Genomic DNA, 72,089 nt, shown 5'->3' on the forward strand with positions numbered 1-72,089 from the left:
TTGTTTTTCTGGACGCCTCCTTCAAAGAACTACCGGGGACAAAAATACAGGCCCACAAGCCGTGTATTGCGGAGTGATCATTGCGGCCTTCATCACTCATCTAATTTGCTACCTGGTTCTAGGCAACATCCTACGAGATCTTGACTGGATGTGAGAGGGGGTCGGCGCCAGTAAAACTGTTACAGGTACTCTAGGGGAAACGCTGCCTTTGGAAGTTTGATACCTAATTTCTGCCATTGCAAACACTCATGCATTCAAGACCACACGTTTGACTGTGCTTTTTAAACACGATCGTCTTTATTAGGCTACTTAAACCCAGAAATTTTGGTCTCTTTGTCTGTCTGTCTCTCTGTCTGTCTGTCCGTCTGTCTGTAACTGGATTCAGTCACCCGGCCAAAGTAGAATGCTTACTGCGCAATAGTCTTATATACTCACAGCCAAATGTAAACGTCTAAGCCCGGTTTATGTGATCATGCTTGCCAACTTTGTTGAACAAGAACAAGGCATTACGCAAACATAAGACAGGAAATTAGTATCCAAGGGATAGTTACAGTGTTCCTTTATTAAAATTCCTCGGTGCTTGGTTTTTCGATAGCAAATGATATATTACGTGTACTGCAGAAAACCGCTGCCTCCGGGGGGCATATCAAAAATCACAGGGCAACAGCAACAAAAGGTTCCACGAGCTCGGTTCCACATTCTGCTTGGAACGCACGTGGAGCATGGCCACGCGGTTCTATAAACCTTGTAGTCGGCCGCCTCCATTCAAGCGCGTCTCCGCCGTACTGCAGCGCTGGCATCCAGGAACCCCGCCTGTAGCAGTGGAACGCGGTAAATGCAAATTGCCTTGCGCAAACCTTTAGTGCGTTTACTTTGGGATGAGCGCGACGGAACAGGAATAGGATGAGAGGTGAGCGGGAAAGCGAAGGGGGGGCATTTCCTTGGAAAATGCCTTCAAAGACTATCGTCTTTTGACGACATTTGGAACGAAAGGAGCAGATACATGGCCAGTTTTTTTTTTTCAAGCATCTACCCACAGCCAGAACAGATTCACCGAAGATCGCCAGGAAACCCCACTCTTATGTATTGTTACTTGAAAGTTGTGAAGTAAGGCCTTCGGTTATTGGGAATGTGATCTTTCCGCATGAAAGGCGTTCAAGGAGATTAGGTATGTGCCAAAAACACTTAGAGATTCAACCTTTCCAGCCGCATGTGAGAAGGTCAGGCATCGACGTACGGGCACTCGCAAGACGACCAATTATGTCCTAGAGAGACTGTATTTGCAACAGTTGAAAAACACATTAAAAATGTTTGCGGTCATGCCCCAATTGTACCCGAAAACTAGCAAAGCAAATTTGAGAGGCAGATCATCTTAACTTGCGATTCATTCAGCACTCATACAAGAGGGCCCTGCGCAATTTTAACTCCCCGACAAACTCAAATAAATAAAAGGGAACCAAACTTACGACCCAAACGTTTCAACGAAGCCTTAAATTGTGAATGTGTAGCGACGCTGAACAAATTTTGGCTTCACCCGCGTTGTCTTTTCCAACTATAGCTTGCCGAGATTGTCAAACACACCCCTCACGAGAAACTCGAGACGCAGTCGTCGAAGTGTGCCGTTTCACAAGTGCAGTCTCCCATGAAGTGCATATCCCGAACAGCTCCAGCAAGTCGAATAGTTGTTCTCATGTTTGATTTGGCGACGTGAAAGCTGCCGAGCGTACTGCTTGTTCTCGGTGACAGAAAGAACGACGAAGGGATTGGAGTGGAAAAGAATTGTCACTGAAGCTTTTGCGGGGGAAATGCAGAAAATATAACCTCGGAAGCTTTAGATCGCGCTCGCAGAATATTCATTGCGGGTTCAGCCTTCGAGACGTAACGTATAAAAACTTCGCGCAAGTTGTAACCGCAAGCGTTTTTTGAGGGCGTGGTACGAGTAACAACTTTTGCAGCGTAATCTTTCAGCTGCACGGTTATAAGCAAACAGGAATTATCCTGTCAGATTCGTTAAATTTATTACCAGCATTTGTGGAAAATAATTGCTATAAAATATATATAGGATACATTTTCTGTAATTTATTCTAATCGGGAAACTGCAGAAAGTTTTGAAATATGGCGCCATGGCGTCAGTTTTTCTCAACTCTAAATTCAACTGAGAATAAGTTGGACCGACCCAGTATCTACACAAGCCAACTTCACAAAACCATAATGAAACCGCAACGAAATTTTAAATATAAACATTATTTGAACGCGTTTAAACAGCAAATATTTATTAACGCACAGTCTTTAGCCTTTTCAGAACTGAGCACAAAACGGCCATTTTCGCGTAATTTCTGGGTAATCAATTACCTTTGCTGAAGGCTCCGGTTTAAGCGTTCGTCCCATGAAGCAGAATGTATACCATCGCGTTCTTTTGAAATTGTGTCGGTTGCTTTACTGTCGTATAGACAAAAAGACATTTAATTGCGTCAGTAGCACGTTTTAGCCGGTAAAACAGTAAAGTGGTGTGGCACAAATTTGACCAAGCACACAAGCTCTGGTGTTAATTCCCGCAGGCTGGATTTTCCGTCACAAGGATGGCTCTATGGGAGGCAGTAAGGTGGCGTTCGTTTCCGTGGCGTCGAAATGAGAAATTTCTTGATGCAAAAAGGAAACTCCATATTTAAGCCTAATAAAATGTTACACCGCATTTGCGTTCCTTTTCGGGAATCCTTAGGGGAAACAGAAACTGTTCCCTCTACATCCTTTAGTCCATGTACAGGGACACAGTTTCCATAAGCGACCAGTTATTTTGGCAATAGAACCCACATTAGGTTTGTTTCTACAGCCAAACTCCCGATTCGTCGGAGAACCCTCTATAAGCGACTGTTTTTTGTACGTCACTACTGCTATAGTCATTCACTTTTAGGAACATTTGCGAACGCCCTAAGAACCATAGGATCATCGTATGTGTTTGAACCCATGCACCCCGTATTTCACAAAAACATATAATAGAAAGGATTTTTTCTATCCTGCACAAGCCAATATTACAATAAAATTAGAGAAATACTGTAGGAAAAAAATCCGGGCAATCTTCTATAATGTTCGCAAGTGGAAACAGCTATATTTTGCTTGTTACAATAAGCACAAAAATAGTTATTACTCGCATGATGGCTTTACAATTTTATGTGTAGTAGCATACTTTCGGGAATTTCGATACATGCAAGTGGCCCCAGTTGCAGATTGAAGCGCTTTTTGCATCTTACACCTTTCTTCTCGTATGACAGAACTTCCACAGGCAAAGCGTTGAAACTGTAAGCAGATGTCCAACACAACAAAATCAGATTCGAGAAAAACACAGTTAAAAATTTGCTAAAACTAACTAAACAAAACAAAATGCTAAGCCGCAAATTACAGCTAAGTAGAGTTTCGCATGCACAAGCTGCACTGCGCACCAGTTCAGACTTTTTTGAAAAAAGACAGCGTTGCGCCGCGTGGTGGCTCTACTTTGTCTGTGTCTACTCTGTTTGTCTACTTCGGCTCTACTCTAGTCTGTGATGCCTCTCTTCAAGAGTAAATTCAGACTTGTCAGAATTAACAGGTGGTATGAGGCCTTCGGGTGCTTAAAAAGGTTGGAAGCGAGTAATGCGGTGTGCTGAAGGCAGCACTTTTTGCGGGTACTTGGACGACATCTTAAAAGTAAAAGCAGCGTGGCCGACAACAATTAGGTCCTGTGTGTTCACATGTTCGTTAAAGACTTGACATGCACCTGTTAGCGTTATATGTACGCATCTGCGTGAAGAAGAACTGTTCTGACGTCTATATTTGACGCAAAAAGCTTAAAGAAATGTTTTTTTTATTTGAGAGAAAACGCACATATTGTGAACATCATTTAAGATGTCCTAACATGAAAAGGCAGCATGCATCTTCTCTATAAAAGAAGTAAAACAAAAGTATATGCACGTGGTGTTTAGATATCTACGGCCAGCAGCAAAGTTGTTTTCGTAAATAAATCAAAATCATAAGGAAAGGGTGTCAACAACTCCATTTCAAAATTTTGAACTCACCGATGGACACTTTTGGAAAAGGGAAGCATTACGAAATGCAATTCATTTCGTTTGTCAGGCTTTAGTGACACACGTGAGTAAGGCAGGAATGCTCATTTTTAATTCAGGAAGCACACGTTTTCCTATATACTTGCGAACCAAAATTATGGCTCTTTATTTGACTAAACTGGCCCTTCGCGCCACTCACAGTAAAAATATATTGCCTGACGAATGAGTAAATGTGACTAACTGGTCTTATAGAGCACACTGACTTATCACTTCACGCATTGGCTCACAATTGCGATAACACTGAAGGCGAAAGTTCAGCGTAGCGCGAACTCCCGTGCCTTCTCAGCAATGGCGCATAGCTGCTGCTTCGGCGGCTCGCACACCTGATTTCTACAGCAAGCAGAGCTGAGCATTTGCTCGACCATCCGCTTTAGTTGCATTGGCAGATATACCGGCTCTAAAAACAACATCGCCCTTTTTAGAACAAAGCCATCAAAAGGGGCACTTCGAAATATATTTGGTCTGGGTGAACTAGTAGTAAAAATCGCAAATCTTTGCTCTGTATACGAAAAAAATTAAAGCAGTTCCACTCAACGTGAAATCTGTTGGAATTGCAGAGCCGTGATTGGCCAGAGAAGCCAGCGAATCTGTGGCGCCTTTCTCCGCTCTTTGCCACCACCCCTTTGTTTAAATCAACTCGATGTTACCGCCATCACTGTGCTCTCGCGGCTTCTCCTGGGACAGCTCGCATCCTTTATTAAAGACGAAAGTCTTCTTTGGGCTACTTCAACGCAGAAATTTTGGTCTGTCTTTATGTCTGTCTCGCTGTGACTCAATTCATCGAGCCGGCCTAAGGGAAACAGAAGCCGCACAATATGTTTTTATACCCACAGCCAAATCTAAACGTTTAAGTCCGGTGGCGAGTTCCTGGTTCTCAACATTATTGAACAAGCACAATACATTACCCAAATATGAGGCAAAAGATCAATACATAAGTGGTGTTTGCAGTCTTCGTTTATAGGAAATTTATGGATGCTTGAATAAATACAGTACAAAAAACATGGAGAACACCTGGACCAGAGCTGCTTGAAAGAAACTGTACAGTCAAATGCATTTTATCGCTGGTCTTCAAGGACACCGCTTATCTTACTAGCTTTATTCCCAATTTAAAAGCGCTTTTTTGAACCCTAAAAGTGCCCCAACCACTCATATTCATCACACCGATCTAGTTCACGTCGTCCACGAACCAAGAGTTCATGCGGCGCGCCGCAGTGGCCGATTATTGGTAGTAAGGTCAGCGACTAATAAAGGCTGCTTCTGCGGCAATGTTTCGTGGAGCTTCGTAACGTTACGCCAGTATTTTTGGAGCTAGATGGCTAATCAAGTTCCATAACTTCAGCTCGCCTTCCCGTCTCATCTGTCCAGCAGCGTGCGCTAGACGTTTTACACCCGTCGCAATGACGGAGCGCAACAGCTTTCATGTTCTCCGTGGGATATGCTGTCTGCACACCGGCCAGCTTCCAGCTTACATATATGCCGTCGCTGAAGGTATAAGAAAAGTTTGAGTATCCGCAAGTGGTTCACGAATAACTCTCCTTTCCATTTTAAAATTAGCAGGAACCTTAAAACCACTTTGATGTATAGAACAGGGTTAGATTCATACATAATATTTGAAACTGTCGCCATTATCGTTGCCCACGTAAAAAATGCTATTTTAGATGACAACATTGACCTATTGAAACTCTAATTAGCATGTGAGCACTTTCTAGGGGAGGAAGAGGTCCACTTGTACAACGGAAGCCCCGGGAGGATTCGGGGAGTGGGATGGGGAGATGCGAGATAGTTGTTGGGTGGCTTGAAGCCAACAAGCTTGATATGTGTGTCGAAGGTGGTCGTCACGTGCATTCGCGTCGCGTGCGTTTTTGCCAATTTATACCTAAACCAGAGTTTGTTTGATAAGAATTTTCTAGAACGGTGCGTGCAATGTAACGTTTTCTGCTTCTCTCCTGCAGGAAACTCAAACGTTTTCCTTAAAGTTGAATTTGTGAAGTCTTGCCACCCACATTTTATTGTTTAAATGTTAAAGCTCTAGCGTATTTGAAAAATTTTAATTTTTTCTCGTCTGCCTTGTTCATGAGTGGTTCTTGTGCTATAGCCGACGTAAGGTTACGCTTTTTGTGCAATGTTAAATTTGTGGATTTACCCACTCACGGGCTATTACGTAATGTGACCTCACCCCCTGTGTGCACTATGCAATGTATGACCACTCAAAGCCACTTTACTCTATTGTGACTCTTTAGTTACGTATACGCTAACTTCCGTTGACGATATAGGGGACAGTATCCAACATGATTAAAAAGCCCTACCAGCACGGTTCATCAGTGAATAAGACGTTTTACTGCTACGCGTCAGGAGCTAGGTTCACCCTGGCAGGGGAAACGCTTTTTTTGTGGGGCGGAAAAAAACCCCGCCAAGGTGACGTGAGTGCAGCACTCTTTAAAGACCAAATGCGGTAAAAAAATTCAATTAACCGTGTTCGTACTTCTTGTTTGTACGTAACGTCGACTACTTTACAGACATATTCTCTATATACCGTCGGGAAGTTCTTCTCTTCACACTTTAGAAAGTAGGCATATTACCCTAGCAATATTTCTAACTCAAGGACCAAGTACTCGCTGATAAAAGTGCTAAAGAGGCACATAATAAATACAATATCACACTATACACCACAAATCTAGACATTGGGACTTACCACTGCAAGTGCTAACTTTGTGCATTTTTCTCACTCTGGTGTCCAGTAGAGGCCATGCTTCAGAACACTTTAAGTTCAAGTGCTCCATCCCGTAGAGTACTAAAGTTATTTCTGCTAGCTCAATCACTTTTTTATGAGCTTGATCTTGGTTAAAAGCGTAACGGTTGACTGGGAGTACGCAAGTGTCTTGGTGGAAGTTTCTATAACAATCAAGCGAATGTTATTGCCTGAAGAAAAAATACCGCCTTAAAAAGCAGAGCGCTGAAGTGAGAAAAATAATAAGAAAACCGACCAAGCTCCAACAATGCTCCATCTTCCTGCCGTCAAAATTGTCATTTTATTTTTATCTTATCACTCTTTGCGTTGAAGTTTCACTGAGCAGCACGCAATGCTTTCCCCCTTCAAGAAAGTGGCGGCTATCACCCTTGCCGGCCGCTTGAGTGACAGCTAATATGGCAGCATGGAACGTTCAACCGGGTCCACAAACGCTTCTTTATCAGCTAAGCTAGTGGTTGCTTACGCTCTTTATCCCAATTTAAGCCCGAAGTTTCGACAGCCGCACTTAAGTAGTGTACGCCACCGCGAGTGTCAAAACTCCTACGACCTTAGATTTCGCCGCTTTCTAACATCTTCCGTTGAATTGCTCACTGAGTCGTCATCAGTTTTAGTGTAACCCTTTTAGTGAGCCTCCAAATTTCGGCACCGTACGTAAGTACCGGCAAGATGCAGCTGTCATATACGTTCTTCTTCAAAGACAACGGTAGGCTGCCATTTATTATCTGAGAATGCCTGCGGATTCTCAGATAATGTCTGCCAATTCTCAATCAAGTAGTTGCCAACAAAACGGAGGTTATTTGGCTATGAAATTTGCATAGATCATAAAATAAGTATTTGGTCAGTATTGCTAGTTGTGCAACTTTTCGAGCATTTCGTACAGCTAAAGGCCAAACATTCAGAGAGGCATTCAAGATGGCTTATAGGTGGCAACCCGAAAGCGTCACGTGTACTTTCAAGTGACCTGGTACACCCCAGTCATAGAGAAAGCCCATGCTTAGTAAGTTGTACACGCATTAGAAGAGAGAAATAACTGTCCTCCGCCTTATGAATATGCTTACAGCGCGCAAGTGAGGGCGTGTAACTACGTACAGTGGGTACTTCAGCGGTTCTGGCGATATCAATTTGCATTACACACGTGATGAGTCTTGCGTGCCTCTCTGAAGTTGAATTCTATTTTGAATCAACTTGAAAAGTGGAATAACCAAACTGTTTACTAGGATGACCTCATTGCATAAAAAGTCATGAGTGAGCATGCATCAACTCTTACTTTTCTCTTTTCTGAATCCTTACTTTCCGTTCATGCAGAAGTACGTCGCATTGCAGTGTACGGAATGATCGTAGGGTCCCTTGTTAGCCCTACATCCCCCCAAATAAATGCACAAGACATTGAAAACTTAGGGTTATGTCGCTTCCGCCTTCCTTTAAGAGCAAACCTGCTCTGTACATTTTGTGGGTGATTCAATACAGAGTTACCTGATGGTTGATAACCCCTGTTTTTATTACTTGGTCATATTTATGGGGCGAGTATTGTGGCCATTTTGCCTACACTGACGTTCCCAAATTGCTGTTATTGCTTTTTAGGGGCACTACTTGAGAGCGCGCTTTCTACAAAGTTGCGGGCTTGCTCCAACCATGCAGTGGATTTTTGTCCTTTTATTGCCCTCGAAGGAGTCTCCACGTGCCTTATAGCCTAATGTAAAATATGTCGCCGTTAAACACTTAGAACACAAGTATCTATGGCCGAATAATGTAAAACGATTGCATAAAATGCACCATGAAATGTATATTAAAAACATTCCGCCGTATGTCTAGGCCATCCTTGTATTCTGACTCTGCATTTGCTACCCGGAGTGGCGGCCAAATTAACGAGAATTCGGCATGAATATCTGTAACATGGCCAGCAATATTCTCTGGAATTTCTAAACCTTAATTTTAAATATAGAGCTAGCCAACTGCTGAGTTTACAAAAATGCTGTCGGTGGTCGTGCTCTAGTTAGGTGTTTTGCATATTTGTGCATTTAATTACTTGATTTGTGCTAATGACATTTCTTTGTTTGCAGCATTTGCACCTCTTGCACAACCGACCATACAAAAAAAGCCAGACATTCTGCCTCATGCAACTTCACAATTTCAGATTAAAACAAAACTCATATGCCATGTTTTATTTATCGGTTCTTTAACTTAGAAACTAGATGGTGCAGCCAACAGCATCAAGTATTCAAGATAAAATTTGAATGTCGACGCATCCGTCCTAAAACTCGTTATCGGTGGCTTTCCCCACAATTACCTAGACGACCAACAAGTGTGACAAAACGTGCGAAATTAGCGAATGACGAGGCCCTACATGACGAGGCTGTGCACGCGATTAGTGCAAAAATAATTTGTGCTCTGTGTAAACAGCGCGAGGCGTGCATGTGCGCTGTTGTCACGGCGCCGAAACCATTTTTTGCTTTAATTGCAGGTTTGGCTTCGTCATTCGCGAAACTTATTGGTTGCTCTTAAGAGCTGTGGGGAAGCCCACCTAAGGCGATTTTAATTAAGGGTGATGGATTCATCCATTGAGCGGAAAAATTCCCGACCGGCGTTCTCTGTCTCCACCGAAGTAATGGTTCCTAAACATCCTTCTTGCTTCTAACAGATGGTGGATACCAACAGAAATTTATTATCTTGTTTTGTTCCTTGAGACCCTCACCAACGTGGGCTTGTGCCCCTGCCAGCCTCCAACCGCCTCCAACACTCAACTCAGTGGTAGAGGAATATCTAGTGAGCCTAACCTAATATCCCCTAACTCAAATAACCGAACCTAATCTATGATAGCTAACGTTAAATAAACTAACTTAACTTAAATAAACGTAACCTAAGTGAATCTAAAATAATTTAACCGAACATCACCATAGACACATCGAACAGCGGTGAAAGGAATGACCAGCGATCGTAACCTTACTTAGCTACCCGTAACCCAACCTAACCTAACATCCGGAACATCCGCTCGGTAGTTCGACATCGTTATTTCAAACTCACCATCTTATGGAGCTTCCTACGCATTCGTGAAATTTTATTTTTTCGATAAAAAGCACCTGCAGTATTAATACTCTGCTCTACCGGCTCGTGACTACGGCTTAGAAAATTCTACAGGGATTTAAATATAAATGACCGGCATCGACGTAAACGAAATGTGTGGGTACATGTACTAGGTGATTTTTTTACATGGACGTTGTTGCGGCATTTATGAGTTTCAGACAGGGGCTGTAACCGCCAATCTGTAAACGTGTGACAATTGCAAATTATTATATTGTTATCGTCCTTACTAAACACCACTCGAAGGACAATTTGCAGAAATATTGCAATGTCTCTTTTAATTTGATGGGGCCCGGGTGTCATATTCTTTCGCGAGGTCTGAACTTGCTTATAATGTACGAATAGTGATGAAAGCGGTCCAAGCAACTGAACCCTTCAAGAAAGTGATTGGCAGTTTTGTTAAGCAATGCAGAACTCGAGAAGCAGCAGAAAAAAGGTTCAAGATCAACTTACCACAATGATTTATCCTCCTCCCTCCAACAAAAACATGTTACAATGCTGGTATGCTTAAATTACGCTCCGGCTTATCCGTTTGCACTTGTGTCGCATTTGTGTCTGGTACATGTATTTTTCGCGGTGTTCCAAGAAACATTTTTTTACCGCAAGCTGCGCACCAAGCTTACCTGATATCTATGTATACTTTCAATATAGGAATAACTCAGTTTGCCTTACTTTAAAAAAAAAACGGAGAGATAAAAACAAAAAAAAACGGAAGGTATGCCGGACACTTCCCAAAATATGGTAATATGTCATTTTCGTTTGAATGTTCTACGTCTGTGTAGGCGTCCTTTTTTATGGGCGTTTTTTGGTTGTTTTTGTCAGTTTTCCTTTTTAATGCATCCGGCTTCACTTCCATTTGTGTTGGGAACCCTTCGTGAATGCTTCGCTGCAAATGTAGATTAGGGACTTGGTGACCCTCCAATTGTCTTTGACCATCAATGGAACCAAAATATTAGCAATATTTCGGGAACAAATTTGTTCAACGAATTGCGTAGAAATTTGAAGCATCTACGAAAGGAAATATGTTTGTTTTGTATAAGGAATTCACGGAGCTCGATATCACCTCTCACCGATTTAGGAAATACTGTGCTACGATTATAACATGAGTATGTATGACCACAAGGGCGCGGGTTTTATTCCAGAACACAGCGGCCGCTTTTCTGATGGAGGCGATAAGCGAGAATGCCCATGTGTTTCATATTTCGGAGCACGTTAAAGATTCCCAGGAGGTGGAAATATTGTGGAGACCTCCCGTACACTGCTCCTCTTCCCCTCATAGTCAGCGCGTAACAGCACAAAATCAATCCAAACGTTAATATATAAATGAGAAGAATCCCCAGGTATAACAAATGTGACGTGTTTTCACTCAACACGAAGGAAAAAAGGCTGATCATTGATCGCGACATACGAAAGAACACAAGGGTTTCTTTATTATTCATCCTTAAGTAAACAGCTCTGAAAATGCCGGGCGGAGGAAAAGCAGAGTGAAATATGCGCCTCTTGTCCTGGCTTTTGCGTCCTCCCAGTCTTGTCTTGCCGTACTCATTGTCCCTAAAGCTCCTCGGGCGTCCAAAAACGCCTTATGCATTTCATTGCTTCTGTTCGGCTGGAGTACTCATCAAAAGCTGGTCTTCGTTTCACGTGTCTCCTATTCACCAGATTGAAAGCCCAGTCCCAAAGAGAAAGATTTCCGAACAAGGCCCCTTTGTCCGCTAAATTGCAGCTTCCCAAGCAAGTTCCTTTTGAACAAAGTACCATGGGTGTGCTGCCTTAGAGATATAAAAGACGAGTAGGAGGACAAAACAAGGGCCTTATGCGTAAGTGAGGCTGTTCGTTATACGAGCCGAATGCTCCAAAACAAAGAGGTGGGGATTAAAACTGTCGGCCTTTTCTCACCAGTTTGTCGCCACCCGATAATCATGAAAAACGACGAAGCATGATTCACATTTCCAGACAGGAAAAATAGAGCCGCAAAAATGGCAGAAAAACGTTCATCATTGTAACACCGGTCACTGTGTTTAAAAGTCTCGCATTTCCAAAGTCAGAAAAGCGGCACTTAGCCATAATTGTACTGAGAAGAGGAAGTTCGTAAATTACTGTAGGGTACAGAAAGACACACCGAAATACACATGTGACAATTTTTGTTATTCACAAACCTGTTTTAGTATTGATGCACGTGTAAAACAATGTAGCTCCGAGTTTTCACACGACGTTCAAGTACATACATCAGCTAGCCGAAATAAGCACTCTGTCCTGCATAGCTGAGCCTAAGTTGCAGATACAAGTGTGAACTTTCACTTGCCCTAATATTTCCGTTATTTTCTGCGTGTGGCTCTTAAACCGTATTCAGAAAGCATACCTAACTTACGCCATAAGGACGCCTTTCGTAAGTGTCGGAAAAAAAAATAGAATGAGAAAAGGCCGCCGTGCGCTTCAGAAAGATTCCTTAAGACGCACTTATTAAAGGCCCCCTTTTTTTGTGCCCCGCTAGGCTCCTGCGAACGATGCTAGCGCGCGATGCGCCAATCCGCACACGGCGTGTGGGAGGGACTTCACCGTTGCGCCAATAGAAAAGCACGCTTCCGGTGCGCCAGCTTCGAAGCGCTCGGATCGGCCAGCTCCATCCGAAGCCGGTACCCGTCGGGTACCTGAGGCTTAACATCGCCGCTTGCGCTGCTACCGCGCACAACTACCTATTGCGTGAATTTTCACCAGAGTATCATCTCCTTTCTCGCATGCGTAACTTGGTTTCCCGATGGGTAGCATTCTGGCAAGCGGAAACAAACTGTAGCTGCACCTCACCACGTCGTTCTACGTGCCGTAGTGCCGGCGCTGCGCTGGTCGCGGCAGAGTGGCAGTCGTGTACGCGGATCGTTTTTGCTAGCAGAAACCGCTTTATTGTTTACACCTTTATCAATTTCTCGTGAACGACGCGCAAAATCGAACACCTCAGCAAAGCTATCGTAGCAGTCTGCAATGTTGCTCGAGAAAAGGCCCACTTAAGGTAGGTCGGGAGCTACCTTAATTAGCGCTTACTTTTCGGTCGGATAAGTTCGCGAAAAGGCGCCCTTTGAGCATAAGTATGATTTTTGAAACGCGTTAAGACACCGAAATGTGTCCGAAGGGAAACGGTCTACTTAAGTTTGATATGTGAATACGCGGGTCAGTTCACAAAGCGTTTAAGTCGAACCAAACCGCCACTGACTCGCATAAGTTTTGCGTAACTGCAGACACATCACACCGACAAAAACAGCTTTTTGAAATCCTTTCCCAAAGCGATGCTGAGCGTGTAAAAGGAAAGTAGGGCATTATGTTTTCTGGAATCATTATGAGAATGTTTTATTCTGATATATCGGAATTTTAAACTTTTGCTTTTGCTTCCGGTGGCTTGGGATAAAGTTGGATAAGCAACTGAAGGTACCTTGGTATTCCGTGCGCCATCACAGCCTTGCCGCGGCACATGCACTCCATTTAGTTTTTAAAGAATAAAAAAAAAATAAAATAAAGGCAGAAATAAAAAGAGCTTAAGCTTTTCTAGTTCTTTAAAATTCTGCTTTAATATGGTCTACCTGATAGTGTGCTTCTCTCACTGCACACACGAAAAAAGAAATAAAAAAATTACCGCTTGGTGTCAGTGGCTAAGGTGCTGTGGTGCTGAGCCCGAGGGAGTGGGTTGGAAGGAAGCCGTTATACTGATGAAGGCGAAAAGCTAAAACGCCTGGGTGGTGAAGATTTCGGCGCACGGTAAAGATACCGAAGTGGTCAAAATTATTCCGGTGATCTCCCCGACGGCGCGCCATCGCCTGTGTAACGTCAGTGCGTTAAACTTAACAATCAATCAATCAGTCGTCAGTCATTCAATCAGTCAGTCAGTAAGTCAGCCAGTCAGTCAGTTAGTCAGCCAGTCAGTCAGTCAGTCAGTCAGTCAGTCAGTCAGTCAGTCAGTCAGTCAGTCAGTCAGTCAGTCAGTCAGTCAGTCAGTCAGTCAGTCAGTCAGTCAGTCAGTCAGTCAGTCAGTCAGTCAGTCAGTCAGTCAGTCAGTCAGTCAGTCAGTCAGTCAGTCAGTCAGTCAGTCAATCAATCAAAAATAATTTAAATCAAACATTGTTAAAGCGTACTTCTGGGCTAGTTGGTACGGCATGGCTGAAGAGTAAAGCACATACAATTACACAACGGATGAAGGGAGACACCAGAGGCACTCGTTTGTCTCTGTCGTCTCCCTTCGCCTTTTGTGTAATTTTTTTCGCTTGACTGGTGAGTAGTATTTAGAGCAACGGTAGCAAAGCAATACAAGTTTTTGGAATGATCAATACCTCTGTTAGTAACTGGAAGCAAAGCACCCACTATAACGTACCTTTAACTGTTTTTAAATTGTATATATATACCACTTTAGCGATGTGTTGATAACTTTACACAGCTCGGACGGGAAGATTGGTTATGGCTTCGTAAAGCATGAACGCTTCGAGGGACAAGGAAAGAGCCTTCGTCGTAAACTAGATGCAAACATGTTGATGACTTCAATGATGATGATCACTGGGTCACGAAGACGGGGCTTTAGTCGGCTTTTACTCATCGTAAGCACGATGACCTCCGGGAAAAAAGGAAACAAATCCAGGAAAACCGAGCTAACGCAAAAGCCCAGCCAAATTGATTGTGTCTGCCATAGCTGTCATGGTTTTTTCCCGACGAGTGAAACTTCTAATGAGGGTGAACTCCAGTTTCACTTGTGCAACCCCTGGAGTCCACCAACAACCGACAGCTCAACACCTCCATTAGGATTTTCCCCGTGGGTACGTTATAATGAACGCCTCTGCACATAGCAATCCGTAAGGCAGGGGCCAGTGGCCGCGTTGGTTTTGGAACTTCCAAAAAACCGCTTTTCGTTTGGTTTTTATGGCAACCTTTATTAGGCGCACGATCCTATTCAAATGTCACACTTTCTCCTCGGGCGCCGAACATGCAGGGAATGGAGGACAAAAGGGTTAAAATAAAATAACATCTGCGGTTTTTGCGACATTAGTATAAAACCCTGTTTTCGACAGAGTTTATGATACAGGCACAAGTTTTAACGCGAATTTATTAAATGGTTTTAGTACCCTGGTGGGTTTTTTTATCTTCGCATCACAACTAAATGATTTTGCTTTTGGGGAGTCTATTGATGACTGTCTATTGATGACCGCAGAACTGATTACCAATACACTAACAACCATGCAAAATTTCTAGGTTTATCTATTTATTTTCAAAATTTTGAATAGAGAAAATTGTAGGCAGCGTGACTTTTTTTTAACTCAGCGGGGCAGGCTTCAAAGCATAAAGTGCATTTGTCGGGACGGGGACAGGCGGGGTGGGGGCAATCTCGTATGCAGCGTGAAGACTCTGTTCACTTGGAGTTTTCTGATCGGGAAAAATATTCAAAAATACGCTTTTCAGCAACAAACTAACTGTAAAAATAAATACTTGGGCCACGTAGTGAAAATACTTATCACACTCAACAAGCGTGAACAAAGGTGTCTTTCCTGTAGCCAAGTTAAAGTAATATTGTGAGGACCTAGATAGAAGGAGACGGGACCGTTGCTTTCGCAGCTCCTTTATTCCGAGGCGTCAGGTGGGGAAGAACCAAGATGGTGACTCAGCGTCGCTACTGATGATGATTAGCCGAAGAAGAGGTTGTGCCGATGATGATGAGAATGTACAGCAGATGATGCGGTACCCTCAAGCTACTGGTGAGGATGATTGTTACCGATGGGGACAAATATCTTCTCGCAGGCAGCAAAACACAAACTCAGCTCACAGTATTGCCCCCTCGTTGAAAGAAGCGGCCGCCTGGCCGTGTTTCAGAGTTCGTCGTGGCGGTTAAAGGCCTTGAGCCGGAAACGTGAACTATCTCGGTGCCACGACGGCGGCGGTCGGAACTTGGGCAAGCCGGTGTGACGCAAAAGTTTACAGGAGGGGTCGCCTCGAGAACCTTGTACGAACCAAGGAAACGGTGCAAGAACTTCTCGCAGACGCATGGAACACGAATATGCGTCCACACCAACACTTCGTCACCGGGACGGAATTGAGGAGAGCGATGCACAGTGTCGTAGCGTTGCTTTCGATCCTGTTGGTTCGCTTCAGTGCGCATGCGGGCAAGTTGGCGGCAGTGTTAAACGCGAGCAACAAATTGTTCGGGAGACGTGGCAGAAGGTGACACGGGAGCCGCGAAGAAGCAGGTATACAGAGTGTAGGAAGGGTGACGGCCGTATACAAGGTTAAGTATGGGGAGCATCCGGTTGTGGTCTGAATTGCGGTATTGTAAGCATCGGTAACAGGAGGTACGATGGCGTCCCAGTTGCCAGGATCAGGTTGAATATACATAGAGATCTTATCAGAGATAGTTCAATGGAAGTGTTCTGTGAGGGCGTTTGTTTGGGGATGATAGCTGGATGTCATCTTGCTACAGGTGTTGGAAGCTCGAAGCAAGTCGGCGAGAATTTGTCACAGAAATGTCTTGCCTCGATCGCTAAGCGAAACGCGGGGCGCTCCATGGCGTAGCAAAATGTTGTTTAAGAAGAAGTGAGCGATCTCGGTGGCGCTAGCTGAAGGAAGTGGAGCGGTTTCGGCGTAGCGAGTCAGGTGATCCACTGCAGTAACTATCCAGCGATGACCCGCCGCTGTCGGGGGCAAGGGACCGTAAAGGTCAATACCAACCGCTTCAAACGGGTTGCTGGACACGGAAGGGGCTGGAGTAGACCGGCAGGGGGTGACGTGGAGCGTTTCCGGTGCTTACAAGCAGCACAAGAGGCGACGTATTTGGCGACACTCGTAGAAAGCCCTGGCCAAAAGAAGCGCCCTCGGACACTGACGTAGGTTTTCTGGAATCCGAGGTGGCCTGCAGTCGGGTCGTCGTGCAACGCTTCCAAAATGCGTGGACGGAGGGAACGCGGCACAACCACAACCCATCTAGTTCCATCGGTGTGGTTGCTGATGCGGTACAGTGCGCCATCCAGAAGCTGGAACTGGTGCAGCTGACGACGTCGGCGCCTGTTCGGTGGCCGTGTGGAGCCTGTGAGTCGACCGATTATTGTCCAACAATAACTGTCTGCGTGGTGAAGGGCAATTAAGTTGTGGGTATCGTTGACAGGAATATCGATGGGTGCAATGGGCAAAGGAGGCACATTGGAATGTCGGGCAATGTCATCTGAAGACTACACCAGTAGACACCGGGAGAGCGCGTCCGCGTCGAGATGCTTGCGACCAGGCATATACATCACCGTGAGGTCATATTCTTTCAAGCGGAGAATGCAGCGCCCAAGTCGTCCTGACAGATTTTTCAAAGAAGGCAGCCAACACAGGGCATGGTGATCTGTAACGACTGCGAAATGTCGGCCGTAAAGGTATGGCCGGAACTTTTGTACAGACCACACAACAGGCAGACATACTTGCTCTGTGATTGGGTAATTTTTTTCTGCGGACGTCAGAGAGCAGCTTGCGAAGCAACCCCTCGTTCACGCGAGTGAGCATCGCGTTGTAGCAAGACGGCGCGATTCCATGCACGCTACCATCAGTATGAAGAACTGGCTGCGTGTTATCGAAATGGCAAAGTACAGGCCCGGATGTAAGTGTTTCCTTTAAGTATTGAAAAGCCTTCTCGCAGTCTTCACTATCGACAAAGGGGTTACCGGAATGCAGCAGCCGATTGAGGGGCTAGGCCAGGGTGGCGAAATTTTGAAGGAAACGGCGGAAATACGATGCCAAACCAAGGAAATTGTGAAGGGATTGTTGCTCTTGAGGTAGAGGGAAAGTGGCCATAGCAAAAATTTTGTCGTGGTCGGGCCCTATACCATCTGTGCTGACAATGTGACTGAGAACTTTGATGGATTTGCGGGCGAAGTAGCACTTCTTGGTGTTCAGAGTCTGGCCGGCTTTGGCCAGATTAGTCAGAATTTTGTCGAGACGCCGGAGATGTTCAGGAAACTTTGACGAGAAAATAACAATGTCATCTAGGTAACACAAGCACGTCTTCCATTTAGGGCACCAAGGACTGTGTCTATCCTGCGCTCAATCGTGGCTGGGGCATTGCATAAACAAAACGGCATTACGGTAAACTCGTATAAGCCGTCTGGAGTAGCAAACGCTGTCTTTTCTTTGTCAAGCTCGTGCATGAGTATGTGCCAATAACCAGATTGCAGGTTCGGGTTGACGACACCTTTGGGCAGAAAACGTGGAGAGGGAACTATAAGCACGTCTCTGTCACTGCTTCGGCTTGAGCAGACAGAAAACAGCGTCTCGCGGCGGGGGTTTAAAACACAATCTGCACTCGCTGTGAGGTGTAGCTGTGGTACTTCAGAAATGCCGCTGAGCTGCTCTGTATCAGTGAGTTAAATTTCAAGGTGATCACAACAAATGACGGCGGATGCGGAAGACAGAAAATCACAACCCAAACTAAGATGATGAGCCCAGGGGGACAACACCGCAGACTGAACATGATGCAGAAGAGAACCAACAACAATCCGCACTGTGCATTGTCCGGATGACTTAGTCACGCTGCTATTCTCTCCATGTAAAAAAGGTCACGTGTAGGGTGTTCGTACCTTGCGTAGACTAGCACACAATTCCGCACTTATCACTGAAACCCTCGCACCAGTGTCAATAAGGGCATCGACGCAAACACCTTCAACCAAAACGGACAGCAAGCTTGACGTACGCTCTGGAGGACTTGTAAGCGTCGCAGGAGGTGCAGTTTTCCCTCTCAAAACTGCATTAACTAGTTTTCCTGGCGGTCGTCGGTGATGTAAGACGCAGGAACAAGAGGGGAAACTGAACGGCGACCTGGTGAAGGCGAGCGGGGTCGTGGCGCACGGGAGATGCGAGGAACGTCGTCAGTCTGAGGCGGAGACGCGGAGCGGCATCGAGGCGACGGGTACGCACGCCGCCGGTAGCAACAGCAATTCAGGGGTACCTTCTCGCGCTCATAGGCAGCATAGTAACGTCGTTCATCCCGATGGCGGCGTCGACAAAAGCTGTAGATGTGACCTCGAATGCCGCAATAGTAGCACACGGGCTGGTTGGCGAAGGCATCCTGGCTTGGTGGAAAGTAGGGATTGAGCTCGGCGCGTGAGGCATGGCCGCAACATAGCCAAACAAAGGGTGAGTCGACCAGCGGCATCCGAGTAGGATGGTGTGGATGGCGCAACTGAATGGACAAGCGGCACTAGCACAGGCATAGCCGCAAGCTCCTCTTGAACCATCTCACGAAGGCCAGGAGCCGTAGCGGCTTGGCGAACACCATGCGCAAAATGCGAGCTGTTGCTGTACATTTTTCACAAACTATAGCTCGAATCATCGCTCGTAGGTCTTTGTTCCCAAGATGAGGGGTAGACACCGTGTCCCGTGAAGTTCGTCGATACGCTGAGAGGTGGATGTTACGTCTGCTATGGTGGAAAGGTTCTGCAGGACAAGTGCGTAGAAAGAGAACTCGCCGATCCCTTTGAGAATGTGACGAACACGGTCAGACTCCGCCATATCTTTGTCGAAGCGGCGACACAGCGCTAGAACATCCTCGATGTATGAGGTGTACGTCTCATTAGCTTGCTGCACGTGGACCTCCAGTTTCCTCCTCGCGTTGTGAGTCCGCGCTTTAGGGGAGCCAATAATCTTTTGCACCTCCGTGGTGAAGGCAGCCCAGTCGGTAAATTCGTGTTTGTGATTTAAATACCATGTCTTGGCAATCTGCTTCAGAGAGAAGCCAACGTTGAACAATTTGAGGCGATCATCTCACCTATTGAACTGGCTGACGCGTGTGAAGCTGTTCAGCACTCCTCCACGTCTTCGCCCCGAAGACCAGCGAACTCAGGCGGGTCCCGCTGGGGAGTGCTCACGATGCATTGCAGAGGTGCGGAGGCTGCTCCACTCGGATTTTCTTGCGACATGGGCATTGGTCTTGAGGGCAGGCGGCGACTGGAACGGAGCTCCAAAAGTGAAGAAGGTGAGGTACAGCTCGGGATCGAGTTGCAACTCCACCATTTTTGAGGCTGTAGATAGAAGGAGATGGGACCCTTGCTTTCGCAGCTCCTTTATTCCGAGGCGTCAGGTGGGGAAGAACCAAGATGGCGACTCAGCGTCCCTGCTGATGATGATTAGCCGAAGAAAAGGTTGTGTCAGTGATGATGAATATGTTGTCGCGACCACAAAGGCCGACTGCAGCCGGGAAGGGATCCAGAGCTGATAGGCCAACGTAAACGTTTACTTCATAGCGAGAGGTGAGCCGAAGCCAAAGAACAATGCCCCGACGGGCGAGGTTACAATACAGGACTCGAGCACAGCGACAACATCGATTCGCTGCTCTAACAGGAATGAGTTACAACGCTTGGGCAGCTCTATTTATACCCAAAAGGGATAACGGTCAAAACGCCAACACGCTGGAACACGCACCGAACGTCACAAACACACGCAACGCTCTTTCCTATGTTGCGATCGATGCGATCGACTCCGTTGCGATCGACGGGGCCTCTGTGTCCTTGAAGAGCGTGGAGACGAGCCACGCCGCCAGCCGCCGAAGTTTTGCCGAGAGAAAAGCGTCTGACGCGGCTTTGTCGCAACTTGCCACCGACATGATTGCGCCTGTTTTCGAAGGCGCACGAGTGGCTTCGCCGCACAGCCGAGGAGTGATGCGGGGAAGTACTGCGGCGCTGGCCGATTCGTAACAGCTTCTCCGCCTGGGGTCCGAGATCCCGATGGACAAGGGTCTACAACCGTTGTCCGGAGGGATACTGTCGAAGTGAAGTGTTCGGCAGACGCTCGACTCCAGGCCTGGGCTGTACGACACTGTGCTGGAGCTTCACCGGGCGGGTCACTGGACGAGTAGTGGCTCCCCAAGAACGTCTCTGGCTTGGTCAGGCAAGCAACAGAACAACACAGGAAGACACAACCGCATCGCCGGCAAGTGCGAAGACAAATCAACACTGAAGATCTACCGGGCTTTTAGTTGCGAAAAAGTACGCTAATAACTAACTACACTAGTTATATTTTTGCCCAGCAGTACTGTAGACAAGTGAAAAACTTGAAAGGTGACATTTCGCGTGATTGGAAATGTCCCACACAAAAAGAAACGTAATCGTAAAGGGCGAAACCTGCTCCAGGAAAAACAATGCAATGGAGAAAGTCAGGCGTCTACAGGCCACTTCTCGCGCAGAGAGCCGCGATCTGAGCTCTCGTCATTGCTCCGAGTTTTCCCCTTCTTGTATCGCACTTTAGGTGCGCCCGTTCTCTGAAAGACACTGCTGCGACAGCGTGAAAAGACACCGGTCATCTTGTTCGACAAAGGTCGAGCGCGCGGAGGAGCGAGCGATATTTTCCAGCGTTCGAACGTAAGGCGCGCACTCCTTCTAGGAGGCGGCGTTCCCTTGGCGCGATGCGACCTCACGGCTTTGCCCCTCGGCGTGCCCGCAGTGAAACACGCGCCACAAGTAGGCGCAGACGTTTTCCCTCTCGCCTTGTTGCCCGCCTTTTCGCGAACGCGTTCGGCAAGCGAACATCGGAACGCGTTCACGTTTTCTTCTCTAGGCTGGTCGGTTCCCGACTTCGGCTCAGCCACAGGCGACACCGAAATCTCAACTAGATTAGCCCATATTGGCCTATCGTCGGGAGCGTCAGCTGGGAGTGACAAGGGCACGACGTGCTCATTAGACACCTCGTAGCATCCAACGGACCCTATCTCGGCGTCCCTCGCCTTTTCCGCAACACCCTCAGTAAGCGAACACCGAAGGGGGTTGTCGTTCTGTTTTGCGGCTGTCAAGGCTACACTACAACCAGACTGCCCTGTCTCAAAAGACGGCTCAGCCGCCCCAGACACCTGAATCTCTGCGAGCTCGGCTGGCCGTGGCTCGAGGTTCTTGTTATCCAATTGGAGTCTCTCTCTTTCGAGCCTCTTTCTTTCCCTTCGGATTCGCTCGATATCGAGGGCGTACCACCGCATCTGCCTCTCGAACTCCTCACGCTGGCGCTCAGCCTCAGCCTCTGCCTTGGCGGCCTGACGTTTAGCCTCTGCTTTGGCGGCCTGACGTTTCGCGGTCTCCCTGCCATTGATCAGCTCAATGCATTCCGACAGCTCCTCATCGTCAGCCCCGACAGCGAGTATAGCATGTATCAGCTCTGGCTTTCTCAGCGCGTCCGTAACATCCAAGCGCAACTCTTTTGCAAGCTCCAACAACTGCGGTTTTTTCAACGCTTTCAAATTCATGGCCGGTCTAGAGTACTGCTTTCCCACTGCTCCAAAAATGTTTTGCGCGAATAACCCACGCGACAAAAACACACGCCCTACCAGCTATCCTCAGAAGCCTGGTAAAACTCAGTGAAGAAACGTCCCGCACTCACCCTTGACCGCCGTGAATTCTGCGAAGTCCGAAGCCGCCTTGACGTCCGTGGTGTTGCCGTGTTGGGTCTCGCACCGCTGGCTCCAGGTGTTACGAAGTTGCCATCCCACCGCTGCCAACCAGTTGTTGCGACCGGGCGGGCCGACTGCAGCCTGGAGGAGGTCCAGACGCTGATAGGCTGACGTAACTGTTTACTTCATAGCGAGAGGTGAGCCGAAGTCAAAGAACAATGCCCCGACGGGCGAGGTTACAATACAGGACTCGAGCAGAGCTACAACATCGATTCGCTGCTCTAACAGGAATGAGTTACAACGATTGGGCAGCTCTATTTATACCCAAAAGCGATAACGGTCAAAACGCCAACACGCTGGAACACGCACCGAACGTCACAAACACACGCAACGCTCTTTCCTATGTTCGTTAGTCGTCGGTAGCCTCGGGCACGTTGAGTCCGAGAGAGGGGAGAGAGGAGGAAACAACCCTCATGCACATATCACTCGACATTGCGCGACCCACAAAGATAAGACCCAGGCCCAATGCTGTCCACTTTTTGAAAACACCAGTGTGTTATGGCGACACAGGCACCAATTGACACGCGAGGTAATCGAAGCTTTTTATATAAGAAAGCACGAGGATAAGTGTATCAGCCACGCGTCGGTAGCACTTCATGAAAAAGAATTTCTGTTCTTGTCAAATGCACTAACTTAGATGTTTCGCTGGTTGGTTGTTGACTATGTGCAGTGTAATCTTGTGTGTTTTTTCGAATCGTAATCCTGTGACCTTTGTGTTTATCAAACTGCATTTTCGGGTTTGACCTGGGCACGTGTTCTTTCTTTTGGGTATATATTTGTGTTTTCGCCTAATAAAGTCAGTTGCGAGTTAGCGCCGTCGTGTGTGTCTCCTCTTCTGTGTCCCGTCTCTAGCGCTACTTACGATGAGAGAGGAGGACTCCGTTGCGATCGACGGGGCATCTGTGTCCTTGAAGAGCGTGGAGACGAGCCACGCCGCCAGCCGCCGAAGTTTTGCCGAGAGCAAAGCGTCTGACGCCTCTTTGTCGCAACTTGCCACCGACATGATTGCGCCTGTTTTCGAAGGCGCACGAGTGGCTTCGCCGCACAGCCGAGGAGTGATGCGGGGAAGTACTGCGGCGCTGGCCGATTCGTAACAATGTACAGAAGATGATGCGGTAGCCGCAAGCTACTGGTGATGATGATTGTTACCGATGGGGACAAATATCTTCTAGCAGGCAGCAAAACACAAACGAAGCTCACACTATCTTGTTATCTCGAAGCAAGAACCATAAAAACTCCTAATTGTTACGTTTTTGTGTTTGAATTGACGCCTCGCACCTGCAGCAGCATAGATATGATAATTTTTGATTCTTCGGCTTTCAGATTTGTGATTGTGCTTTGCATCGCTTGTGAATATAGCTTACACGGAAAATTTTAGCTCCATTAGGCGTCTCAATTTTTCTGAGAACAAAATAAAATAAAACACAAAACCCAGCACGTAGATAACAACCAGAGTTGAGCCCATCTGATTTAAATGGTAGTATTGAGGTTGTCAAAGACGAGTACAAGGAAACCATCATTGGCTGTTGGTTAGCTGCGATACGAAAACGTTTGTTATGAAGCACTTTGAAAACTCGTTCGGTAGTGGCCTCTGCAATCTTGGATTCGGCTTTATAGCTGCGCTGTTTGTAGATACGGTATGGACAAAAGGTCTAGGCTCGATTCCTAGCTCTTCCATACTCGTACTTTTTTTTGTTTACAATGAACAGCTTTAAAGCGATATTCAGTAGGTAATATTTCTCAGCATTACCTTTTTTAGTCGGAGGGAAGTGAGTGATCCACCACTGGCCGCTTTCTCCAGTGTTCCCCTATAGCCTGCTGTGCACTAAAAAATTCTCTCTTTAAATCACTCAATTAACTGCAAACATACTATGGCGTCCTTGTATGTGGATGTGCAAACAGCAGGGCGGCGATGCACTAATTTACTAGGCGGGGTACTTGACCGAAAACGCCAGGAAGAAAAGGTATTCGGATAACAGGTATCAGCGTAGAGGTTTGAATGACAGGCAAGCATTCAGCGGCGCACGCAGATTTGCGCCTTCGTCTTCGGACTACTTGGCTGGCCAAAACAAACAAAAAAAAACACGGCAGTACCCCTTCCTAGAATATTGTACATAGCACGGCGACTATACACACTCCGTACCGGGGAATGCATGGTGTGAGCAATAACCACGCAATAATGGGCAGTATTTTGAAACGCTGGGGCGGGTCACCTTCTAGCTCACCTTCGACGCAGTGTGCTTAAAAACACTGTTTATATTTTTCGAAATAACTAGGTTGTTCGTATAGCCCTTCAAGTAGGATTGCACGTCGCTGTGCGTTTAGCCTCAGTTATAAACTGTATCTTACTTAATTCACAGTTCCATGTCAGCTCAAGTTCACTGGTAACCTGCAATCACTGAGTGGAATTGCTAATTTTTTTCTTTAAATGTCTTCGGCTCGCACCTTAGAATTACTAGAACCGTTTCTGCTATACCAGGGTATACGGAGCACAATATGAAAATCTATTTTTTTTCATTCGCCGCTTCAATTTGCAAGGATTGCGCTATTGTTCGGCAGTTGGCGCCGTTATTCCAGTATTCCTTCTCTCTTTTATTTTCCGATTCCCTTGTCAAAAGATGTTATATTTTATCTACACGCACCAAGCATTGAGAAGGTCAACGTTTTTAGTGCGGAACGAGCGGTGTGGGCGTCTGCCCAGACAATCGAGATCCTCATCACCAATATCGTTAACAACAAAAAACAACGTAACAAAAACACTTTTCTAACATTTTTTCTGTACAAAGTTTCAGAACACGGAGTATAGCAATACAGCCATAGGCAGAATGCAGTAATGGGCAGAATGCAGTCCTGCGGAATTTGGATTTGTAAGGGAAACATCTGGTGTGAAAATTCCTCGTCACTTTCACGATCCAAGGGATGATTTTTAGATCATGCACGTGAGTTTTTTGGTTTTGTTGTCGCAATAAAAGATTTGTATATTTAAGGTATTGAGGAGTTTTAAATCACGTAAATCCCAGGTACTGCTGGATAGATAAATTTGCATTAGGTTAGGTGAGGTAACGTTACATTAGGTTAGATCGGGCTACGTTACAAAATGTAATAAAAGCCTAGAGTTTTTAGATTAACAAAAATAAAAAGGTTTACTAGTGCAAAGTAGTGCCATACTCTGCGTTACTTTGCGCAAGGCGACCGGACGTCACTTTAGTGGAGTGCGCATAATGACGTCGGAAGGCACTGCAGATGCAGCGCTTCTAATTATGAATAATTCTCTCGCGGCTCGTATATAAGATGCAGTGTTTAGCTCTGAAAATAAGTTTGTACATTCTAGCCAAAATGTGCATGTACAAGTACAGTTAGAACCGCAATTCTTATTAACATCTTGGGGATGGTTCTACGCGAAAAAAAGCAAAGCCTTATCATTTGCAAGAATGAAACACCGTTGAAGAGAGGCAAGGCACCGTCAAAAAATAACAAAAAACAGGATATTTTGTTGTTGGGATGTGGGCTACCAAAACAAAACTTTTTTTGGTGTTGGGAGTGCAGATAAGGTCAACTCCACAAGGTTAAGATCTATCCCGAAGAACAAAAATGAAAAACTTAAGATCTTCGTTATGTTCTCTGGGTGGCCTGCGCAGCTCAAAACATGCAGTCATAAAAAATGAAAAGTGAACATAACCAGGTGAATGAGAACACAAAAATAAAACAATAGGATTTGTGGAGATCGCATAACGACGCGTTTGAGGTACATTTAGTCAGATTTCCGCGCATTGTTGCTTTTATGGAGCCATGCCACAATTTGAACTGACTAGAATGAAATCATGTTATTTGAAAGTTAGTCTTTTTGCGTGACACAGTGGCTAAAGCATTCTTCTGCTGAACCCAAGGACGATGGTTGAATCGCGCCCACCGTGGCGGTTTTCTTAATGGAGATAAATTGCTCAGTGGCACGAACATTGTGATTTCGGCGAACGTTAGTAGTCTCCAGATGGTCGAAATTAATGCGGGGTACTCCACTCCAGCGTCCTTCATATACCACATGCAGCTTCGGCGGGTTCAACGCCACAATCAATCGTTCGCATTTCGTTTGCCAATCAGTGCACATACTACCAAAACACACTTAAACACGAACTTCAGAGTGCGTGGCTGATGATGATGGTGATGATGATGATGCTTAGTGGCTTCCCCTTTGTAACGTGGTGGCATTGCACAGCGGCCTTAGTCGCAACACCACTGTACAATCACCTCGCCAACAAGGGGGCACACAAACTATCCTAACCTTTTCCTACTCCGATTACAGGGCTTGTTGCCAGGAGGTGCGGCATGCCCCGAAAGCCACACGCTCTGTAGTTAGGATTTTAATGTATCTTGATAGTACGTCCCTTCTCTGCTGTCATTGCCTATCAGCCATGTTGGTGGCTGCTATCTTTGCCCCAACTAAATACCAAACATTGCTCTCGTCCTCATTGCTGAAAACACCCAACCTTGCGTACGTTTACCAGGGGTCTTGTGTCTAACGTCCACTGAATATATGGCTGAAAAATATTTTAACAGCCAGCAATAAGATCCAGCAGTGGTACAAGTGGGTGCCAAATTGCCGTCGTGTGAGTTCCCGCTCGTGCATTGTTATAAAATAATATAAATTAACTGGGGGTCTTTGAGGAAGCCAGGGCGACAATATTCAATAATTTAGGGCAAAACATATCTTTTCTCCAGAAACCATCGCACTCACTGCAACACACATTCCCGACAATTCTTCTTTCCAAACATTGGAAACAATATTTCTCGGTCTCCGACCAATGGGAACCCAGAAAACATAACTGCACGTTGTAGTGTTGCAACTAGTTCATTGAAAAGTTGCTGCCAGCTGTCTTTTGCTAATTTTTTCTATTATTCTATTATACCGCTGCATAAGCAGAAGTGTTGCGCGTAAAAGGAATCTTTGCGTGCTTTTGTTGCAAATTAAAGGCTTCTTCTTGCCTGAATTGGGTTAAGTGGATAACAAAAGCTAGGTTTTATACCAAAAACTAGGTTGGGTTTCCGCTTCAATGCAGAAATACTTGCGACAAAAGCCTTCTCAAAACTGCGTGAATTCTCAATCGACTCATCTAGTCCCACGTACAGCCACACTATGTCAATTCTTTTCATCAAACTGGCCTCACGATTACTCACGACGAGTGCTTTGAAAACCCGAGTTTGGGGGCCTTGTTCTTCGAATCTGCTGTTGAGACATTTGAAGGATTTTCTACTCGTAGTCATCACTAAACTGCTTAGTTTTATTTGCTATTCTGGGTAATTTGTTTGCACAACTTTCTCACGTCATCTGAACATATTACTTCAAGATGTATATTTTCCTTCCATGAAAATATGCAGAAGGCATGCGTTATTTAAAGCTTATAGTTTACATTGAATCCCAACGCACCACCTCGACATGACGTATTTGTGTACATTTCGAAATGATAATAACACCAATGGCCAGCACGTTTCAAAAACATTTGTAAATTTCTACAGTAAAATACATTGTACGGAGATTTGGAGAAATTATTGGACACCCACCTAGCAACCGGTTTGCGGCTCTCCCACCCCGCTAGTGACGCCCGTATGCCTTGTGATCTGCTAGATCTCGCATTTATTACAAAACTTTCCACACATAGTGAACTTGGATCTTTATTGCGTGGTTTCTTGGTTTGGTAGAATAGGGATATCTGTAGTGTTGGTCGGAAGGCTAATTAGTGTATATTGTAATATCCTTTTGATAAACAGATTAATGGTGGATGTTTCGGTGGCAGTTTACAATGGGATCCACCTTCACACACATTTGAACAACAGCCATTTTTTTCCGCTTACGTCTTCTTGAGATTATACCCGTACTTTTGTGTTCACCACCCCTTAAATATAAAAACAGCGTGCAGAATATTCACTGGAAACCGTCGTCATGCACATTATCAAAACAACGCCGTCATGACGTTCCGTAAAGTAATATTCAAATTTTATCCCAGTTGTGATGTTGTTGACGATATGTATACAAAGCAAGCCAGCTATCGACGTTTGCCCATCTACTTTCACGCATTTACCAACAAATATGTGTTCAGGCATTTTACCATCTTCACACCATCATAACCTCGTTTTTCTAACCTCTTTTCTTCCAGCATGTTACTAATATTTCCCGCATGTTTCGTCAGGCTAATTTAACTGGGTAAATATCGTGTTAGAGACACATGTAACAAAATAGCGGACACTTTCGCTTGCGAAAAGTTCCCTTGGCGGCTGTCTTTCTTCGAACGCTGCTCAACCGGGCGATCTTTGTTCTCGCAGTTTAACATTTCTTCGCGATCTTCCCCCTCTTCCCAGAGCCGGAAAACTGTTTTCCGTGCCTGTTACTCTATTCAAGTTAGTGTGTGATTTTGTTTCTTTGACTTTTTAACTGTGAAACTCAAATGGCCTTAACACCTTATAAAATTTTTCCGGTGTCCTTCCACTAGTTGTAAAAATGCTGGAGCAAAGAAAACAAACAACAACTTATTCATATATTACATTTCCGGAACTGTAATAAAGCGAACCCTACCAAACTCAATATCCATCCCAGTGGCCACGTTTCGCGCAATAACGTTAGCTTGAATACCGCAAAAGAGGCTTTTGTCTGCGGGGACCCATCTGGCATTATTAAAATTTTTGCGCATGAGCGAAGGGCCAATGCTCTCACGCTGTAACTGCATGCAATAAGTATGCACGGCTGGTGAGCCCAGAACTGTAAGAACAATACGTAGAGAATAAAATAATCGCAATGGGTTGAATGTCGCGTGGCACCATTGTAACGAAATCTCTTGCTGCAGGATACAGAAACGTAGCTCCGCTTTTTTACTTTTGCTTTGTCTGTGGCTAGGACAGGGAACAGGGGCATTACAAAGAGCTTCTACGCGAACTATGTGTGCCTTGTGCTGAGAAGTGTCGTACAATACATTCTACTTTTATTTTTTGTAGATTTTTATGCGCAAGAAGTTGCAGTAAAATATGTAAACAAAACTGCGAAAGGGTTCCTTCAGAAGCATTTTTGAAAGAAAATCTTGGATTCCGTTTTTTTTTTTTGCAAAACTTCACAGTCAGGTGCAATGGTAATAAGATGCCATGCCAATCTTACATTAAAAACTCAGAAATTTACAGGACACCGTACTGTACCAGAACGGAAAAAAACTTCATGCAAACCTAAGCAACTTGACGAGCGTTTAGGGGACCTGAATTGCGCTTCATTGAAAGCACAAGTTTCAAAGAAACAGTCTATATACTATTGCTATTCTTGTCTTTTTTTATTTGTGCAAGCAGCTTCGCTTACTTTGGGTGACAACGTAAACAGTTTTTGAAAAACTCTACGACCGTTGGTTCATTACGGACGCGTGAGACCTAATAAATGGTATATTGAAGATTTCTAGATTTATCTACACATGCGATGATAGACCTGTTCATTTCACAATTTTCGTAACTATGTGCCCTTCCCTTTAACGTAAGTGTTATAAAGTAGCGCTATGCCAAGTATATTAAAATATAGCCTTAAGAGTGCAATGTGAAAAAAAGTGGAATGAACTGGAACAAAAATCGTTTCACGCACTGGGAATTATTTGCCACATTTCTGTACTTAGTGCCTTTTTGTTCCTATATCTCTAACATAACCCGACCATCGCTGTCTGCAAAATCAAGCCTCTCCATTTGAGTGCCTGTGTATTGCAGAAGAGTCTTCACGCCTCACACACAATCATATTTTGTTCAGTTCATTTCACCCATATGAACGTGTGAGTATCTGGCTGTATATAGAACGTATATTTTAATGCACGCGTAAATGCTGCAACAATGAAGGACATTACGCCAGCTCCTTGATACAACGCTTTCAATATCTTGCCAGAATTAACGAAGAAGGAGTCAGGTAAGCCGATTGAAAATAAAACGTTATGAAGTCGCCTAGGCGATTGTTGTGGCGTACTGAATGCGTGAAATGAAAGCTTGTCCTCTGACTACCATTATCCTCTTGCGTTTGTATATTTTGCGCATCTTTTTGCTTTGCTTACCTGCATATCTTTGTCTTTCTTTTATCCACTTCAGTAACAGGCCACTTCTAACACAGTCAAGTAAATTCAAGCCAAAAGTGTTCTCCACCATTATAAGCGCTTGCATTTCATTTGTTGGAAGAAAGCGATTCTTTATTGCGCATCGTTCGTAGTTGGTACGCTGGAAACAGTTCAAGCCAACAATATTATGTTAGTTTTCTTTGTGCTCGCCTGTCTTTGACACCGTTTTTAACCAGCTTTTTTTTTAATGAAGCTGTTTGTAGCCATTGTTTCGTGCATTTTTACTCTGTGCGTGCTAAAATTGAGGTCCAACTCCTTCACTGGCCTCAACCGAGAAGGCACAAACTTTATACGTGATGAGAAGGGATGTCCCGGCGCATGTACTACCAGCACGTGGTCAACCTAAGAGTCGCATGTCCTTTCAGACAACATTGTACCTCAGGTTAACAGATATTGCTTATGCGTGTTTGATAAGCATTTGACCTGATTAGATATCAACTGGCATTATTTTCAAGGTCAGAATTATCTCGAGTGGACAAACGTTTCTCAAATATTTTCTACTTTGCGACCCATGTGGCCCTGTCTCTAATCACACCGTCCTGTTTTTGTTGGCGTTCAACTGCTTCCGTGTTTTGTTTCCTCCACCTACTTGAGGTAGCGGTACCATCTTCATGAAAGGTAGGCATACTACATTTGTAATTTCCGTTGTCTTGTATTGTCATAATGTGTGGCGCGTGCAGTCAAGACTCGAGCGTTGCTGGCCAATCAACTTCATATCCTATTTCTGATCTACCGAGTTAGATAGGGCCTTCGAATTAAAATGATCCTGCAGCTGTGAAAGCGAAGAATGGGAGGGACTAACGTGGACAAACTCTTTTTTAGAGGCGGCGTTCCGTCCAACTGGAAGGAAGAACGTTTCTTGCAGCAGTCTTTTGCAAAGGAAACTACCAAGAGCTCATCGAGGGATACTTTAAACAGTCGGTTGTTACGCAAGTGTGTCTAAGTGACAAGTTACTAGGGCTACTTTCTCATTACCCACGCAAAGATTCCATAATTTCTGAATGCCGATTTGCAGGAGCCGGCTTCTGAGCGATTACGCCATTGAGTGTTCCTTTCGAGTAGAAAATCTTCCGAGCACTTGGGAGTGCACGAATAGTTTAAACTTCCTACTATTTGTGCGAGCATGTGCAGAACTGCTGACAATAGCTGAAACTTCGACAAAACGGTGGGAACAGACATGAGGCGAGTTCTATATTTTCTCTATGTGTCTTTAGGTATCTAGAAGATTTACAATAATCGTAAAGCCTCACGTTAAAGGGTGTAACAAAGTCGGGGTACATCATCAACCAAGCACAAAAATGTAGAATGTAATTAAAATGTCAGTGTTCTCAATTAAATTTATGCAAAAATTCAGTGTGATCGTTTTTGAAGCGCTGTTTCGGAAAAAGTGTTCATTGAAGGTAGCGCGAACGACTAGTACTTCTTTGCTGAAAATCTGACGTAATATTGTTGTGCAGGTATTGTTCTTAACGGAGTTGCAAGCGTGCTTCAAAATCGATTTGCACAGGTTTACATTTGGGCAAAACGTACCGTTTGCCAACTTAAAATGTTTATTACTCTGCGATCTCGACCGACGAGAATTCCCGGTTTGTACAGGTTTGTATGTTTTAGCGTTTTCAACGATAAATATTTTATTAGAAAAAATATCTTGACGTCCGACCATCCCAACTTTGAGCGATAGAAAAAATCACTTCAATAAACTAGGGATATTCCCGTTTTGGGTCGATGAGACTTTTTTATGCACAAGTACATCAGGACGTCCTGCTTGAACTCGGCGCAATCACAATTCAAAAATCCTGAGTCGAGACAAAGGTATAATGGCGACACCACTCTGTTAAAGAAGGTGAAGGGATGTTTTGGGAGCTTACAAATTTTGAAACGTAATAAAATGCGTAATGTCATAACACTAGCAAGAGCGAGGTTAAATGAATATGTAAAAAACTCTCTGACGTTCATGTTACGGGGCATGGCGAACCGTTTAGTGACCATTTTTTCTTTTTTTCCTGTCGGGCTCTACTACTTTGCAGACCGCAGCGAGTTCAGAGACCTGACTATGCCGTATTTTCCCCCGTGGTAGAAGTTACGCCTATCAAAGGTTCAGCAGTGGTACTGTTGTGGAGTCCTATTCCGCTCATTCTCCTTGCTTTCCTTCCCTGAATGCGTGTCTTTCTGCTATCTCGATAACTGTGAAAATTTCAGGGTGACAGGGGTAGTGTGCATTTCACCTAATTTTTTTTATTTTACGATGCATTAATCACACACTAGAATACGCTTCGGACATCTTGTATGGCCGGTATGGTAGCGCACCTAATGGGGAAGATATGAGTGGGCTAAACGCCTCTATCCCGGAAACTATATTTAGGGACCTTGATCAATCTTCTTTGCGAGGCCACATTGTTTGCCCTGCCAAAGTCTCTGCACAAACAAAAGAGAGGAAGCTGCTTGTCCTACGATAAGAGGGCGAATTTGTCTTCAAATAAAATAAAATCTAAGCCTTTTCGATGGCCAAGCTTTCGCATGGTTTGGATATAAAGAAAAACAAAAGACTTAATTGTCTGGTGACGCAGGCGACATCGTTGATCTCATGCATGCTACTCAAACTTATACTGGATAATTATTGCGAGAAATTTACTTTTCGAACTTTATTTACTGTCTTTCTATTTACTATATCTATTTATCTTGTTGTCAAAATAAAGTCTGGGGAGAACGTCGCTTCACAGGCTGAACGTCATGCATGGAAATGTCACCAATCGGAACCAAAAAAAGATAGTCGCTCTAGCTTTCCCTTATCTTTACATGAGGTTCATCCTAAACAGTAAAAGCACCCGTCAGTAGCAATGTGCATCGCAGTTTTACTCCCTAAATGTAGTTTAACTTGTTGCGGATTCATCGTTAAGGGCACAGCTGGGGACGTACTGGTATTTACGACGCGTGAAACCGCAGCACACAACGATTTCTTTTTCTAAAATGCGGGATACATAACGATCTCCCGCTAAGCTTCAAGAAGACAACACATTTCGATTAAGAGTTAAACTTTTCCAACAATATTTTGAGGGTCATGCGGCTGCGTATTTTCCTTCTTTATCTGATATTCCCAACTATACATTAAATAAACTGAGTTTTCAACAGCCGGTCAAATGTAAAATACGGCATGCGACCTCTACCAGCTACAACGAAAATGACCACTAGAAGCGCCAAGCATGGAGGGACACATCCAAGCATTGCTACTGCGAGAGTTGAGCTGCTGCTATAAGTAGTTTTATTTCAATGCTTATTACCGTGTTCGCAGAGGGTGTTAAGTGAGGTGAAATTATCCAACCGCTAGACCTGCCGTTCCCGGTAATGTCTTGTTTTCATTGGTTCGTCCCCGAGAGCCACGGTGGAAACCCTTAATACCGACCTCCAATACTGCCCGACGGGCGCCGGGCTATTGCATTCTGCTTGCTTTAAAGCACACTGCCTAAATGCTATCCCCTAACTCGCAGATCCTAACCAGCTCACAAAATACAAGGAAGGAGGAAACATGCTTATCTTTTCTTCTCATACAGTGATGATAAAGAGACGTTCGCTTGAGTGGGGTGATGAAATTCAACGTTACTCCTTGTTGTGCCTAGGCCTCACAGACTTTTCTCTTGTCCTTCAACACCACTCAGGCTGGACGCAGAACCCCAAATTAAAATAGCAGAGTATGCCACGTACATTCCTCATGCACGTTCGTTGCTTTCGTTCTTCCATGAAGTTGTATTAAATTGCCAACATTGAACCCTTTGCTACTGACGGAAGGTGAGCGCAGAAAATCAGGTGGTGTACACAGCGTGGCCATAGTAAGGAAGTATACGATATTAACAAAAATTACATACTCGTTTGCTGTGGTCATTACAGGAGTACGATCCCGTGTCCTGTGTCCTGTGTGCAACACTGTGGGGATTTCAGGGAGATCATACTTTTTTCCGGCATGGAATATCGAAGTCTGTAATTTTTCATCATCCACAAATACCTTTGCCTAGAAGTTGCTGAAGCGAATCCGCAATTTGTGTAGACAGTCCTAAGAATTTCGCCAGCATGTCCACCTTGGTTTCCGAAAACGGATAACTTTGCCCACGCATCACTTCTACTCTACATCTCTTTCTTTTCCTCGCTGGCTGTTTGCTCCTAGTTAAAAACGAGGCTTATTTGGCCCGGGAAAGGGTGTCACGTATTTAATGATGTGTTTCTTTAACCTTGATTTGATAATTTGACAAGCTCTGTTGATTTTGTGTGGCCTTCTTTAAACGCATCGTTGAACTAAATTACATAGCGATCGAAAATAACTGGTTCTCACTCTTACGATTACACAATGCTTTTGCGAAACATGCCACCAAACACACAAAGGAGAGGTTTTTTTTTATGGCGTGGCTCAGTCTTTAAAAATGTCCTGCGCCAAACCGAAATTGTTCAGTCCTCGGTTGCAATGATTATTCCAGGCAAGCTGACTTCAACACTAGTTAATGCATTTCATCTCTTAAGCAGAAATATAATCGCAGATAATCGAAGTTATATACACCCCTCCAATATGGTCGCGTCCTTTTTTTCTCCCAAACAAGCGGACGCGTGCGGTAACAATGCAAATTTATTTATTTATTCAGAAAAATCTGCAGGCCAAGAATAGCACAGGCAGGAGTGGGGCTGGTACAATACAAAAAACATGACCAAAAAAGGAAACAATACAGAGGTTGCACAAACTAGCAGCCAAATATACAACATATTATGGTATGAGATTGCAAAATACACGTGAAAGGCGCTGAGAGATAGAAATATTTTCAAATAGGCAAGTTAAACAAACATTCAAGATTATTTATTCTTTGCTTGAAGCATTAAAACCTTGTTCTATAGTGAGAAGAGAATATTATAGTTATCTTGCCGTAAGAGTCAATACACAGAAAATTTTCTACCTGCCGTGTGGGGCAGAGTTTACGACACTGCTCCTCCTGGGGGTGTAATGTGTTTCCATCATTCACTGAGAAAAACCTTTAACAAATGTTTTTGGTTCGCAGATCAGTAGGAATGAATCCTCCGAGAAAACGTATGGTGGAATTTTACTGATAACGATTCACTGTATCCCTGGTTTGATGCACTGTCAAAGACGTCGCAAACGCCCACAAAGAAGCCCGACACATCTTTGCATTCCGCACATCGGATGCGCTGGTGTGCCCTCAGCAGGATGAAGTGGTTGCCGAGTGATAGCTTGTTTTTACCCAGTGGTAAAAAACGTGCATCTACTATTAATATTGTTGCGTCTTAGTACACGGAGGTGGAGACAGCAGGATGGCGATGTACCTATTTACTAGGCGTAGCGCTACACCAAAGAGTACAGACAGCACGGCGAGTCTCAGTGAAGATGGCTGAATAAGTCTGGCCAGCGAGCGGTGGACCCACACATTTACGCCGTCGTCTTCGAACACCTGTCTGGCCAAGAAGCACGGAACGTAGCACTCACTGGGGATTGAACTCTGCACGGCGATTTCACACACCATAAGCAGAGGATCGCGGCTTGACAGATATCCACGTGACAATATATTTATGTGCCGTCACATCAGTAATAGTACAGGTATATAGCGCTACCAGAGACATACCGCAGGGAACACATCTTCCGTTCGCCTGGGTGAAGAAATACAGTCAAAGGAGGGCGACTACCGCCCCGCCCCCCTCCCGGAAATGCGTTGGGCCTCAATACCCTCTCCGAAGTTTGCTAGGGGCAGCTCTCGATGTTCCCTCCACCCAAAGCTCCAAAGCTAATTTGAAGCGCGCGAAGGCACCACCATGGACGCTAACGCAATGTACTAAAGGGTCACCAGGCGACGGCGCGCGGACCGCATAAGTACCTAATATTATTTCGGCTTCTCCATTTTGTCGGCTTAATGGCTCTGTTCTTGATCAATGACAACTACTGCTCGGGCTTAATACAAAGTGTAAACTCTATTAAAAAAATATCAAAAACCGGACGCCTGTCTAAAACGTACGTGAGAGCGCATCGTCTTTAATTGAATCAAAACGGGTAGTTGGAAATTCCGTGGAGTACTCCTCCGAGGCAGTGGCTACAAGAAAAACAAGGACTTACGATATCATCAATACAGCAAAAACTAAGCGTCCCTTCACGAAGATAAATGTCCGTATAAAGTGGTACTAACGCGCTGCCGTGAGAACACTTGCTCGAATTAAGGAGCACAAAAGGGGGCAATGTGTACCATTAAACCGAATCGATTTGGCAAGGCGAGACATGTGGACGCTATGTGCTGTTCGTGCATTATTGATCAAGAGCTGCTGGCTAAGTGTGTACGGAAGGAGCTGCGAGCCGCAAGTGTGCGAGGAGCTGAATTCAGGAACCTGGAGGCGGAACTGAAGGAGAGGGAATAACGGCTCTCGTACATTGTTTAATCAGGAGTGGCTCCAGCGTACACGGGAACAAAAGGGTGCATCGGTACATATTGGCCGCATGACACATTTCTTGATGTCTGTCTTTATTTCTTACTCTGCAGTTTTTATTCTATCGAATGGCATTTCACGCCATCTGTGGCGTTGCGTGGCCAAACAAAAACCACTATTTCGCGAACAACTACCGCCTTTGTAGATGTGTTCCCGCAAAAATTGCAACGTCTACTAAAACATCCATTAAACTAACGAGTAAGCATTCTCTTAGAACAAGCCGAGAATTTATAATGCCTTAAACGTTACGTAAGCTACACGTCAAAAAATAGTATCATTAACGATTGCGAATATAAAACGAGCGTATTGCATTTGTAACCAAACTGGGTCCGAATACTGCGCCGGCCATATTACAGAAAGGACCAGAGTTGGACCGGTCACCGAATGCAAAGACGTAAGCAGCCGTGAATCATTGCACTTGCTACAAAACGACGGGAGTGGAGGTTGGGGAAGACATCAACTGGAAGAAGACATATAGGAAATATAGAGAAAATACTGTAAGTGAGGATGAATCGAGATAAGCCTTCCTTTTATAGCATAGACCTCAAAGTTTTACTTGAACGCGAAAGGTTTTAATTAAAAGAAACTTTACAACAGAATAACAACAAGTGGCCGGCGAACTGCAAGAAGTGTAGCATTGGCCCTAAGTTATCCAACTATTGCGTTGTGGTCCCATATTTGGCGTCACAATTGAAATGAGGAACTTTCCAAAGTTGTTCCTCTTTTGCTTAGCAAAGAGTGTTTCGAATCGACTAATTCGCATATTCAGAAATTATTGGTCGGGGCGTATGAAGAGGGGTGACAGCATGACGTCATGGCGGGCGTGCTTCAACTGAGCGGCGCGGAATTTTAAAACTTCTCAAGGAAATCGGACACATCAGTTCTAATATCTGCGCAACGCTCTTTGATAAATTTCTACAGCACCTTTGAACTAAATTTGAACCTCCACAAGCACTGATAGTTTTACATGTATAAAGATTTCCTTCTTCTACCCTATAGCCACACCAATTGTTAGGTGGTAAGGAAAGTGAAACAAACCCAGTTAACATTGCCCAAATTGTACTCGCTTCGCATTATTACGACCACATTCGAGTTATCACGGGGCTCTTTCCATAATATGGCACGTTAAGTGACCTCGCTAGGCGTATTTTTGCTAACGCAACAGTCAAAATCCCAAATGTAAACAAACCACAGTCCCCGTAGTTCTAATTGGCGAAGCGTCTTGTGCAAAATCGAAGAAAAAGCAATACACTAGGCGGGGTTTTCAAGCCGTTCAAATGGCTTAAAAAACCCTTCCGCTGCATCGGACAAGCACTTAGACACACGAAAAGGCCGAAAAAGAAGAGCCCTCATGGAAACGCTATGTAGAGAAACCGGTCCAGCCGGCTTTGTTCAATCTGACAAAAAAAGAGGAAATTATTCGCTAGGCAGGGGTTGGAGATGGTCAAAAAGCTAAAGAAGACCCTCTGCAGCATCGGACACTACGTTACCAAGGGTAAAACTCTAAATCGGTTGAACGCTACTAAAGAAACGCCCAGCGCAAACCCGGCTAGGAATAGGGATTCGACCCTGGGTGACACAGGTATCATCGCTAAAATGTGAATAACCCGACCACCCCGTCGTCCGCAGAACCGTACAACCACTTGCTGTGACCGCTCGAGCATGGGCTACGTAGATATGTAATCGGATTTTATGTAAAAGTATGGAAATAGAGCTTTGGCAGCCGGTTCCTGATACGGAATTTAGAGAACACCTGGTTTCCGCAATTTACAGAGCACACGGTTGCCTAACTTTTGAGGAGCCCTGCCAAAAGGTCGCCGTTACTGGAGGAGCGCACAATGAACACGTTTCTGGCTTAAAATCGTGTTTAAGGTGCGAGGAAGGACGCTAAGACGTCTTCAGCAGCCTTTTGGCCCAGCTGAGCATCAAACAAGCCATTTTTTGTCTCTATACACTTTAGCATGGCAGCGATAGCATGGCAGTGACTTCGTTTTTCAATGGTCAGACGTCAGTGGACCTCACATCAGGCAGCCAGCATCTCAGTTTATTTCTTGAGAACCGCGCCTTAAACAAGCAAAAGTGACAAACCTATGCTGAGCATCACTCACGCGAGTGCGGCAATGTCGTCCACGGAAGGATACTCTGGCTCTCTCTCTATCTCCCGCTCGCTCTCTATCGCTCTCTCTCTCCTTTTAGTCTGGGTCTCTGAAGCCAAACTTGGCATACAGGTTTATAGTCCTGCCTGCTCCGGATGTAACCATCATCCGAGACCACCCAGGAGGCTCAAGTAGACAGGCTCGAATGATACCGGCACCCTGGTGTAGTAACTGGCCGCCACCTCCCACGACTGACCAACTCACTTTTAGGCCCTCAGTTCCCAGCAGCTCTAGTGCTACTATTCACTGGGACCGTCAGAACAGTGATAAAGCAGACCGTGAATAACTATGGGTCCAGACAGGCCACCTTCAGAACTTGACGTTGGGAACGTTCAACGCAGGCACCCTGTCTAGCGACGGAAGCTTAGTTGCACTTCTATAGGAGCCCTCGGACATTACATATGATATAATTCGGTTCAGTGAAGTTAGTACAGGAGGCGCTTATTAGCGGGCATAATATGTGCTACAGTAGACCCCCAGAGAAGAAAGAAAACAAAAAAAGGGTTTTTAATCCACAGAGAAATAGCAGGTAATGTTGAGGACTTTTTCAGCATTACGGATAGAGTGTCGGCTGTTGTGATAGAGTTAGGAAGCAGTACAGGTTAAAGACAGTACAGTCCTATGCGCCAACAACCACCTGTGATAATGAAGCCGTAGGCAGCTTCTACGCGGACGTCAAATCAGCAATGAAGGTAATAACACATTTCACGATCGTCATTGGATATTTTAACGTAAATGTGGGTGAGGAGAAAATGGGAGAAAGGTCAGTGGGATGTTTTAGAATACACAATCGCAGCATACGGGGCAATAAAAAAGTGGAATTTGCAGAAATAAATAACCTGAGGCTGATGAGCACAAACTGCTACAAGTGAGAAAATACAAAAGGGATATGAAAAAGTCCTGATGGTACAACAAAAAACAAAATTGACTTCATTTAAGGGACAATCCAGGTATTGTGCAAGATGCAGAAGTGCAAAGTCAGATTTGGGGCAGCGCTCATAGGATGGGTAAATGCAATACTAGGTAAGATTAGGCAACGAGATTAAACTCGTGAAAATTAAAAAAAAATACCACATGGAGCCAGTCAGAGCCAGATCGCAGGAGTTTAAAGGAACACTTCAAAAGAACTTCGAAATTTAATTTACTTCCGAACAGAAATTTACTTCCTCGTACCTGAACACATCATGGCCAACGGAAGACATATGATAGCCGATTCGCACATTCATTACACTCATTGATCGCGCCCCGATCCTGAGGACCGTATGCGTAGTTTTTCTGTTATCCTCGGTTAATTACCAATTCCAAAGAACACTTTAAACTAATTATAAAAACCTCAAGCCATTTCCGATACCTCTCAGTGGGTACGTGTCATTACCATGGGATAACACGCGTTTTAGAGACGATTATCTTCTTGGGCTACTTAAACGGGCAAATATGGGTCTGTTTCTATGATAGTGTGCCTGCCTGCCGGTGACTTAATTTAACCACCCGGCCAAAGTGCAACAGGAAATGCTCAATATTCTTATATACCCACAGCTAAGTCTAAACGTCTAAGTCTAGTGTTAATGTTCATACTTGTCAATATTGCTGAACAAGAGCAAGACATTACTCAAATATAAGGAAGAAAATCAATGAATGAGTCATATATGCAGTGTTCTTTAATTTAAAAAATTCACGGATGCATTGTTTTGGCGAAAGGAAATAAAATGTTACATCAAGTGCAGAAAACCGTCTCCTGCTGGTGCCAGCGCTACCTATCGGCATTTAAAAAAAAATCCAACGCAACAGCTACGGAACGTTCCACTACAAAGGTACATCGTTCCGCTTGGAAAACTCGTGGAGGAGGGCAACGTTTTTCTGTAAACGTTCTAGTATGGTGCCTCGATAGCTCGCGTCGAGGCTCTCAACGCTGGCGTCGAGGCTCCCAACTTGTAGCAGTGAAACGGGGAAATTTAAATTGACTTGAGCAAACCTCTGCCTGTTATCTTGGGACGAACGAGACTGGAGAGGAACAGCATGCGAGGTGAGGGACAAAGATAAGGCAGGCGTTTACTTGCCAGGGGAGCCGGTCGACTATCGTTATTCGTTGACATTTGCAACGAAAAAAGCAGATACGCCGTCAATTTTTTCTTTATTTACTCTAGAGTGGTAGCCATTTTACCAATCAAACGACAACAACGACGGCGACGGTTTTCCGCAGAACGGGGAACTGAAGTCTTTAGCCCTAAAAAGCGGCTGATGAGCGAACGCGATTGCAGAAAATGTCGTGTGTATTTATTCTTTTTTTTTCAACTCAAAACTGTCGCTAATTGTCAAAAAGGTTTGAATCATTCCAAATTGAAAATTTACTTTGTTGTAGCCTTGCAGAAGAAATCTAATTCAACGTATCTCGTTTTGCAAACATTTTTTTCTGAAACACCCGCCATCATTTTGAACTAGCACACTGCAATTGTTCCTTGATATCCTCCGCGAGTCCAACGGGGGAAACTCCTCACTTCCTAACATGAATCCTGCAAATGAACACAGCTACATGAGCCAATCGGCGTATATATTGGGCCATGATCCACTTAGGGAAATAGTGCCGGCTTGTCTCAAACCGGAACGGAAGGAATCCCTCTGATGTTTTCCTTCCCCGTTGTCGACAATACGGATTTATTCTCGCTGAACCCCATGTCATGGCATGCCCATTCGCGTGCCCGCTGGACGAAACGGTGTAGAAGGAAAACTAAGAGCTTGATTACAGCCGAGACGGAATAGTGTGATGAATGCTCAATGGTGTTTACCCGCTACGGGACAACTTGTTGTAAAAAAGGTAACGGTATTGGTGACACCGCTGACCTCGAGGCCCCAAACATAGGCTGTTACCAACCGTGGAGACGTGTTATAAGGTAGAGCGCATGAAATCACGAACGGTGGCCGCCGGAGTCCTGGTCGAGCTCCGGCCGAGCTCCGGTCATGCTCCGTCCTGTCTGTCTAACAGGAAGGGAGCTCCGGGATCTCAATAGCCATCCATGGTAAATCTAATGAAGAAATTACCCCCGTCCAATCCTTTTCGCAATATCACATGTTTTTTTCTTTGTTTTCCCTCCCCCCTTCTATCAAGTATCGGCGCCCCAAATGAAGCCGCAACGAAATATTAGCTAAAGAAATGCAGAACATTTCCACCAATTTCTCGTCATTCATTATGTACAGAACAGCCCTCTGCGAAGTTCTTCTGGCGAAATGCATCGAGCCTTTATTCGCTTGAGACTATGATGCTAAGAAACTAGCATATGGTGATGAAATTGTTGAAATGAAAATGAAACTAAAAGTGAGAACCTACTGAAACAGACCAGGCTGGCCGACTTGTCTGCCACTGTGGCACCACACTGGACCTTCAACTCATCGCAAAATGTCATTCCGGTAAAAGAGCTAGAGACTTAGACAGAGGCGGACCTTCCCGAAGTGGTTTATGTTGCTACGATGAAGTCGTTCAAGTCGTGTTGACTGTGGCCCCAAAACCTTTTGTGCTGCGTCGACCTATTTCGCTGTGTGGTTATTTGTCCCTTTTACATTCTAATTACGAATGCTTTTTATTCTTCATCCCTAAATACCTTTTATTAGGCGTCGAGACCTTGCTTTAAACAGGAAAGGAGGTAAAGCACATCATCGTGGAATGCCCCCTCTCCTGAAATAAAACTGATGAACCCAGAAGAGCTGTTTATTCGACAGAAGTGCATATACTCTGTCTTTGGACACTTTACTTCCCTTTCAGGGAAATGTTGAAATAGAAGAATTAGAAAAATAATGCCAGCCTAACTAATCTGAATTCGCGAACGCTGATGTTAACAGGGAAGCCCCTGGCATTTCCTAATAGAGAGCTAAGCAGCATAGAACTTCTCAAAGCGAGTAGATATATTTACGTTCGCGCATATTGCGCGTCAACTCTCTCTGGCGCTCCCGACGGGCGGCTTCTTCTCCCAGCATTTTTCTCCCGGCTTCTTCTTCTCCCGGCGAATCCTTCTCCCGGCTTCTGATGATGATGATTGCTATTGGTTTCCCCTTTGTAGCGGGGCGATGACATGTCATCTTACCAAAAAGGGCTAATTTACCCATGTTTTACACTCTTGGTTTATTACTATCGCTGCTAAGGGCAGGCACAAAAAGGTGATTAGGCACAAAATACTTTTTTTTTCGTGTTACAGGTGGTAACTATCCTAGGCAATATTTTCCTCTCTGCTTTTCGCCCACCAGCATTCTCATCTTCTTTTCGTCCCCTTGACAGCCTTGAAGTTAACTTCCTCTGTGATACCCTTAAATCCTAGGGCTTCTGGAAGCCGAATATTCCCTTCATGTAGATTTGGATGGATACCCTCACATTCTAACACTATGTGCCGCATAGTTTCTGCTTCTTTTCCGGAGACCACGCATACCCCATGATTTTGTGAATACTTCCCCACAAAGCTCTTAGTTCGCAGGCAACCTGCTCTAGCCTCAAAAGGCAAAGCACTGCCCTGGAATTATCGTAGAAATTTTTCTTTCTGATGTTCAATTTCTCAGCCCTGTACATCTCTAACCACGATTTATCTTCCATTTTGTTCTTCCATTTATTCGTTTTAATCTGCCTTGCCTCTTTTTTGGTTACCTTGGCTGTTTTGGATTTTCCACTGTTCTTTCTGTATTTCATCGTTAGCCTTCTAGTCTTTCTAAACAACCGCGTGTCCACGTTTTTCAGGTATACGTACCTAAAAACCTTAGCTGCCCACCTTTGTTGATCCATTGCTCTCAACTTCATCTCAAAGCATATTTTGCTCTGTGTTTCTCTAACTTCAAAAGACGCCTAGTCCATACCTTCCTGAACTTCTTCGTTAGTTGTTCTTCCATGCGCGCCTAAGGCCAAACCTCCCACCGTTCTCTCGTTTACTTCAAGGCCTGATAGAACGTCTTATTTTAAGCAGAGTACAGCATTCTCAAACGTGAGACCCGGAACCATTACTCCTTTCCACATTCCTCTTTTCTTCTTTCCACATTCCACATTCCTCTTCATATTTGTTATACCCCCACAGAGCTCTATGCTTCATTATAGCTGCGTTTCGCTTTCCCTTAACCTTAAGTTGCTCCTCGTGAGTACTTAAGTAGTTATCCCCTTAGTTTATCCACACTCCCAAATACTTATGTTCCTTCACTCTAGATAATTCGCCTTGCTGGATAGACACCACGTCAGTGGTAGCGTCATCAAAAACCATTATTACTGATTTTTCTGCACTAAAATTTAACATGAGGTCGGTGGCTTCCTGGCCGCTAATATTTATTAGCCGCTGCATATCGGTTTGGTTATCAGCTAAAAAAACAATGTCGTCTGCATAACATTCCCAGAATTTGTTGTTGTACCACTTCGCCTTACAGTATCTGGGTTAGGCTACACCCTACTTTACTTTCTTCCGGTTTCTTTTCTTACTCTGCATTCTTCTCATCCATTTTCCCAGCATTCGAGAAAAGAACGCCAGGTGCTCTCGTCTATGTATGTGCGCTCCTCCGCACCATCTGTTGTCGCGCGCTCTGTGATTCACCAACGCCTCTCCTCCTGTCATTTGGGTGCACTCAAAGTCGCTCGACGCGTGTGCTCGAACTCTCCGCAACTCAGCCCAGTTCTGCTTGGCGCGTGCGCTCCCACACCAAACTACGCGGCACCTGAGCTGGGCGCCTGCTCTCCCCCTTGCTAGGCTATGCTGAAGATAATAAAATAAGCTACGCTGAAGAGTACAGCCACTTCGTGCACAAAAAGCGCCTGGAGGCCATTTTGTTTCTTGCTTGCAGTGTTGCCGTCAGTCCCAAAGAAACCGCCGCTGGTTGTGACGGCCAGAGTGTCATCGGCCGCAGTAGCGTCCGCGCAGCAGACAGAGAGAGAGAGAGGCGCCCAGAAACAAAATGGCTGCGCCCATATGTAGACAAATATCACGTGGTACCGACTGATCAATGAGAATCCTGGCGGCTCATAACAATCAGAGAAAAGAGTGCGGATACTCTAAAAGCCTTTACTCAGTGACGCTAGGCTATGCCCTCTCCAAATCGCGGCGCCTAGTTTACAAAGCGTCGTCCGGTGGAGTCCTCGACGAATAACAGTCTCTCCGTTAAAAAAAATAGGGGTGAAGGGTAACTATCAGAGATCTAAATATTGCCGGACTATTGTTCTTCGTGCTTCATGACATCACAGACTGAGACCCACTGAAATCGACGCTGCAAAATTAATTACGTGACACTAAACTGACAGACAGCTCTCCTGCATTACTCAGCAAGTAGTGATAATCACGCATGCGCACATAAATAAAGGCCAAGGAATCCAAGTATGTTTTTTTAAGAAGCGTACCAGTCAAACGTGCGCAGATAACTGCCATGCCAAGATCATTTTTAGGGGCGAAGCATCTTCAGGCCGAGGCTTGTCCGGCGTCCGTCGTCCGTGCTCACGGCACAACACCTTGTAAATCGAAACATCTGTGAACAAAAGGTTCACAAAAGGTTAGTAAGAGAGACAGAGAGAGAGAGCTCCCGGAGAGCCATGCTGCGCATGAGCGAGGAGCGTTGGATTGAATAGTATTGAATTGTATTGGCATGGATTGGAAATCGTTTTAGCATTAGTAAGCAGTCTCACCGGTGATTTACGGTAAGTACAATCCCCAGTAGTTCGCCCACTCATCATGATTCCCTTCGTGGAGATGCGTGAATTTTTTTATATTAGTTACGTTCACGTTGTCATGGAGCATTTTAAATTTAGTGTTAGTAAATGAGTCAGCGCAGAAACAGCGCGTAGGTAGCGCAAGTATTCTCCATTTCTGTAGCGTGCGTCGAGTGTTTTGCGGTAACTCTTTTAATGAGTGCTTGCGGACACGACAAAATATGCTACAATTGCATCCAACTGATGGATTTTCAAGCTGTTTCCTAGAAAATATTATTCCAGCAATTGTAGTATTTTTTACCATTGACAAGTAAGCAGTACCCGTGCAGTCTTATTTAGATATCGCCTTTGATTCATTTTTATCTCTTCAGTTTCAATAGTAAGAGGCATGCTCTTCTGCTACGAGGACTGGAAGGCGCTAGCAACTTCTTCATTAAAGCTTTAGAGGACGAAAGCTCGGGACGTTGTTCAATACTGGAACTGTTGCGAACGCCGAAATCGTTAAAATGTTGCTTTTTTACATCATATCTCTACGATAGAGGCGTAGCGCCAGCATCAGTAGCGTTTCTAACGTAATGTCACCAGTAAGCAACGAACTATTACACACAGTTTAGGCATCAAGACCGTAGGGTAAAATTTTTAGGCTCACCCAAATATGTAATTTTGTATTTTCTTTTTCTTTTTAAAACAAACCACGCACATCAGGCGATTTATTTTGGCGGGGGGGGGGGGGTCACGAAATAAGTATATGCGGGTTGTAAACCAATACCTCGCATGGGTTTACGTGTATTGAACAACAAAGGGTAAAGGGCGGTCGCATAGCTATCAAGACATGTGGTTTGGCTGTTCGCTCTTGCCTGCAGATAATTTCGTCTGAAAAACTGCATCGACGCAACGAGTAAGGGGAAACTGCCTATTAGGGTGCCCAAAACTCCCCCATCAGCTACTTCGTGTTTCCTTTTCGTGGGTAAGCTTTTGCCCCTGAAATGATGCTCACGAAGTAACAGGAAAACATTAAAAACACACACCTATATAGGTGATGAGAGGCTGGCTGTACGTCTACATACGTTGTTGAGCCATTTGGGGAGCTTTAGCACCATATAAAGAGCTCCTGTAGTGAATAACGGTGATGGGAACATTTCCAAAACCCAAGCATTGCAAAACTGCCTCTACTAACGGCTCTCGGGGAACGCATTTTCTCGGGTCACACCAGGGAGCAATGCCGTTCGGCGCCAAATTAGGGACGTGCCACAATTTGCAGAAGACAACGCTAACAGACAAGATGGCACGAAGATAAAATTGGAGCACATACTCGGGAGAACCTGGCAAAGCATGCATCTCAAAAAAAGTAATGCTACCGGGCGTGGGGTAATTATATGGAGATGCCGTCATTTTCTGTTTCGCTATGGAGCAGCCCCAAGGCCGCGTGTGGCAGAAGCATGATGTGGACGCCGTTATCGCGAAACGACCCCGTTTCGTTGCAGGCGATTCGTGTGTAAGCTGCATCACTGAATAGAGGCAACTGGCCCAAGCTTAGACGCATAGGGCAACTCCATAGGGCAACCGAGAATAATGTCGACAGCTGAGGGAAATGGCAATTTCACGCCTCAACAATTCAATTACAAGTGCGCAAAACCTTTCAAGCATGGTAATCCTGCTTTTATATGTAAGCCTCGTGTATTCTTCTATAGTACTTTTATCTATGCAGGGAGGTATAAGAGATACGATAATTATTATTCCAGTTAAAGCTATATCCGACCCGCCGCTGTGGCTCAGTCGCTAAGGCGTTGTGCTGCTGAGCACGAGGTCGCGGGTTCGATTCCCGGCCGTGGCGGCCGCCTTTCTGATGGAGGCGAAAAGCAAAAACGCCCGTGTGTATGAGATTTCGGCGCACGTTAAAGATCCCCAGGTGGTCCAAATTAATCCGGAGCCCTCCACTACGGCGCGCCTTATCGCCTGCGTTGCGTCGACGCGTTAAACGCTAAAAAAAAATGAAGCTATGTCCGAAGGCAGGCTCCACCTGTATGTCCTATATTTATTAAAGTATTAAAAATTCAAAAAATATTTTGTGCTTGCTGTATTTGTGGTAATAATTAAAAAAAATGCTTGTTTTGGTGCCTTCATAACACAAAAATAGTGCCAAAAAACACATCGTCCTTTATGTGAAGTCAATGAGTGGTACATTGAGCAGAAAGACGCCGTAGACCGTCGACGCCCGTTTCTCGAAACGGGTTTTTGAATCGCGTATAGCGCAAAGAGAATAAATTAAACGTACAACTTCGATTTGCAGATGAGAGAAAAAGATTCGAACCGACCGAAGTCCTCTGAAATGCGACTTGCGAGCGTGTTTTGGAGAACCATACGTTTTCATGACTCCAGCCGACAAACGGTAGACCTGGTGAGCGAGAGAGAGAACGCCCTCAATGAAAGCTGAAGAGGTCGCTTCTCGGCCTTTTGGCTAAGATCAAAGTGTGGTAGACCTGGTGTACGTAACGCGGCCTACAGATTAGAAAACGTCACCAATCCGCATCCACACCTCGAGATGTGAGTTACTTGGCATCATGCTGTTAGAATCGCCGTTCGAGTGAGCCCCCGTTGAGGCTATGCATTACCTTACACTACCTTTGTTCAATTGAACATCAGTGATGACCGCTCCCGTCAGAACCTCAGGCACGTCTCACAAATTCAAATTTGGCAGCGACTTTAGCGAACCCTCCCACAATTCTCACATACCGGCTTTGGGGGATTGGCCAAAGACCGTGACGTCCGTGCCCCACGCGTATATTTGTTTCAGAGTCCGCACAGCCAGCCGTCATCTCATCATGCGGGGAGGGTTACATCATAACAGAAATGTACCGCAAACCCACAAAATTACGTGGAATGAAATAAATGCAGCCAAAACAAACCTACAATGGATGAAACAATACAATTGTAGAAAATAATGTACGTAAATCTTCGCCACAGATAGCTTAGCCAGCCATTTAGTTACCGATATGGAAAGGCGAAACCAAGCTTAAGAGGACAACATTTCCAAAATTGAAAAAGAAAACGCTGGACAGACCCAACAGGAAACAACCACGATGTTTAAAAAATGTGAACATATATAGCCGAAACCGACCTAAATGAAGCAAATCCAAACAAAAAAAAACGCACACAAAGAGAAGCCAGAACTGACCTAAACGTAACAAAAACTACCCGATACCGAATTCATAATGCACAAAGTTTTCATAAGTAGATCGTATTTGAGATAAAAATAATAATGCTCTAGTTTACGAGCCATTGAAAAAAAGAAAAAAATGGAAAGCAACTTCGGTCGGAGGATTCGGACGTGGGTTCGGATCTTTTTATGAAGGAGCGTAAACGCTGGACTACGAGACTTGTTTTGTCTTTACTGTCTGCTTAGACGAGTGCAAACGATTCTGAGGGAATACAATGCGTCCCACAAGCAGGTGGATACAGCTTCAAAGATGCCCCTAGATGACGCCATGCGTCACTTGGCTGTGCTGAATAGGAAACACCTTAACGAGCACCGCGTGCACCGCACCTCATGGCAATTTAAACCATTTCTTTCTGTCTCCGATGTACACTTTCTCAGCAAAAATTTCCACCAAGCCAGACAGTGGGTATGTTTTGTGAGGCTCATCGCTACCCTCAGAGGTTGACGGCGATGTAGCAAGATCACTGAACGGGACAGTCTGCAGAGCTCAATAAAACATTATTTCTATGGCATTCACGATGTAACAGGTGTACTTAAATGTCCAGGGGGTTCTCTTTGCAGATAATTACGTCCACATTCAAAGGCTCTTAGGGCATTCAAGCTGGGCAACTTGTCTGGATGCTAACCGAATGCAAGCGAGCTGGCAGCGCAGTAAGCGCTAATTTGATCGTAGATTTTGTTCAAAGTGTTCTAACTTCGTGAGCACTGAGTAAGATATAGCTCATGACTACGAATTTCTCACACATCGCGCTCAAACGCTTGCTTTTTTAGTCAAATAAAAGGACCGAGTAAAGCGAGACAACACGGGGATACCCATGCCCACCGTGCCCAAATGAATATCGATTTACCCGACCACACTAGGACGTAACAAATTGTTATCCCGGGCTTGCCACTGCCGACCTATTTTTTAGAATTCTATTTTTTAGTGATTCTAGAGAGTTGTCTTAGTAAAAGCAACACGCGTGATGTTAACGAACTAAGGTCCCCATACAGTCACTGTTTACACTCTAAATAGATTGAAAATGCCATACAAGAAGGAGAAAACAATGTTTACCGGTAAGCATTGAAAGGAGTACAATCATATTACGACTTCTTGCGTAGCGCCAGAAAAATCCCCCCCCTATTGAAAGAATGATTGTGAGCTTCGCATTTTGAAAAGTAGTTCGTCTTCCCTTAGTGCAATTGCAAAGATAACGAATCTTGCATGCTAATTGGTACAATTCATGAATTTCTTAGCGTGCTATAGCTGGGAAACAATTATAATGACTTTTTGGGCACACGCGAGTTTCCAAAAAAGTTTCATTCGGGAGCGAAAAAGGTGGCTTTGGAAAAGACGTAGCCCAAAGTACAGTGGCTCTTGGTGGTGCTTCGTAACGTCTCACTGAGGGGTTCCAGGCCGGAACATCAATTATGTGCACTTCATTCCCTATAATCCTTATAGTGTCAAAATATATACAATAGAGATCTGTTCTACATGCCTCTTGGTAGAACCGCTTTTGAAAAAAAGCAAGCCTTAACTTCTGCACTGCCCTAAAAACACTTCCTAGAAACATTCTTTAATTTGGTCTGGTTTATTTATTGGCCATCATTTTGACACTACAGCTAAATTTCCCGTGCAGGGTGCGCACAGCTAACAAAGTACAAGACAAGTAATAGCAACTGGAAACTGCAATCTTAGATCTACATGTGTGCGTGGAATCGTTAGGGTTTAGCAACTGGAACGTTTAAAAAATCGGAATAGGAGTTTTACGGTTTCCAATCCGCATACAATCGTACAAAAACACAAAATTTGCAGAGAGTTATAATAATTAGGCAAATTAAATTAGGGATGCTTTGGGACGGTTGTAAACATCCCTCCCTAAAAACATTAAAATGATCCTGCAAAGGTAGGCGAACCAGCGCAAAAAAGATAGGTACAGAGAAAGATACACCACAGGGACTGCACTGAACTATCAACTGGTTTTATTTTGAAAGAGAGGCAATATATATAGCCGTCCAACCTAAGGTTTATGTGCGCAAGCGTAGAAAATTTGTTTCTTTCCTAGACAAGAAGATAGAAGGCATGCTGACGCATGCTTCACCAAGCGTAAGGACCCGTTCTGATTCGATAATTTTACGCAGGAGCCGGGATTTGCACTTTCTGATGATAGAACTGTGTTGTAATTCTGGCAAACCGTCCTTGCAAGTCGAACAATGACTGCCAGGAAGCCCTCTGCATCTTTCCCCTCCCGCGCATTCTATACATTGTGTGCGTGCTCCCTTAGTCTCTCGTTGACGCATCTCCCAGTTTGGCGAACGTACACTTTTCCGCACGTTAAGGGACTTTGATATACTATCCTTTCTGTACAATCAACAAAAGGTCGCCGATGATTTGTGCCGCAGCCGCTTTGCTGGGTTGCCTCCGGGTCAGTCATTTTGCAGAGCTCAGAGAGGTTGTGAGGGGCAGAGAAGTAAACGCCCACGTCATACGTCTGGGCCACTTTTTTCAGATTATGTGAAATCGTGTGTACGTAGAGTAGCACAGCTACCTTGTGGCTACGCTCTGAGCGGGCAATACAGGTTTGTAGGTCGGCCTGAATTTTTGCCAGGAGTCTCTCTGCGACCGACACCACGAGGTTCTGCGGGTATCCGGCACACAGGAGTCTTTAGGCTTGTTGGCTGAACGGGTCCACGAGACATTGTGGGCAAGGTTTGCCAAGAGCGTCCTTGAGGCGCATCAAGTCTCTAGCTCGTTTAACGAGCTTTGAGTGCGCCGAGTTGAAATGCAGAAGTATTTTGTTGGCTCTGGGATCACAGCTCCAACAGATACCAACATGTTTGAACCGAAACGGCATGTATAAAAATCTAATATAGCAGTTGACTGGGAGTTCGTGCGTTAGGACAAGGAGGGACATTGCATCAAGAATATTTCCAGCAAGTCCCTGCTTGCACAATCAACGGCCTTCGCGTCGCAGTTCAAAACAGCCGGAAAGTCGTCAAAATATCGGGACACCTTCAGAACATCCTTGTCAATTACTAAGGGCTGAATAAGACGGTCGAAATCAGCGAGAACTAAATCACTAAGAGCAGATGTGATGCAGAGCCCAATCCATGTGCCTTCTTTTTGCAATAATGATGCAATGTGCCTCCTTGTCCTAACGCACGGACACCCAGTCAATGGCCAAATTAGATCTTTAGACATGCGGTTTCGGTTCAAAGATGTTGGTATCTGTTGGAGCTATGATCCGAGAGCCAACAAACCACTTCTGCCTTTCAACTCGGCGGCGCACTAAAAGTTTTTTAACCGGACTATAGCCTTGATGTGCCTCAAGAATGTGCGGTAGGGGAAGTATGCGGAGGGCTCCCTGGCAAGCCATTGTTCAACTTGCAAGGACTGTGCCATAATTACAACACACTTATATCATTAGAAAGTTTAAATCACGGCTCCCACGTAAAATTATCTAATCAGAACGGATCCTTCCGCTTGATGAAGCATGCGTCAGCATGGCTTCTATCACCCTGTCACAGAAAAAATAAATTTTCCACGCATGCACAGATATACCATAGGTTGGACGACTGTATATATTCTCTCTCTTTCAAAATAAAACCAGTTGATAGTTCAACGCAGTCCCTGTCGTGTATCTTTCCTGTCCTTGTCTTTATTACGCTGATAGGCTTAGTCTGTGCCAACACGCCAAGATTTCCACGTTATCGCGCAAATGTTTTGAATTTTTTTAAGTACGTTTCGACAAATTGTTTTCCTCTTCTATAATTTCCAGAAAGTCAAAATGTGAGTACGTTTTTGTGCACTACGGGGAGTGCATTAGAATGTCTGTATGTAATGTTTTCTAAACTGTCATACCAATCCAGTTTCCGGGTGCCTTTTTTGTAAAGGTGTGTAACTTACGACTGCACTCAACTTGTTTTCATTGAAGGCAGCGCAGTTTTTGCAATCTTCAGCTTATGACGTCAGCGTTGGGATTTTATGATCGTTTTAGAAGGCAATTAGAGCAAAATATGATTTCTTTTTGTAGAAAACACAAAATATGTTTTGTACACTGCCTCCTCTGTTTTGGTTAGTAGATCAATTTTCTATCTTTCAACTTTTTCCTTTGCAATTCCAAGAAATGTTTCAGCGTAAGTATGACGAACTTCAACATTTAGAAATCTCTATTGTGTGCGGCTACGGGTAGCTTTAAATGATATTCGGCATGGATGTCTAATTTGCTTGTCCTACCACGCCGCCGGTATAGGCTCCAAAATGCAGGAAACACCTTCTCGTTAACCAAGTTGTAATCATCATTATTATTAATTTACTTACCCAGCGAAGCTCCAAACCCACTACGCGCACTCACTACGCGTACTCTAAACCCACTACTCAAAACCCACCAAACATAGGCAATTTGCCGCTTGGATGGTGGGTATTCATAAATAATACAACCAACAGTCTTTTTTGTCATCATTTTGCAGTCCCACTGCGTTGTTCCTTACATAAAACCAATGTTTCAAAAATTACAATCCGCTTTTTTTCCCTACACCTCATATTTCACTTTTTATTATATATGCGTGACGCCCTTCTTCAAATGCTACAACGTTTAAAAGAAATCATTCTGCATTTTCAAATGAGGTGAAATTAAGCACAATTTCAGAAAACGATTTGATAAAATGACCTAGGGGGAAATTCTCCCCGGCTGAAAAGTTATCCATTGTGAATGTACGACGATGAAAATGTTCATGGTTTTTTTAATTGTACTCCAATACGTGAGGCTGTGGGGAAACACAGGAGATAAGTTTTGTTTTTAAATGGAACACACCATGTGAAAATTAACCTTTTTAATTACGACGTATGAGAGCCAAGAATATGCACAGAAAAAAGCGGAGTTCGAAACAATATAATGCAATACTTTTTCCTTGCCGTCCCGAATAATTGCATTGATGTTCATTTTTGTTTTCCTAAAGTAATTGCTCAACCACCACTTAGAGGAAGACGCTTTGTAAAAAAATCAATCTGAAGGTTCTGTGTCACCGCAGGCCATAGGTATCTGAGCATGGATTTGAGAAGCCGGCATTGCGTTCTCACATTTTAATTAAACAGACAAAGCCATCTGGTCACGAAGATTTGACTTGGGTGAAAACATGCTTTCTTCCGCGTATCGAGGATACTTTTATAAGATTTGCTTTCCATTAAGTTTATAATTTGGTTCCTATCTGATGAAAGTTCTGTTTCAAGACTTTATGTAAAAATCAGGCAGTGCTGCGTGTGCGTGGCCTCCGCAGGTAAACTGAAGTTTTCCGAAAATTGTGCAGAGTTGTTATATAATTCCAAAAACAAATAGTCTTACTAGTATTGAAATAAATTATGCAATATACATCTGGAATAATAGAAAAAATCCCTGTGCGTATAAATTTGCGTACCAGCTTTGAAGGCCCATTTCATATACACGTCAATCGATGGACACAGCAGCTACGCTGTTGCGCCGTCTTTAAACAATGATTACGTATCTCTTGCCACAAGAATAAAGGCACCCTTTACCTCTGGGTACGAGATACATGGCCACCCGCCGCGGTGGCTCAGTGGCTAAGGCGTCGCGCTGCTGAGCACGAGGTCGCGGGTTCGATTCCCGGCCGCGGCGGCCGCTTTTCTGATGGAGGCGAAAAGCAAAAACGCCCGTGTGTACGAGATTTCGGCGCACGTTAAACAACCCCAGGTGGTCAAAATTACTCCGGAACCCACCACTACGGCGCGCCTCATCGCCTGCGCTGCGTCGGCGCGCTAAACTATACAATCAATCAAATCAGATACATGGCCATAAATGAACGGTGTACGCTCACTGCAACTCTCTCTGTCGTCATTTCTTTATCTCCCTAAAGGCTCCTAAAAATTGGAATCAAATTTCGCTGTCACCTAAGGCACGCAGATGTCTTTGCAGAAAACAAAAAAATAGCCGAAACTTTCTCTTAATGTTTAAAATGCGCAGTTTTCAACCCAGAGTGTCGACAGTTAGTGAATTTTCTATTTCTGGAAATGCGTGCCGTGATTGAAAAAATGGCCGCCATCCCGCCATGCGAAAGTGGATGTCCAGCGCAGCGGCTGCAAACCCTTACACATGCTGATGGAAGAGGGTATGAACAAGAGGGCGAGGCTGGGCGAGTCGGTAAGGATCCATGATTAGAAACAGCGCAAGGGACAGGACGACAAGGCTGACAAGGACGGGGGCTGACTGACGAGTAAATTTAATTGAAAGAAACAACGAAATATATACGGAAAAACCAGAGCATAAGCAAAGCAAGAAAGGCAAACAAAGGTTACAATAAGATTATTAATCAGAGGTGTCACCCTTCGCAGCCACGCCGCCCAAATAACTTATCTCTTTTGCATGCAGCCAGATTGACGGCGTGCTTACACGCGAGTCCTGCATTTTATAGATTCTAAACGCCTCCGCAACCCCACGTGTGCGCTGATCCGGCTATCTTGTCGCAATCGAGGCGTGGTCAAGCTTAGGCGAGCAGCAATGTCTTCCGTGACAAAATATTTCTCGTTGTCTCAGCGGGCTTGTCACTTGCACTCGGCTTCTCTGGCGGCGAATGCTGGGTCCTGACGAATGCGCGTGGCGTCTTGGGTGAGAACCGCTTAGTCCTGCCTAGCCTGACGCATGCACAAGCCTTCGAATGACGTAAAGCATCCTCCTCTTTCGAGAGCAGGTGTAAACCTTATCTTTTCCAGAACGCATAGGGGGGGATGGAGAGGGTCCTGATTGTTCGCGGGCGCCTTATCATCCGTCGCGCCGTTTTGATGCCTGCTTTGTGTTTTTTTCTGTACAGCCGGTAAAACGCTTGTCTATAACAGCGATTTCTACTTCAACCAGCTACATCCGAAAACTGCCGAAACATTCTCGTTCCAAACATGTCGGAGGGAAAAGCGAAGGGCTAAGACTTCAGAATTCCGCAGCAGTTTTATTCAAATCCCGCTCCGGCGGGGCAGGATAGGGCTGAGAGTACGAACGCTGTGTTATAGACAAGCCTTTTACCGGCTGTACATGAATACTGAGCTTTATGCTGCACCCCTGCCTAGTCTCACGAATGCTCTGGGTGTTTTGGGCAAGAACTGGTGGGTCCTGACCGGGGTTTTTGTTCACGACACAATTTTCCGACCAACGGGACGCTAACAGCTTCACAGTAAAACGGGGCGGGGGCGGTGTTTCTTTTGTTTTACACGCGACGTGCTTTAGCGTACAATGTTGGAAACTTGAAAAACACCCTTCAGTGAGTATAATGCTAAAAAAAAAGAATGCTTTTATTCGGATGGTAAAGAGGCTATAAATGTTGCTTTTATAAAGACATAAGTGGGGAATATGGTGAGAGAAAGACATTTGCACATCAAATACACAAACACCTGCAATACCGACACATTGAGCTCGGTAACGACCCGAAGGATCGTGCAGCAGAAGTGAAACAAGTGAAGAATAACAAGAGAAAAATCAAGGAAACCCCATCAGAAATTGAAGTGCAATAAACGAAACAAGGAATGAACAAGCTGAGGGATCGTTCTCACTCGCGGTGGAAACGTGGTCATGCGAAAAAGGAAAAAAAAAACTAAGCACCGACGAGAAAAACGGTTACCCTTACTGGAGCGGTAAAGGTATATATGGCTCTGTATTGCTCCAGCGGAAGATCTCCGGAACCAAGGTCCGTACGCACGGCCAGTCAAGCACAGTTGTGGGTTGTCGTAAGCGCAGAAATTACTGTAAGGTTGTTTACTTCACAGGAGAACGATACCAGCGGCGGGCCTATCTGGGCCACCGCAATGGTACAGAATAATTTCGCCCGATTTCTTTTTCTGTGGGGTATTATCGTTCCCAGCCGGATGATTTTGTAACCATTCGTTTGTTACGCCGAAACCAGAGGGAGGATTTTCGCGTAATAAATCATTATTGCATATTCATATTATTTATAGCCGCTAATTCTACGCATAAGCATACACCACCATTTTTTTTCGATGAAACGCTAATAATTTGGTACTGGAAAGCGCAACGGGCTATTTGAGTACTACTTCTGTCTTGTTTGATTTTTTTCGCCAATAGTATGTTTTATTCTAACGATATGACACTATTAGGTCCGGTGTATGCTTCGAATGACTTGTTCGTAAACGTAAGGATGAGCTCAACAGTTTGCTATATTGGAGCTACCGCGATTACGAACTACAATCTAATGCCAGTAGAACAACATATACATTCTTAAGCTCTCCTTCCCAAAATTAGAATATGCATTCCACGTATAAGAATCAGCCAGGATTCGATTACTGCTAGTGACAGCGCTGCATTCCTTCGCACTTATTGGATTCAAAACGCCAATTTCCGCCTACATTATAAAAGCCAAAAACGCCCGTGTGTACGAGATTTCGGCGCACGTTTGAGATCCCCAGATGGTCAAAATTAATCTGGAGCCCTCCACTACGGCGCACCTCATCGCTTGCGTTGTGTCCGCGCGTTAAACCCTACAATCAATCAATCAATCAATCCGCCTACATATTACAAATGATAAGAGTAAAAGGTTCCTAGGTATTAAAGCTCAAGACACTTTCAGGCGATTTGCTTTACTTTCAATTCACTATGCGTTCGTCCATTCTAGAGAATATCTACGGCATATCGGTATAGGGCCTCACGGACGCTTTTAAGACGGTAATAAACGAACACATGAGCATTGTAACCTTCACACAAATTCTTTGCAATTACTGAAAAGCAATATTATTCTGTAGAATTAACCCGTGGAAAGTACAGCCTTGGTGCATTCCTATGCAACCTAATTAGCAATCGCATTCTGTTTTTACGCGTCTTTCCCAACTTGTAAACAAGAACATTACCTAATTTGATCAGAAGATAATTTTCAGTTTACCCGAAGTGCGTACTCGCTAAGGAAAACAATTAGCTCAATTTTACGAAATATTCCTCCAGAACCCACTGCCACCTACATGAAAATCTATAAAGGTACATACTAATTTTTTAATGATTTAAAAGGGATCGTTTTGATAAAACTGTGTTTGTTTTATGGTTCAACTGGCCTGTACTATCATTCATACTTGTTACTCAGATTCTTATTAGTCAGCACTTTTGTGTAATTTTGTATCATTTATGCGTCAAATCACACGAGAGAACAGTATGGTTACAGATATTGGTTGCGTCTACTGTATTCTATAAAATGCTTTATCCAAAAGCCGGTGTTCTCATTGCTGGCTTGTTTAGATCAATTGAGATACTATAATGCTGTGTTCGGAAATATTAAATTTCTACCTCTATTTCGTAGTCTAAGAAGGGCTTTATTGACTGCTGCTATTTGTATTGTTTTTATTTTAAGCTTCGTGTTTTCAACTATTTTCTTTATATTTATTAGTACACCACGTCCGAACTCAGTCTAAAACTTTAAAACCTCCTTCTCTAAAAGAAATGGCTGCAACAAAACTTGTGACGTGTTGAAAACTGATTCTGTGTCTGATTCGAAATTCAGAAATAAGAACCATAAGGGAGTTTGAGACTGATAACAACGGTTTATTGTCCTTGACACTTATAAAACAGCCTTTGATATCACCAGCCAGACGACGCAGCTATCTTATCAACCTTGCGCGTATTTACAGTAATATTCATTGTGTGATGACGAAAGATGGAACGAAAAAAAAAAGCTCAGCTATCCTGTTCGTAGAAGTGCACGGTCGGCGAAACTGTGATGTGTAGAGCTCTTCTGCCATAACCCCGTTCTCCAATAAATTCCTGCCGGTATTACTACGGCGCTTCTCTGGCAGCGTGTGCATTTGATCAGAAAATGGCTCGGCACGTGTTCGTTAAGTGGGCTTCAAGCTTTTGCGTTTAGGAGGCTCTGAAGAAGATACGTCACGTTTTTTCTTTCTTGACATTTAGGGGTCATTGCCGTTCATGAAGCTCGGGAGACACTACCTAAAGATTTTAGAGAATGGCGAGAAGCGAATATTATTCTTACTTGTTGGATTTTGACGTCACACCAGGTTGAAAAGAGAGGTGTTAGCGTGCATATATCTTTGCAGCCAACGTTCGGGTATAGGAGTCCTATTGGGAACGTCCCTTGTTGGTACCACTCTACCTATTCGGGACTCAAGCAAGCAATTAAAGACCTTGTGCACTATTATATCGTACTATTTTAAAAAAGGAAAACTGACGGATTGACAGACCTCACCTTAGCGTTGTGGAGAACTTCTTTGACGCCAAATCGGGCTGCTTGGGCGAGAGTTCGTATGACGTCATGGTTCTGGAAAACGCTAAATAGCGAAACGGACGTAAAATAAAACGACGACACAAGCTCTTCGTTTGTTCATATGCCCCTTACGGTAGTTCGCGCATTCCCGCACTATTATCTTTTCACCAAAAAATAAACCGGATCTTTCGTACCCATTTCGAGTCTCTATTAAGACAGTGTTGTAAGAGCTCCGAGGAAATTCCTCGGTAGTCTTGATTTGCGACGACAGACGGCAAGCACATGCAAATGTGTGGCCGTGGGTTACAGTGTATTTCTATCGAAGTCTTACACTGAAATGGCTGAAAGGACTGCAAAGGTAAATGGCTCCTCTCTTAAAGCAGCGCCGATGAGGAGACTTAGTTCAGAGCCAAAGCTCAGGTTGGTGTCTCTCTCGATTGGCCATAACGTGTATATACAGCGTCTTCATTTTTACAGCGTGTACCCTCCATTTTTTGCCCAATTTGCCACTTTTTCCTAACAGCACCGGCTAGAAACTGGGAGTTGTCACAGAACAGAAGTTGTCACAAGACATAAAGGGAACTTTATAAATGCAATGTGTAAACATTGCCAACAAAAATTTTGTATATATACGAGTCGTGTAGGTTAGTCTAAGGAGAGAAACACATACGTCCCTTTTCTTAAAAGAACGAGCGCAGTTTTAACTATTCCGATGAAAAGAACGTTGCATTCTTACCTCATAGAAGATTTCAAACGGATCGAATACAGTTACACGGGAGGGGTGTACCTACACCGCATTGTGCCTTACCCAGGAGAGGTATTATGATCACACCCTGCAACCGCTACAACGTCGTACATTACATTCTGAAGTATACATATCTGCCACGAGAGTAAATTGCTCGGCTATTAAATTGATAACGTACGTAAAGTGTAACCCGCGAAAAGGACGCAGGAAAAGATCGATTAGATTTGAACGTGTGGTTTAGGTGGAAAAGCTACATCGAGGACGTAAATTACGTGTAGAGAAGCGCGCCGAGTTAATTTTGATCGACAGAGGCCCTTTAAAGAAAACTGAGGTCTCGACACACCGGAATTTCCGCTTTTCGCTTGAATCAGTAAAGCAGCCACCTCGGTCGGGATCGAACCTACGTCGTTGGGCTCAGCAGCACAACTGCATCATCTAGTTAACCGCAGGACATAAAGGGCACACAGTCATGTGTGTAGTATGTGTGCCTTTTTTTGTCGTTTACCTTTTTACTAGTCACACTTTGGTTATAGTATGGACAATACGTCATCAGAAACCGCCTTTATGCTTTTGATATTGCTAAAATCATGTCACGATGATGACGACGCTACTAAAACGTAGTTCCAAGCTCACAGCCAATTGTGTTTCTTTTTCTATGAACACGTGGCATACTCTCATAAAAGAGTCTTGGTTATTGGGCAACAATACCTGGGATGTAGGTGCCGCATCGTGAAGTTTTATTTGATGTTGTAAAAAACAGCGAATGCCGGTTCCGTACAGTACCTGTAATGGCAAACTGAAAGCTAAGGATCTCGATACGTCGGCCGGGCGTGTACAATCGCCGCCACGGAATACAAAGTCAGGTCGCAGAGCTATCGGAAGCAAGAGAGCTGAAGTGCAGGGGGCAGCTTCGGTTTCACGTGCTACGAATGCAGACACGCGAGGTCCAGAGCACGCCGCGGTTTCTCTTGGCTTCCTGGATCAGCGTGTCCGCAGGATGCGGCGAATTTGCGTGACCCGAGGTCTCGGGTTGCTATGGCAACTGATTCTCCGGTGGTAGGGCGAACTTGTGGATTGCTGCGAAATATGAAAATGAAACAGACCCGTTCTTTTGGGGTTGTTTACATACTAACAAATCATGGGTCTGCGGCTGCTAATTTGTTCATATATGCTATTTTAGGCGACTCAGTGCTGTGGACTCAAATAATCGACATTGAAGCAAAAGTGGCGAGGGCAAAAATTCAAATGGAAGTAACCGACATTTCTTGTTGCAGCACTAAGCGACAAAAGCTTGATCAGGGCTAGTTGGTTGAACATACTGAATAAATTTGAGGCGCTAAACAGCGGGGACCAAAGAAACACGTACACACAGACAAGGCGCCTTGTCTGTGTCTACGTGTTTCTTTGGTCCCCGTTGTTTAGCGCCTCAAATTTATTCAGCACTAAGCGATTGATGTGCGCCAAAGAATCTCATAATACAAGCTGACGTGAGCTGACATGTAGTCCGGCACTGCCGGGAAGTGCATGCGGGGAAGACAATTTTCTTCCCAGGGTATCGAAACGACGCACCTGTAAAATACAGTTAGGTTCACCCTTTGTTGCGCTCAGGTTGGCACGTTGAAGCAACACATGCAAGTCAGGAAGCTCCATTATACACAGCGTCACTGCTGGCGGAACCGCAAGAGAAGCATATACGGGTGTTACGTCGAGAAATAGAACACATTAAATTTTTTTTTTCTGAGTGAACCGCTGCTGCGCTCTCGCTCGAACTTCCCACGACTGTTGAATTTGTGGTTAATTTTGTTTGACACTGGGCATACTTTGTTTGACACATTTTCGCCTGTGGGAAAATGGTGGCAAGTTTGGATGTGCAAGCGGATCTTGGAACAACGGCGCCATTTTGGGATATGCAATACGAAACGTGAAACGGTCATTTATGGTGGAAATGAGGCTGGAGCCAAGTGAGCAGCAGACGATGAGAAAACCTCCTTTGTCGATAGTTTGTCACGTTGACATATAGTTACATAAAAGGTCACACGAATCATTATAAAGTATTCTCGCGGATCATCGTTGTCAAAACGAGTTCTGGGTTCGGATAGTCTGCTGTCTGCTCTGCCAGGTTAACCCGCTTTATTAAATAAGGCTCACTAATATTTTGTTCACATTTGTTGCATTGATCTAATTTACTTTATTTTTCTGTGCTCGTGTGTCTGCGGTTCTGGCATAGCGTCATGACTGCATTCACTGCAGAGCAAAGCTGCCTTTTCGTCTGCAGTGAATGTTCTCTTGAACCGCAGAATACTTTATAATGATTCGTGTCAACACTTATGTAACTATTTGTGACTGTGGCAAACTATCGACAAAAGAGGTTTCATGATCGTCTGCTACTCATTTTGAACTATCGACAAAAGAGGTTTCATGATGGTCTGCTACTCATTTTGATCCTCCACACCATGAATCGCCGTCGCACTTTTCGTTTTGCATATCCCAGGTGGTTCCGCTGTTCAAAAATTATCTTGCACGTCCAAACTGACCGCCATTTTTTCATGGGCGAAAATCGCCTCTATTGATTATCAGAATAAGCAGGTAAGGGCCGTGGTCATTCCCGGTGTCGAAAAATGGACTACGAATTTTGACATTCGTGCGCGAACGGAGCATCGGTTTGGGCAGAACATTTTTTAAAGTGGTCCATTTATCGATGTATCACAGTGTATATATATATATATATATATATATATACAGGGAGTAGTAGAACTTTGAAGATGCTAGAGAACACAAGAGAAGAAAAACTTCGAACAAGGTAAAAGCACGATTGTGGCCTACGTTTCAGCAAAGAGAACTTGCTTTCCAAGTTTTTCTTCTCTTGTATGTATGTATATATATATATATATATATATATATATATATATATATATATATATATATATATATATATATATATATTTCTATATATATACCTTTTTTTGTAACAATAGCTATACATATCGGCTGTACTTCCTTGCTAGCGGAAATGGGATCTCTGTTTTACCAGACGACAAATAAAATTTCAAGTAAAGAAGGGAAAGCAACCATTTTAGCCTTTGTAATCAGCCAAAGAGGTTGAAGAGGGGAATTTTAGTCCAAACCACACTTTCAAACGCGACGACGAGCCCTAGTGATTTCTAGCGTTAAACTTTCAGGGCGGGGGGCAAGAATAGTTCCTACCATACCTATGTCTGTTGTGCGATTTGTGAAAAGGAGCAAGTGATCCTGACACGTCTTTCGAAGTTTACTGTTGCAGCGTAATTAGAGCCTCGCTGAAGATTATAAAAAAAAGAAGCTTTGCCCCACAAAAAGTGTGGCTTCTTTTTGGGCACACGAAGTTTACTGTTACAGCGTAATTATGAGCCTCGCTGAAGAAAGTAAAAACAAAGAAAGCTATGTCCCACAAAAAATGCGCCATCTTTTGCGGCACAGGTACGAAGTTTACTATTACCGCGAAATTATGAGCCTCGCTGAAGAATATAAAAACAAAGAAAGCTGTGACCCACAAAAAGGGCGCCATCTTTTGCGGCACCGGTACGACGTTTACTATTGCATCGTAATTATTAGCCTCGCTGAACAGTATAAAAACAAAGAAAGCTGTGACCCAAAAAATGTGCGCCATATTTTGCGGCACAGCTACGAAGTTTACTATTACGGTGTAATTTTGAGCCTCGCTGAAGAATGTAAAAACAAAGGAAGCTGTTTCCCGCAAAAAGTGCGCTATCTTTTGCGGCACACGAAGTGTACTATTACATCGTAATAATTAGCCTCGCTGAACAGTATAAAAACAAAGGGAGCGGTGCCCCACAATATCTGTGTCACTTTTGCGACACAGTAACCTCAACACTCGGGGAAGGAAGAGCATTTTTATTTGTTAACGAACATTTTGAACGTGTTAAAGCACAACTGCGCCGGTTTTTTTCACTTCATTCTGTTGTTTGAGGTAGAAGTCTCTTGTCCCAAGTGGAAGCCCGATCTAATTTGTTGCTATATGTATGCTTTAAGCGTCTTCAACCCACGATTTTGTCGGTTCACGTATCTCCATGGTATTGGGTATTTCAAAGATCAAGAGCAAAATTGTGTACAATGCTACAGAAAGATACAGCCGTGATCGCATATTTCGCGTGTCGGGCCGTTTTGCAACAAAAAAAAAATTACTTTCTTTTTGCTTCTTTTTAATAACAAGAAAAGAGGCTTCCTTTCCGAAAAGTATACCAATACCTACAAAATCTCTGCTTTAACTGCAAGTGCACCGCATTTCCGGGAGCCTGTGTTTCAAAACGAACTAACCGCGTCCATTTTACTGTACGTGTTGGGTGCGATTCGGAAATGCGAGATGATAGTTGAAAGGCATGGAGGGAATTGTTGAAGGCAAGCATTTTTTTTTAGATTATATGGTATCGGGGCGAGTAAAGCGTGATCAGCAAGTAACAAGTACCAAATTACATTAAAAAGTTTCCTTTTCTTGTTTTCTATTTTGCATACTTATTCTGGGCACCCTATGGAACACGCAAGAATGATAAAATTTAAAGAAAATTTCGTGTTTTCTCTATCAACAGCAGAGCTGTCGTACAAGCCGTAAGTTCGGTGTTGCAGGAAAAAATACCAAGAAAATCTGGGTCTCTCGTGAGAGCTTACGTCACTGCGACCGCCGAGTCCCAGTCTCGCGCTGTGGTTTTAGCAAAAAAAGAGAAACAAAAAACAGGGAAAAACCACAAAAATTGAGAAAACGCCGAGCGCTCATGAGTACGTGCCTCGCGGTGAACGTCGAGTAACAGGCTCGCACAATGGCTTCCGAAAAAAAAAATCTGCAGTGCTGTCGACAAGCACTACCGCGCATGTAATACTGGGCATAAGGAACACGACGATATTGATGTATGTGACGATGCCTCCTACCGGCACAGTGCTAAGCAACGACGGAATGTGTAATTAAACAGTTTGAAACGCAAAAATACATCGCTATATGTCCTACAGTGTTCACGTATAACGAATTCCCGCAGCTTTGCTACGGTTCAAGCCTTGCGCGACTTATTGCGAGCATCGCCATTTGAGCGGGGGAAGTCTACAATGCTGAGGATAACTTTGCATTCAACACTCGCCGCGACGAAGACGACGACCTCTTCGATGCATACGACGACGATTACTAGCACCGCAACTATGAAAATGAACAACGGTGCTGAAATCTATGTGCCCGGCAATGCTCATCTGCAACAGCTTCGCCATTCAAGTCTTGCGCGTGAGTACAAGCTTCCTTGAATTTCTTCTTCTGCATTTAAAAATCGACGTGAAGTAATAGGAAAGTAAAGCAGAGGTGGAATCCACCTGAATTTTAAAATAGTCGTTATGTAACATTGCTGAAACAATCCCAGGGTCACGACTTACTTAAAAACAATGCAGTCTGTGTTGCCATCCGTGTCAGGGCTGCACCGACGTTCCGAAGGCACCTGTACTGAGGACAACCACTCTTAGCGATTGAAGGCTCAACCACCACAGTTTACTCAAAGAAACGTTTATTATCGCGCCCTCGCTCTCTCTCTGCCTCACTCTCTATATATGATCTTCATGAACGGCCCATGTCAAACAAACACTGATTTAGGGCTTCGCGCCAAAGGAAGGATATGGCAGTTAAGATGTTATTACAGGGAAAAGGTTTGACGAAAAATAACAAAAATCTCGCCTTTACGCTAGGATCTTTTTAACGTCAGACAAAGCTTGCCGTTTCGACACTGCTTGTCTTCGAAGTTGCACTTCCGACTAAAGTCTAGATAGTGCACTCATCGCCCAATTTTTTTTGTCAGAACCTAGCGCTCTCTTTTAACTCAGTGTTAATTGTTTCCCCTGTGTGCTTTTCGTAGACTCAATTGATACAGCTTTCTGCCTGTACATTTTCCTATTGCGCGGTATTTTCTACGTATCTGGACAACTTATGGATATTTACCTAAACTGTGTATCTGAGACCAAATTTCCGCGTTGGGTTAAGAGCCACTAGGTAATAAAACTTGAATTCTCAGAATTCACTGGTTCGAGTGCTTCTTCTGCCAGTTGGCGTTGTGGTTCATCTTGACGGCAGTGCAGACCTGAGATATACCTCCATTACGCATATTCTTAGGTAGAGTATATTTGTGAGACATTCATGCTGTCATATAATATATTTAACGGTATCACATTCTAGAAGGAATGCTTTTATAAGGGCGTACAGCATTAAAGAAAGGTATAATTCGTATTCAATGTTATCTTCCGTGGTCTCTAAAATATTGCAACCCTACTACTGTAAACTGATATTGTAACCGTATTCGAAGCCCAAAACGCCTACAAAATGTCCACTATTAGGTTTCGCAGCTGTTATCTTTGTTGAATCTCCCGATGGGTATGCGCCACTCAATCACCATCATCGTGTAGACCGTTTCAGTAAAGTTGTCATCCCCGCTAAGGGCAGCCATGTTCACGGTCTGCCTTGCGTCGTTCTTCCGTTAACATTTCGGTGCCGTTAAACCCGGGAAGACGACCGCACGCGACGAAGGAGACCACCGACGTCCCCTCCGGCATGAGGTTCTCAGAAACCCTCTCCTTTGACTGCTGTTGACGCTGCTCAGCCCCGCCCTCAGCCGGAGGTCAGATGGCTGGCCCTGACCGCCTAGTGACGACCGACCGAATGCGTGCGATTGATAAGCTGCGCCGGCAGCAGCGTATCCTTCGCGGCGCTGGTACCCGACTGCTCAAGGCAGCGACGGATCTTCTGGAAGCCGCCTCACCGCATCCGCATGAACTTCATGCGGCCATTGATCTGCTCGAGAGAAATGACGCGGCACTGTACGAGACCGAAAAGAAAATAATCGAGCTTCTGGACCATGATGAAGTTGAGCGAGATTATTTCGACGCCTTGGCGTATCGAGGAAGCATATGTAGTGTCGTAAACCACCAACGCTCGGCCTTGAACTCTCGGAAGGCGCCCGGCAGGAGAGTCTCTACCAACAGCACTGCAGGCAAGCCAAATTACCCTCGACCCTTTACCGTCATTTACAACGGTGTTCGCCCAGCCACCCATGCAGACCATCCTCCTCACTGCGGCTCAAACCCATCAACCTCGGAAGTTCTCCTGCCGAAGTTGCAAGCTTCAACGTTCAACGGTGAGCAACGTGGGTGCAAGGGGTTTCTGTGCCGTGTCGAGACGACGGACCACAGCCACTCGAACTTTTCCGATATTGTCAACGTGGGAGCCAGCTCCGATGTAGTGTCGAGCGACCCAATGGAGGAAGGGGGTGCGGAACACGAGGGTACGCCTGCTGCAGACAACGACCACTCATCTGCTTCCGCCCAACCAGACGACAAAAAAGGCAAGGTAAATGACGTGAAAGAAAGCATAAAGCCACCACAGTACACGTTCGACTATATCTTCGTTACAGGCTTCATGAATCAGGAAGACTTACGACTTCCTAAAATCCGGCTACCAGCCATCGTCATGTTAGAGCGGGACGCTGCTCCCAGGTTCGAGTCTGGTTCGTTCTGCCTTCCTGAGGTTAGAGAGACTGAGCCACTATTGGTAACCATTTTGGGTCAATGTACCGAAACGCTGAAGCCTTGTCAAGAAGCGGCAGTAACGCATATTGAGCTGACACCTTGCACAAAAGCAAGTCCGCCAGAATCGGAAACAGAAATTACAGAAAAGCAAACCCCAGGGAGGCGCAAGACTGATTTGGAAATAACGCTCGACTCGCTGTACCACAGCTACCGCAGCAGCGAGAACCTCAGAATTGGGTGGCAACTCTGTCACTACTATTTTTATAAGCATACGGGACTGGCAACGTTTCATCGAGCTTGGAGCATAGTTCTGTGGTCGAAAGCTTCAGCGTGGCGCCGCTCGGCTGTCGTGAAAGCGGCGAGGCGGCGGAGCCACCGGTGGAAGCAAAAGAGGTGACCGCATTTAAGGGCGGCTTTCGAAGGAATGACCTTATGAAAAGAAAGACACTAAACTATGATTGCGGAATAATTCTTTAACCCTACAAGGATTTTCTCGCGGGTGCAAGGGGAATAGGACGAACCGTGTCGACCTGATGAAATTCAGCGTCCTGTGGAGCAACCGAACCATAGCCACCCGTTCATGCGCACCGAAAGAAGAAGCATTAGTTGTTCCCAGCTGCTGACCGCCACAGAAGAAGGCGTCGCCATACACAGCGACGGTCGGGGCAAGCTGCGAGATACGCTGAAGGTCGAGCAGTCTGTCAGTTGCTTCGCCACCATTCAGCTTCGTTCGCCATACGAGGCAGCAGAGGCGTGGCGCCGCAGCGCAAACCTTGCAGTGCCGTGAGGCGCCAAAGATCAAGCGCTCCCTACTTGAAGACGGCATGTATCTGATACGCACGTTTAACTTGTGCCGCAGCTCAGAGGTGTCCCAGACATGGCAAAGCGGCGCCTCCGTGCACACTGCTACGAGAAGCCCAGCTGCCGCTCAAGATTTTGGATTGACTGCGGAACGTACTGCGCGACAATCGTCAAGAGGTGAACGCACTCATGCAGCGCTACGAGAAACTGCATTGCAGGAACGTGTTCGAGACACAGCGCCAGCTCGTGAAGCTGTTGAACAGCGAGAAGGTTCGGTGTGTGGAACAGTGTTTGTTTAAGGCCAGATACGAACGTTGCGGGCGCGGGAGGATGTTGAATCTCCCGATGGGTATGCGCCACTCAATCACCATCATCGTGTAGACCGTTTCAGTAAAGTTGTCATCCCCACTAAGGGCAGCGATGTTCACGGTCTGCCTTGCGTCGTTCTTCCGTTAACAATCTTTATGAAATATCTTACTTAACACAGCTGGTCCAATTCTCCGTGTGTTCAATTCTCAAAAAACGTGATTGGCGTTTCAAACATTTTAGAGTTTTGCACCAATATATTTGAATGAGTGGGAATCGAGTTTTAGGGAAGGCGGAACACTTTATGTACGTACAATGCGAAAACATATCTAATAAACTTCATCTCGGAAAGTAGAGAAATAAAAGAAATGCAATCATAGTGATTACGGAAAACCGCACTGTACGTCCCTTTCAGACCATTCTTAACAGGAGGTCTTGCGGCGGCCTCATCCCGATACCCCTTGACAAGGAGCGGTATAACACAGACTATTTGTCTCATTTGAATGTTACTCTCACTGAATCAATGCAATGCTAATGCCGTTTTTGCGAGTGCTGAATATTTGGGCCTTTGCACTCGCCTTTCGGTTAATTCCTTTCCGAATTGTGGTCTTCCCCTCTGAATTCTCTGCACATCATACTTGATGTCACACTGTAAACGCTGAAATTACCCATTTGCTACGCCTTGCCCACAGAGGTTCATTATTTTACTGAAAGGAACGCTTTTCGCGTTCTGGGTATTGTATTACCTATCTTTATCGATAACCTTGTGTGAGCCACAATGCGTTGCTACGTGCTAACTTCAATTTTATTTTTCCTTTACTTTTCATGGTCGACTGTATACAGTTGGTCCTTGAATGTTGATTCGGTTTATTTCTTTATATCTGTACATGTTCTTAGTGTGATACACATCACGTTAGTTCTCCATACGCAAATTCAAATGGTTAAGCTCCAGACCTACTTAGTACAGGATAGTTATAGTTAAATTACTCTTTTAGCACTTTTCATTTGAGTGATGTTAACGTTGTTATTTATTATTACGACTGTAGCCGTATTATACGTATTTTAATTTTAACAAAAAAGATTGCACTTAAGCGCGCCCTGTTATGTCACATCCATGTATAAAATGCGAACATGACGCCTACAAGAAAATAAACCAAGCCCTCTGGCTTGGGTTATTTGGTTAACTACAGAACTACATTTGGTTGGTGTTTCATGAAAGATTTTCCTGCTTTTGACTTCCACCCATCCCCGGTAATGAGGAATGAAGCAACTACGTCTCGCGATATGATATACCGAGCCTTCTCGATGGTGGTCGAACTCTACCGTCAGGATGAACCACACCCACGGAGTGGCTAGGCAGAGATTTTCTTTCATTACAGGCCATCTCGCCGCAGCTTATCAACAACTGCTCTAATCAGAGCAAGGTACATCTTGGTGCAGACCTGATACGAGCACCTACTCCAGCCACCCGCTTCCACCTCGTTTTCGCCACCTAACAATCTCTGTGCTTACTGTCCTCAGCCTGGCCAGCTATACTATAGTATTGGCATGGCAACGCACCCCAGGTTTGCCCCTCCCCCTTTGCTATCCGTCCTTCGAGCAGCAAGGGCTTCCCTGGAAAGCCTATAACCGGAGTCCCCTGCTGACCAGAGTGACTGCAGGCAGTCGAAGCCCAGGAATCAAGGAGTATCGATACCCTTCACGAGGTGATGCGATAACATCAGCCTCTGCTCGACAGATAGAGCTTTATTCTCTCGGTGTTTCTCGTTTCTCTTTCTCTTTTTTATGACATCATGCTATCACTACTGTTTTCTACTGCATCAAACTACGCTTTTGCGATCAGGAGTGCGGTGAACAATTACAATGTTTCTTTTCCGAAGAGTATTGCCACAAGTTGAAAAAGTGTCTAGCTTTGATCATTTGTGGCTATTTTCAATTCACTAGAAGACCTAATTCCGGCTCGAATATTCCTACTTTTGTGGGTGAGTCAACCGTATTTTATGAACAGCAATTGTAGTGTTACTGAAGGTTATTCCACTTATCCTATGGGAGGACTATACTACCCCCTATATTCCTCCAGAAATCAGGAATAAAGACAATTTCGATCAGCGTTTAAAATGTATGAAGCCCTTATCTTATTTTTCAGAAATATTTTCAAGTCACTGATCCCCTTGCAATAATTTCACATAATTTCGTTGGCTACCTAGCTGACTGACTTTCGTACATTACTTCACATATTGCTCCAAAAAGGTGTTTTCAAAGAAAAGAAAAGAAGAATATAAGCACACTCCAGTAATATAAATGCCGTCCTGGTTATAGTCACACTTAAGGTAAAATTTGCGTTCGGTTTTCTGAAATATTGCTGCGTCACAAGAACAACATGCAATGAGAAATGATTATGTTCCCCACGACAAAAAACCACCAGAATGATCAGCGCTCAAACCTGGAGCATGAGTTTCTGAAGCGAAATGTAATATATGCCAAAGCTTGAAAAGGTCACTTGTTCCCTTCGGATGATACAGAGAGGAGCGCGTTATATTTCGTCGTCAGTGCACTTGCGCTGAAAAAATTCATTTTGACTAGGAAGACATAAAGGAGAGCGAGAGTATTTTGAAAGCACGTCCGTTGCATCAGAAAAGTACGACGCTCTTACAAATGGTACATTAAGAACACGGAAAAAAGAAACCGTGAGACGGAAAGCCTTCAATTCACCAAAAAAAAAGTGCAGCGTTGAAATTAGGCTGGCACGCTTGCGGGAATGAGATACATTTTTGACTTCGTACGGGAAGGCACGGCAGAGCACATCCTTCACTGATATCTCAATCCTGGTACAGAAGTCAAAAAGCAGGAGTAGGAAAGGAAGGCTTTTAAGCTTCGTGTAGGCCCGGGTATGGCCGTTGTAGAATACAACAGAATGACTTTCTTTTGCTGCCCGGAATGCAAAAGTAATCTGGTTTTTGTACCCTGAGAACCGCACTGGCTTGACCTGAATAACACTATGCCTTGCTTGTGTGAGCTAAAGTACGTAATTACAGGAACACGCTTCTTGAAGACAAATTTCGGGCTGATTTGCATTCACTTTGCATTCACAAATTCGTATTCTGGGAACGCTATTGTATAGAAAACGATCAGCAGATATAGACAATAATGATGCAGCCAATAAAAAATACCTAATAACTATTTGAAAAAACTAGCTTTGCTCACTGCTTGATGTGAAGCGACCAGTCGGGAGAACCCACCGAAATTTACTTTTCGGGCGAAGGCTTCCTATGTATAATCAAACTCTAAAGTTACCATCCTCGTCACCCGCGTGAGCAAAAATGGTACCAAAATGGCCGCCACTGCAAACATAAATAGAAAATATAAAAACACAATAAGGGGATGTAAGTTCTTGTCGCCAGAGCACTATAGCAGTGCCTTATCACTGTGCTAACTGGGGACATCGCCAAAAGTGGCAGCAAAAACTAGCTTGGTACGAGCCGCGTGGCAGGCCGACACGTCGGCAGGTCAGTATAAAAGGTGCACGCGAAGGAGAGAAGTTAGTAG

Source organism: Haemaphysalis longicornis, unplaced genomic scaffold (assembly GCF_048455015.1).
Source record: "Haemaphysalis longicornis isolate Haplotype H1 unplaced genomic scaffold, Haemaphysalis longicornis Haplotype H1 scaffold_5, whole genome shotgun sequence".
Taxonomy (NCBI): Eukaryota; Metazoa; Arthropoda; class Arachnida; order Ixodida; family Ixodidae; genus Haemaphysalis; species Haemaphysalis longicornis.